General features: G+C 41.4%; 3 protein-coding genes and 1 non-coding gene across 14 annotated transcripts in view; 3 read left to right on the plus strand and 1 right to left on the minus strand.

Annotated features, from left to right (window-relative positions):
• Window positions 1–24,882: 24,882 nt before the first annotated feature.
• On the minus strand, window positions 24,883–51,271 carry PGAP4 (post-GPI attachment to proteins GalNAc transferase 4). Of its 9 annotated transcripts, XM_046686228.1 has the most exons (3): window positions 51,174–51,239; window positions 50,834–50,934; window positions 24,883–29,764 (listed from the first exon to the last, which is right to left on the minus strand). In XM_046686228.1, exon 3 carries the CDS (start codon window positions 29,685–29,687, stop codon window positions 28,476–28,478), a length of 1,212 nt encoding a protein of 403 aa, XP_046542184.1. In that variant the 5' UTR covers window positions 29,688–29,764; window positions 50,834–50,934; window positions 51,174–51,239; the 3' UTR covers window positions 24,883–28,475. The 9 variants fall into 9 exon arrangements, with proteins under 9 accessions (XP_046542184.1, XP_046542175.1, XP_046542193.1 ...); XM_046686219.1 differs by lacking the exon at window positions 50,834–50,934 and having other exon boundaries at window positions 51,174–51,271; XM_046686237.1 differs by lacking the exons at window positions 50,834–50,934; window positions 51,174–51,239 and adding an exon at window positions 46,257–46,324.
• On the plus strand, window positions 32,530–32,979 carry LOC124245622 (pancreatic progenitor cell differentiation and proliferation factor-like). Its single transcript, XM_046673167.1, has one exon. The coding sequence runs from the start codon at window positions 32,530–32,532 to the stop codon at window positions 32,977–32,979; it is 450 nt and encodes a 149-aa protein (XP_046529123.1).
• LOC124231603 (U6 spliceosomal RNA) lies at window positions 43,372–43,474 on the plus strand. The gene has a single exon (XR_006886613.1). It is a non-coding gene; the product is annotated as a U6 spliceosomal RNA (small nuclear RNA).
• Window positions 51,272–70,651: 19,380 nt separating the features above from the next.
• Window positions 70,652–72,089, plus strand: part of RNF20 (ring finger protein 20) — a 27,642-nt gene continuing 26,204 nt past the window's right edge. The window contains exons 1-2 of one of the 3 annotated variants that reach the window (XM_046674777.1): window positions 70,652–70,811; window positions 71,870–72,024. In XM_046674777.1, the coding sequence (XP_046530733.1) occupies window positions 71,896–72,024 (129 nt within the window). In that variant the 5' untranslated portion in view covers window positions 70,652–70,811; window positions 71,870–71,895. Of the gene's footprint in view, window positions 70,812–71,869; window positions 72,025–72,089 lie in introns of those variants that run through there. The other 2 variants (XM_046674786.1, XM_046674796.1) reach the window with 2 other exon arrangements.

A 72,089-nucleotide genomic window follows, 5' to 3' on the forward strand; every position in this document is an offset into this window, starting at 1 on the left:
ATTCACCAAGAACAAATAACTTTTACTTCATACTTAATGCAACTAATAACAGAACTGCAAACTACATTGAAATAAAACTATAAAGACAAACACATAAATCCAGGATCACGGGAGATCTTACTTATACCTTTCTCAGTAATTTTTTAAGGAGATAAAAGTTTGAATAGCATAATTAACAAGCTCGACCTAATGGAACACTGCATCCGATAACTACAGAATACCTATTATTTTTAAGGGTGCTTAGAATATTTACAAAAGTTGACCACATCCCAGGCCATGAAACATGACTCAGGAAATTCCAGAGGCTTGCTATATTATACAAACCTCAGTATGAGTAAATTAGAAATCAATAACAAAAATAACTGGAAAAACTCCATGTATTTGGAAACAAAGAAACATACTTCTGATTAATTCATAGGCCAAAGAGAAAATCACAATGGAAATTAGAAAATATTTTGAATTAAATAATGGACATAATTTGTCTTGAAGATTTGGGGATGCAGCACCTAAAGAATTTTTTTTTTTTTTGCCTTAAATCCCTATATTAGAAGAGCAGAAAGACCAAAAATTGAGCTAAGAATCCTACTTAAATTGAAAACAGAATAAATGTAAAGAAAACATATGAGTGGAAACAAAAGAGAGGTAAAAATTTACTCTTTGAAAAAAACGAATAAACTGACTAACCCTCTGCCAAGATTATTTTGACTTCTCTTTTCTTTATCAATATTAAGAATAAAAAAAAGGTATCAAAAGTTTGACAAGGATATCAAGAAACTAGTTGCCCACATATTTGAAAACCTAACTAAAATGGACAATTACTGAAATAATATAACTAAGAAAATTGACTCGAGAAGAAATAGAATAACAATTAAAGAAATACAAACTGAAGTTGATGTTTCCACAAGAGAATTCTAGGACCACACACTTTCATTGGTTTGTTTTAATCACCAAAAAAATGCTTCTGATTTACTCGGTATCATTCCAGAGAACAGAAAGAGGGGATGCTACCCAATGTATTTATGGGACTAACGTAAACCTGAAACCCAAACCTGACAAGATAGTATCATCAACTTGAAAAAGCAAATTTGCCTATCATATTATCTCAAAATGAGTTTATTCAGGAATAGCCACAGGAATTGCAATCTGCAGTGTGCATGCCACGGCAAATCACAGGCAAATCCAGAAGATAAAGGAGGGGAGCTGACTTTACAGAGGAAAAAGGGGAGTAGGGAGGGGCTGTTCTAAGTGGAAGTCCATTGGGGGAAAGTAACAGTTCAGGGCTGCCACAGCTTCTCATTGGCTGATCTGCTGCACTTCTCATTGGCTGGGCTGTTACCAGGCGGGGAGAGAGAGCCTCCTTCAGTAGTAATGTAGTTTTTCTTCCTGCAGAAGATCGAGCCTCCCTCTGTTAGTAATTGCTGTGATTGCTGTTGTGTGATAGGGCATGAGAGCTCCCTCTGCAGACCTTCCCAACTCCAATTTAGTTAAGGTTTCTTTTCTCAATTTCCACAGTATGAAAGAGGAAAATTACAACCCATCTCTTCAGCGAACACAGATGGAAAAATTCTAAACAAAGTCTTAGTTGAATACAATAACTTCTAAAAGTGACCATGGTATGGATTTATCTCAGAAGTGCAAACGTAGTTTATCAGGAGAAGATCAAATAACATGTGATTATATTATCAGATTAAAGAAGGAAAATAATCTTCTCTTAATGAAAAAGTGTTAGACAAAACTCGTGATTCAAGACTTCTTATCAACAAAAGTATCTATGAAAAACCTATATCAAGCATCATAGACAATAGTGAAATGTTGGCAGCATTTTGTTTAGGGTAAGGAATAAGACAAATACACCTGATATCACCACTTCTGTTCAACATTGTCCTAGACAGTGAATTAAGACAACAAAGAGAATAAAAAGTACAAAGTTTAGGGGCCTGCCCCGTGGCCGAGTGGTTAAGTTCACGCGCTCCGCTGCGGCTGCCTGGGGGTTCACTGGTTTGGATCCTGGGCGCGGACATGGCACCGCTTAGCAAGCCATGCTGTGGTAGGCATCCCACATATAAAGTAGAGGAAGATGGGCACAGATGTTAGCTCAGGGCCAGCCTTCCTCAGCAAAAAGAGGAGGATTGGCAGCAGTTAGCTCAGGGCTAATCTTCCTCAAAAAAACAAAAAAGAATTTTTCTTTAATTGATATATATGTTAAATCTTTTCATCTTTCAAAAATAGAATAGTAAATATGATCAAAATCTGGCCATTTTTAAAATGATTTTTTAAACAGTTGCTATAATGTAGATTAAAAAACCATTAATTTCTTTGGTTTTTATGTATCCATGGAATATTACTCCAGGGTTCCTTCAAGGTCACATGACCAAAAGCACTTACAAAATAATTCAGATTTATTCGTGTTTCTTTACAGAGGGATGTTTAGAGTCCTCTGAGAAATATAGTTGTTTTCTCACTCTGGCTGCTTGTCTCAAAAAATCATCATGGAGAATTCCCTAAGAATAAAACTTTCTACTTTGTTACTGCACTGAAACTGCCTTTGTAGGCTGTATTATCATCTAATATAATGCTATATTATATAATACATATGCAGTTCATGTCACTATTATACCTCATCGTAAATGAATAAAATTGCCTTCCTGGTGTATGTATTTATCTTATGATTCTGGTTAAAATATCTCATTCTAAGAGACAAATCTGTGCTGAGTCTATAAACAAAGTACAGTTTCTGATCCTGCAGGGCTGTGGTCCACACAACGTGAGAAATTTACTCTGTGAGGTCTATTGTCTTGTTCCCTTGATCCTTATGGTAAACCCGACAATACCCATGAAGCTGAAAACGGGCATTGGAATTGTATTGTATGTAGAGTTTTGCATTCTGCTTGTCTCATGTACCAGTACATCTTGAGCATTTTCCTATACCATTGAATATTCTTTGAGAACATAATTTTTAGTAGGTCTATAATTTTCCAGCGTATAATTAGGCCTTTATTTATTTAACTAATTTCTGTCTTGAAAACCAGGGTTGTTTCTAATTTCTTTGCTTTAACTATAAAAAATGATGCAGTGAATATCCTTATACTCAAAACTTTTTACACATTTCTGTTATTTCATTAAGATAAATTCTTAGGACTGGAAACATCAGGTCAAATTGAATGAATACTGTGGCTACATGCAAATTGTTCTCCAATATCCATTTTCCCCTTCTTCTAAAGTAGTAGGGTTTCAGCTGGGTGTACAGCTGCGTGGCTAAAGATATTTTAGCCACCAGCCTCCAGTTCGATGTGGCTGAGTGACTAAGCTCTGACAGATGGGATCTGAGTCTAGTGGCGCGGGCACATAAACGAATCGTGCTTCAATTCCCTGGTCTTTCTCCAGCTCTTCACTGGCTGGAAGATGACAAAAGCTGAAGCAGTCACATTGAACCCACAAGTGGAAACCACAGGTTGAAGATAGTAGGAGCGCCAGCTATAATTTGCGGGGCCCAGTGCAAAATGAAAATGTGGGGTTCCTTGTTCAAAAAGTAGCGGAGAACTGCTATCAAAGGCAATAAAATGTAAAGTTTTCTCTTTCTTCCATGGTTGATTTTGATTTCTCTCTCTCTCTTTTGATTTCTCATGGTATTTTTTGTTGCTATTTAATGTTGTTCTAAGTAAAAAATAACCAAGATTTAGATCGGTAATGTGAATTTTTACCATTTATCTTTGTATTGCACAATGCCAGTTTTAAATGCACGTACATATAAGAGCATTTAACTCGTGTGCAGAATCACCAAAATTACACAACTTGTGTTTTGGTCATATATACATATGTATTTTATTCTTTCTAGAAGAGTAGAAATTCTGCACAAAGCTAACTCAACTATTTTTGTTTCACTTCTCGATACACACATATCCTGTCAACATTCTCTGTCTTCATCTTGCTGATGAGTAAGGAAAGCCTAAAGGAAAAGGGACTAGTCGTTTCCCTGTCTTTCTGTGTCATCATTTTCAATGTAAGTGGCTGGTTAGTACAGGGAAGGAACACAAGTAAGAAAGGATGTGATGTTTCCTCGGTTGTACATGTTTCTTAGAAAGTTATCGTTTTCTTTCTGGATTAGAAACAATTTCTGGGTCAAATGAAAGGCTTGGCCTCCCAGGGCAGTCCATGCGCTCCCCCAGCCCCTTACTTAGTCACAGACATAACACACTTAACGTGTATTCACTGTGAGTCTCCCCGAACTCCCATGCATTGCAGGTCCACTGGAATTCTGTGCTCATAGAGCATTGCCAACACTATGTGCAAATGGAGCACAAGGAACGGCAGACACACTTCCGGCATATTTCTCGGCTTACGGGCATGTTCCATTGTTCCATTGGGCTTTACTTACAAAACACAAATTCAAAGATAAAATTATTAAGAATTTCTAGATGGCAACAGCAGCACATTAAACCAAGCTGTGGCCCCTTCTGAGAGTGGAGCTCTGTGTGACTGCACAGGTCCAACACCCATAAAGCCAGCTCTGGACTGTCTACCTGCCAGATATTAAGTGAGCTTGGAATACGTTACTACCTAGTTTAAGCTGTTGTATTTTGGGATGTCTTTTGTCACACTTTGTACACTGACTATTGCAAACACTTTTAGTCCTCGAAACATATTGCTAGTCAATTGATAATGTAATATGAAGACATTATTCTGTGTGAAGCACATTAGTCCTGTGCTAGCTTGAAGCGTTCATTAGTCACTGCTGAAGGTTAAATAAAATCATTGAGTAACTGCTAAAAAAAATCCCATATTGCCAGTTGCATCTGTTGCTCCAGCGTGGCCCATATGGTCAAAGTGTCCAGTAATCTAGAGCATTTTGATTAGAGAATTGTACGTATTGATTCCAAATCAATTATTTTTGGGAAAAAGTGCAATACGTGTAGGGAGGTGCTTCAAGTGTTTTCATTAGGAAGGAGAGTTAAAATATTTCATATTCCTCCACAGGCTCTTGGAGCTTAAGTACCAGACCTTTGTACTAGCTGAATGGAATACTGTAAAGGCAGCAGATGTGTGATGAAGATGAATAAGTAAATATGAAAGTCCTTTTAGAAATTTTGCATGATGCCAAGTTTTAGCCAGATAACCTACTAAATTTTTCATTTAAATATTTTGGCATCTCGTAGACACAACTTCATTTTACCCATGTACTTTTCTGTCATGTTTTTCTCCTTGATCCATATCTATAGTAGCATTTTCTGAAAGTTCTTATAAAAGTGCTTTTGTGAGGGTGGGCCCGGTGGTGTAGTGGTTAAGTTTGCATGCTCCGCTTTGGCGGCCCAGGGTTCACTGGTTCGGATACTGGGCATGGACCTACACACTGTTCATTAAACCATGCTGTGGCAGCATCCCACGTACAAAATAGAGAAAGATTGGCTTAGAGAAAGACTGGCACAGACATCAGCTCATGGACAATCTTCCTCAAACAAAAAGAGGAAGATTGGCAACAGATGTTAGCTCAAGGCCAATCTTCCTCACCAAAAACAAAAAAAGAAGCTCTTTTGTTTATAAAATAAAATCTATCTAAAAAAACCCCAAAACATACTGCCAGATTGCGTAGCCAAGAGTGTGTCTAGGAATCCCGCATAAGCTGTGTATGAGTGCAGATGCTTCACTCTGCTCTTGCTGTTCTCTCCTTTTTAACGTTCCACCACCTCTAACTTAAATTGCCCCAAACTGTACTCATCTCCCCTCCAGTATCAATGGTAGACACCAAAGCAACTAGCGTTTATTTAGCTTTAACATGAACCAAGCATTTTACATACTTCTTGCATCTGATAGGTAGTGTCATCATCATCACCATTTCCAGATGAAGAAATGGAGGCTTAGAGAGCTTGTGTAATTTGCTCCAGGTCACACTGAGCCGAGATATGATCCCAGTATATGTGATTCCGAAGCCTGTGTGCTTAACCACTTCTCTCTCCACAACCTTTCTGTGATGGCAAGATAATTCCTTAAACAGTGGCTGGTGGTGTGATTGGGAAAAAGAAATGTTTTCCTTTACATCTCGAAAATCAATGTCTACAGTAAGTCCGGAATCCTGGTATCCTATGAGTTCACTCTGTCCCTGTGATTCCTGCCGTCACCAACAAACACCCTGAAAACTGCTGTGCTCTGCTGGGAAGAGTTTGCTCAGAGAAGCAGCAGTCCTTTATCCCCTAGTGACCTCTTGTGGCTAATGGACTCCCTGCTGGGAAACCTGCCTCTGGAGAATCCCTGGCTTGTTGCCTCCTGAATGTTCATCCTCGCGCTACAGAAAATGGGCCATAGAGGAACCAGGAAACGGGACTTTGCCTTATCTTCCACACAATGACATGCTTGGAAGTCAACATTGAAAAGGGCCAATATGTGTCATCTCTAAAATTAGTCCAGGAAATATGTAAGAGAGCCAGGTCTTCTGTTTTTCGAACTTGCCTTTCATATCTTTTTTCTTTTCTTCTTTCTTTCTTTCCTCCCCCTGTTCCACCCTCCCTCCCTCCCTCCTTCCTTCCTTTTCTTCCTTCCTTCCTTCCTTAATTTAGGTGGGGAGAGAATATAATAATGAAACATAAATCAGACTGCAGAAATACATAGTAGTGATATAACAAACCTAGTGGTATAAAATTATGCACAAGGGCGTTTTTTGCTGATTTTAGCAGAAAAAATTTAAAAATATGTAAACATCCATCAGTAGGAGATTTTTAAAGTGATTGTATTACATTCATACAATGGAATACTAAAAATGCATTAAAATCTATGTATGTGCCATACACACAAGGTGCAGGGTTGGGAGTCGGGGGGATGTGGGTAAAGAAACCAAATTACCTAACAACTTGTATGATATCCTGGTTTTGTATAATTGAGTGTGTATTTCTATGAAAAAAGTCAGTCACCAAAATCTTAACAGTGGTGGTTATATCTGAGTGTAGTGTTAGGGTTTTTTTTTCATTTCTTTACATTCTCCTGTACTGCAGTGGTTCTCAACGTAGGTAGCACACTAAAAATCTGAACGCTCAGCCCCCTCTAGACCAATAAGGTCAGAATCATTGGGGTGAGGTCCAGGTGATTCCAACCTGCAATCAAGTTTGAGAACCAGTGTTATTTTGTTTGAATCTTTTAAAATCAGTGATCATATTTACAAAACAGGAATAAGGGGAGCCAGAGAAAGCGATCTTCATTTTGCCAATTTATGTGCAATGTGCATGTGTGTGTGTGCAAGCATGCTATTGCAGACAATTAAACTAAGACTAAAGCTTCCAAATAATCCAAAGAAAAACAGTGAAGTGACCTAAATTAGGTCATGGAGTCTAAAGTCAGAAAACCTAGCTTAGTTTCTTCATTCTACTCCTTCTGGCTATGTGACCTTGAACAACTCACTTCACCTGTTCAAAGGTCAGTTTTCTTATCTAGGAAATGTAGGCAGATATCTGCTCCCAACAGAACTGTGAGAATTAAATGCAATATTGCGTGTGCGAGGGCCATATAAATTGTTAATTATAATATGTGATGGAGGAAAAAAAAAACAGAAAAGAAAGCAGGAGAAATGATTGAACATTACAAGATAGAATCTGGTCATCCTGGGAATGTTAATATCTTTCGTTTCTCACAGATGGTTTCATTCCTCTGCCAAATACAGTTGCTGAGGGCCCACTGGGTCGCAGACATTGCTCCAAAGGATGGAAAAGACCAGCTCAGTCAATAGTCTTATCTTGAGGGGCTGTAGGGAAGACAAAACTTTACCTCTGCCCTCTTGGGGTCTCCAGCTGGGCCTGAGAGTTAAATCAACATAAAACATATTAACATATTAACAGCCTCATATTAACAGGAGACAAGTGTATAGATATTTTCATGTACGTGGGAGGCCCCACAGGAAAAAGACCCAAAGAAGCAGTTAGAACCCAACCCTTATAGACTAAGTTGGACAAAAGTAGTAAATTGTAAAAATGTGACAATTAAAAGGGACTGGGTTAGGGCAGTTAAAGGTGGAGAAGAGACTAGGATGATAAAGATTAGTTTAACAAGATTTGTTTGCACAGATTTCTCAGCCTCATCTTCTGTCTCTAGTGATTAAAATTTTTCTTTCCTCCCCATGTAGGGAGGACATCTTTCACATGGGAGTTTCATCTCAGTCTTTCAGGAATAAAAAGGAAGATCAGGGGACTGACTGGCCGGTGATGTAGTGGTTAAGCTGCACACAGCCTGAGGTTCACGGCTTGGATCCCGGGCACGGACCTACACACCACTCTTTAAGCCATGCTGTTGCAGTGTCCCATATACAAAGTAGAGGAATATGTTAGCTCAGCAACAATCTTCCTCAAGTAAAAAGAGGAAGATTGGCAACAGATGTTAACTCAGGGGCAATCTTCCTCACACACACACAAAAAAAAAACCCAGCATATGCTGGGTTTTGGGTGCCTTTAACTCAAAATAATCTTTACGCCAAAGTGGCACTTTTAGGGATGACATATTCTGGTTTCCTTCAGCTCACACAGGCAAGGGAAAGATGAGCTGTAGCAGATAATGCAATGCGCTAAGTGCTGTAAGAGAGGTGTTTACGCTCAAGGTGGTGAGGGGGTCTCCAGATCCCGGTGAAGCCTACAGGAGCACAGGACGGGGAAGTGCAGGCCACACGCTCCATCTTCTGAGGGGTGCTGAAGGCTTTCTCCTCTGAGGTCTGAAAAGAATTAGCACATCTAGTCTGAAGGATAAAGACAGCTTAAGTAGAACTGGGTTACGATAAATGCTCCCATGCCTCTTGGTTTGGGGGATCTCTCTTTTTAGATGTTTCTTGTTGAATTGCTTCTCTCTTGGCTCCCGTGCAGCCAGTACTGTAGGAGGACTCTGGGTCCTCCCCCATTTAAAAACTGCTTCCTCCAGTTAGACGACTAAGCAAGAACCAGAGTTGAAGTCCCCCAGGCAGGAGGATGCCACATCTAGGCACTAGTCACACGGTCTAACCCGACTCACACGGATGATGACAGCAGGGTTTGGGGATGATTTTGCCCTACTTTGTCGCTTGCGCACGTGCTTGAGGGAGTGGCCTATGCCAAGGGATTGAAAGGAGTTGGCAGGACAGGGTTCAGAACTTTGGGACCTAGACATACTTATCAAAATCACTACAACCAACAGATATATTTAGATCTTTTCATTTTATTCTTTTTACTAATTTTTTCATCATTGTTTCACAACTACATGATTTGCAGATTCAAGGTCCTCTTGAATCTTGCAAACACTTGATTTAGAAATTTTCTAAAATTTATTTGTGGCAGCAACTATATTTTATAGGAAGATATTTCTCTTGTTCCTAGATTGATTCCCTTCTTTTCATCATTTATTTTTATAGTGAATTAATGTTTCTATTTGCACACTCTTACATGAGGAGGCCTCAGATAGCCTCTGATCGTCTCACATGGAAAGCGAAGATGGACTCTCTCAAAATTTGTGAGACATCCAAATGAAGGGAAATATGGACAATTTTTTTCATTTAATTTAGCTTTTATTTGTTTATGTTTTGACATACAAAAGCTATACATATTTAATACATACCACTGGATGAGTTTAGAGATAAGTATATACCCATGAAACCATCACTATATAAGACAAAAACACAGCCATCACCTCCAAAAGTTTCCTCCCCAGCTCTTTCATTATTGTTACTTTTTGTGTGTGATAATAACGTTTAACAAAAGATCTTAGCAAAGATTTCACATAAGATCTTAGCAAATTTTAAATTATACAATATACTATTGTTAACTGTCAGCCCTATGCTGTACAATAGATCTCAAGGACTTATTAATCTTACATAACTGAAACTTCATCTCATTTGGCTAATACCTTTCAGTTTCCTGCTCCCCCCAGTCCCTGGAAACCACCATTCGATTCTCTCTGTTCCATGAGTTTGACTATTTTAGATTCCTCTTATAAGTGGTGTCATGTAGTATTTGTCTTTCTGTGTCTAGAGTATTTTACTTAGCATAATGTCCTCCAGGTTCATCCATGTTATCACAAATGACAAGATTTCCTTCTTTTTTAAGGCTGAATAATATTCAATTGTATGTATACCCCACATTTTCTTTATCCATTCATCTGTCGATGGACATTTAGATTACTTCCATGTCTTGGCTATTGTGAATAATTCTGCAATGAATATGAGAGTGGAAATATTTCTTTGAGATTCTGATTTCAATTCCTTTGGATGTATACCCAGAAGTGGGATTGCTGTGTAGGGGAGAAGGCATTTCCTCTACCTGCTCTGGGTCCTTCTGGCCAGAGAACGAATTAAATTCAAGTGAGACAGAATAACAGGAGAAAATTAAACAAAGCTTTATAACATGTATACATGGGAGATGCTCAGCCAAACTGAGCAACTCACCAAAATGGCTGAAGCCACCACCTTAAATATCATCTTTAGCTAAAGACAAAGGAGTATGTTGGGGGTGGGACATGGGACATCAATCATGGGACATTACCACACAAGCACAGTAAACAAGAGTCAGGTTATTATGCAGACTTCAGTCCTTGCCTTCCATGTTGATAAGAGTTTCTAGAGATAAGGTCATCCCTCCTTCTTCCTGGTACAGAGAGGAAGACACCTTTACAGACGGAGATTTCCTTTACAAATGTAAATGTCTCTTAACAAAGGATAAGTAAATTCTACTTTTCAGAGTTTCTTTCCTGTCTGCAGTTTTTAAAAGTAACCAGCCCAAAATAATCCTCATGCCAAAGAGACATATCTTGGGGTGGCCAATTCCAGTTCCCTAAAGCTGAATCATATGGCAGTTTTGTTTTAATTTTTAAAGGAACCTCCATACTGTTTTCCATAGTGGTTGTACCAGTTCACATTTCCACCAACAGTGAACAAGACTTCCCTTTTCTCCGCAATATCCCTAACACTTGCTATCTCTTGGTTTTTCGTTTTTTTGTTTTTTGAGGAAGATTAGCCCTAAGCCAACATCTGCTGCCAATCCTCCTCTTTTTGCTGAGGAAGACTGGCCCTGAGGTAACATCCATGCCCATCTTCCTCTGCTTTATATATGGGACACCTACCACAGCATGGCTTGCCAAGTGGTGCCATGTCCACACCCGGGATCTGAACCGGCAAACCCTGGGCCACCAAAGAGGAATGTGCGCACTTAACTGCTGGGCCACTGGGCTGGTCCCAATCTCTTGTTTTTTTAATGATAGCCATTCTAACAGGTGTGAGGTGATATCTCATTGTGGTTTTGATTTGCATTTCCCTGGTGATTAGTGATATTGAGCACCTTTTCATGTACCTGTTGGCCATTTGTATGTCTTCTTTGGAAAAAAGTTTATTCAGGTCTTCTGCTTATTTTTAAAATTGGATTATTTTGTTTTTGCTATTGAGTTGTATGCAATCCTTACATATTTTGTATCTTAACCTCTTAACAAGTATATGGCTTGCAAATATTTTCTTCCATTTCATAGGTTGCCTTTTCATTTTGTTGATTGTTTTCTTTGCTGTGTAGAAGCTTTTTAGTTTGATGTAATCCCTCTTGTTTATTTTTGCTTTTGTTTCCTGTGCTTTTGGTGTCATCCAAAAGACTCTCGATGAGACCAATGTCAAGGAGCTTTTTCTTTACATTTTCTTCTAGGAGTTTTAAGGTCTCAGATTTTACGTTTAAGTCTTTAAACCATTTGTAGTTAATTTTTGTTAGTGGTGTAAGATAGGGTGCCTCCAGCGCCAGGTAAACTGTCCTGGAGTGGTTGGTTGGGTCCAGATACACCCCCTGACCATCTCTTGCTACACCTTCATCTCCAGCCCTAAGCCCTGAGGATATGGATGGGTTCTGCCGGCATCCAGGTCACTTGGTTATTTGTTCCTTCTTAGGGATGAGTTGCAGTAGGTAGGATTGGCCATTTTTCAAACCAGTCCCTTCTGCACCGTATCTTGCAGAAATTCCCCTACGTCTGTTGTGTGTGACTGGCCCTTTTCCTTGAGTTCTAGCACAAATACAGTTTTCTCTGTACCTTTGTATTCTGTAGTTGTGACAGAGGGAATCTGGGAGTCTGCAAGAGATTAGTTAAGAATGCTGACGTCAACATTATACCCAGATGATTCAGTGGATGGTTCAGAAACTTCTTAAATTTCTGATAGCTTCCCATAACGCTAGGAATAAAATGCCAGCTCCTTACTGTGGCCTAAGAGAGCCTCCTTCTCTTACCTTATCTCTGACCACTCCCCCTCCATTGTATTTCAGCCACATTGACCTTCTTGTTGCTCTTTAAACAAGCTAAGCTTATGTCTACCTCAGGAGCTTGTGCAATGTGCTGTCCTTTGTGCCTGGCATCCTATACTCTAAATATTTACATAGCTTATTCATATCATTTTTGTCCCCACTTAAATGTTGGTTCTTCAGAGAAGCCTTCACTATACCTTATCAGAAATAGCCCACACAGCTTCTACACTCTTAAACAGCTTTGTTTCTTCTTATAGCACTTAGATCCTCTGAAACCATATTATTATTTTATTTGTATACTTTTAAAAAATCTGTTTCCCTTTCTAGAATATAAGCTCTATAAGGACAGGGACTCGCATCTGTCTTGTTTCTTGCTCTGTTCCCAGAGCCTAGAACAGTAAGTGGACAATAAATTTTTTTTGAATGAATGAGTGAATGAAAACCAATTTACATTTTTAAAAGGTGAGATGGATTCTGGATACAACCCTAGTATTGGGGCTTCTACAGATTCTGGGCAAAGAGAAAAACCTGTGCAAGGTGTGAAGTTTGGGGTTTTAGTGTATGGCTGCTTCTTTCAGGACACAGTGCCTGAGGCTAGCTGTGGTGCTGAGACCGCAATCTGGGCACCTCGAGTTTGCAGAGACAGGCCCTGCACATCCCTTGCTCCAACCCTGAGACCACGTGCTACAGTGACGATTCTAAATCATACTTTTTAATGTTTTTGAACCTGGAGTGAATCTTATAATGTATACTTTTAATATACTGCTACTGCTTTTGTTCCTCCTAAAAAGCGGTTAAAACCTAGAGATAATGGTGTGTCTTTTAATATGAGGTCATCTTCAATCAAAGAGACAGTATATTACCAAACTCATTTATAGAACTTTAGATTCATAAAATGTTATAGCTAGTAGGCATTAGAGATCAGATGATCTAGCAGATTTTAAAGACTTTTTCCATTTTTTTCTTTTTGTTCCCCCTTACACCTGGCCTTTTTTGAAATAAGTCTTTAGAGAGACTATAAACTAACAGATAAAATCGCAGTGGGGTGGTAGGTAACTCATGTTAAGTCTTTTTTAAATAACAACTTAATTAAGATATAATTGACATAATAAACTGCACATTTGTAAAGTACAACATTTGATGTTTTGACATTGTATACCTCCATGAAACCATCACTGCAATCAAGATATTGAACATATCCATCACTTCTAAATGTTTCTTTATGTATCTTTATAAACTCTTCTTCCCCACCTTACCCCACCCCACCTCCAAGCAACACTGATTGGCTTCCTGTCACCATAGGGATTAGTGTGAATTTTCTAGAGTTTTATTTAAATGGAATCATACAATACATACTCTTTTTTTGGTCTGGCTTCTTTCACTCAGTATAATTATTTTGAGATTCATCCTTTTCATTGCTGAGTAGTATTCCATTATATGGATATTCCTCAGTATGCTTATCCATTTGTTGCTGATGGACATTTGAGTGGTTTCCAGTTTTTAACTATTACAAAGAAAGCTCTATAAATATCCATGTACAAGTCTCCTTGTAGACATATGTTTTCATTTTTCTTGGGATAAATACCTAGAAGTGGAATGGCTGGATCTCATCAAACAATAGGTGTATTTTTAACTTTCCAAGAAGATGCCTACTTGTTTTTCAAAGTAGCTATACCATTTTACATTACCACCAGGAGTGCAAGAGAGTCTAGTTGTTCCACACTCTCACCAACACTTGATATGGTCAGTTAAAAAAGTTTAGCCGTTCTAGAGGGAGTGTGGTAGTATCTCATTATGGTTTCAATTTGCCTTTCCCTGATGACTGATAGTCTGGAGCATCTTTTTCTGTGCTTATTGGCCATCTTCTGTGGTGGAGTGTCTGTGGAACTACTTATAAGTCTTTTAACCACTTCAGTTTTTTTTCTTGTAAAGTTTCTGCAGTAACGAGAATGTTTTGAGGCATTTTGCACTCCATCTATTCTAAAATTTTGTTGACAGAACTATTCGATAAACAGCACTATGAGTGGGAAGCGAAGAAGATCTTTGTTAACTAACAAAGAACTATCCAAATAGGCTGATATTTATGGCATAAACGGTGACTATTCACACTTATTCAGGCCAGCAGAAGGGAAGGTGAATGGGGGAGATGATGGCATATAATTGGGAGACAGTGGGAGAGGTTGACAGAAAGAAGCTAGCAGGAGAATATTGATTTTGCCTCAACCAAAGTTTCTCTTCCCACACTGTCTATATTATGGGCAATACTTCATGGCCTTTTTTTTCACAAAATTTCTTTTCATTATTCTAGATGACTTTTTGTTATTTTATACCAAATATGTTAAGGAGAGGCGGATCCCAGCTCAGCTGCAGAATCTAGCTATAGGCCATTCCTTGTGGTCAGATTGCCAAGAATTGTCAATGATGGACCACTTGATCAGAAATCCATCTGTAGGCAAAAAAAAGTTTATCCATAAACCAGTGTTAACAGATAGGAAGTTTTGCATTTTTTAAAAAAAGAACTTTATACAAAAGTGCAGTAATAAGCCTAGAATTTGAACTTGCCTTTCTAGTAAGCAGGTGTAGTGGAGTGAGAAGACTGGCCTAGACTGGAGTTCTGGAGACAGTTTGTCATGGAGTGGAGTGGGTGTGACCCTGGGGAGAGGACTGAAGGGCAAGGGGGGAGTGAAGATGGCATTCAAGCTGAAGAGCGAAGAGCTAGTCATGTAAGAGGGAAGGAGATGGAGAACTCCCAGCCAGCTCTCCTCCCATTTCTGTCTTGGACTGTAGGGGAGGGAGCATTTCTGCTGCTCCCACACCCTCTACCCTTCTTGCTAGCTTCTTCCTGAGGGAGAAAGAATTAGTTACTCAAGTGCTCAAAGCACAGGGCAGTTACCAAGCACGTTTTACTAGAATATCAAGTCTCTAAGCTGATGTTCCCCCTTTTGCAATTACAGTCCCCTTAGTGCAGTATACTAGGTCAGAGCCAGGCAATTCTCTGTTCTACATTTGTGTATAAATTGCATCTGGTCTGTTCCAGATCCTTCCATCACTCCTGAGTGATGGAAGACTTCCTTAGGATTCCAGACCTAAACAGCATAATCTGATTTGACTGAACAAAGATCTCTGTACTGGGAGACAATTGGGTGCTTATTTATCAGTTAATAAAAAGGTATTTTATTTTCCATTTGGTTATTGTTCTCATGTGCACATTCGTCAATTAGAAATCCCTGAAAAAGTCTGAATGGTAGGATTTCACCCCTAAACTGAAATTCTGACATTCCCATAATTAATCTTAAACGAGGTCCAAATCCAAAGGGAGCCCAAAAAGAGACAACAATGGTATCCAAGACAGAAGGACTGCAGCTAGGATCAAGGTGACAGGAGAAGTTCAGAGGATAAACAGAAAGTGGAAACAGGCTCCCCTTGAGCTTCATCTGTGGATAGAGAGGAAACCGTCATTCACCCATCCACCCATTCATCCATCCATCTGTCCATCCATCCATCCAACCACTCATCCATCCACTCATCCATCCATCCACCCATCTATCCATTCCATCCATCCATCCATTTATCCACTCATCCGTTCATCTACTCATTAACACATTTCTGAGTTCCAGGTACTGGGCTGTAACTTTATGATACAGCAGTAAACAAGTCAGACAGTCTGAAGGAGGATTGGGAAAAAAGGGGTATATGTGAATTTGTCATGAAAAAGAAAAAAAATGAGTCAGAATGGGAGAGATGGCACAGCATTCCCTCCTCACCTCCATTCTTGGAGGATGTTGAAGCTCCTTTAGAAAGAGAAAGTAGGACTAGCGCTTACTCATGAGAAAGTTTTAGGGACTCTGGGCATAGGCAGTACTGATTCCAAGATCAGGTGACAAAACAGAGCACAGAGCTGGAGAGAGGGCCCTTGTTTCCAGTTTTTCATAGAACCCAGGACTGACCTGTAAACCTGTAAACCTGTGATCTGTAACGTAGATATTACTAGTGTTCAGCAAAATCTCTTCTTCTCCCCTTTCACACACATGAAAGAGCTCTCTGCACCTTTGGGCCCTCTTCCAGTTGAGTGGAGCCATGGCTCTGACCACCTGCACTTGGAAGCAGAGAAGAGCTAGCAAGTAACCATTAAGTCCTCTATCTGGTGAGTGTCTCTTTAAGCCTCCTGCATTAATCAGGGAGGTTTCCTGCTCCTGATGGGACAGCTACAGGACTATGAAAGCTTCCTCAGCCTAAATCGCTCAGTTACTACATGGAAAATAGTTGCCCTAAAGGGTTGCCCAGCTCTTTATTAGATTCTGTGTCAGTGAGAAATAAACCTTTGTCATGGTAAGGCATTTGTTCTCACTGAGCCAAAGTCTAGCCTCGCCTGGAGACCTGATAGTTTGGTATGCATTAAAAAATAGTCTCCTTGGCACAGGCACTGCTGATCCCAAAATGGCTACAATAAGCAGAGGCAAGAGAGAGGCCCTTTAGGGTTATTTTGCAGGCAGCGTGGAGTGAGAACAGGAGAAGAAAGACAAGATAGACGCTGTGTGATGAGCATGGCTAGCAAAGAGCTGTGTGAGCACGTACATGTAACGTACCTTTTTGGAAATTCCCAGAACGATTTGAGTGAAACTTTTAGGGTATAAAGAAGAGTATGACAACAAAGGGAACAAAGCATTATTTAACATTCGCATGACTTCATTTGTATCCACAGGCTAGTGAGACCTGGTGTCTCTAGGTATTAATTAACTGAGTTTGGGATATCATTTTTGGGGAGAGTTCACGGTTCCAATTCTAGTTGGTAGAACTGACTGTAGTTCTTGTCTTCATCCTTATTCCTTTCTTGAAGAATAAACTGTCAAATATTGCTCACCTTGCTAGAAATTTCGGGATCTCCCTAGGATTCGGGTCAGACTCACCTCTAAACTTCCAGGAATACTGAGTTTTCTTGGTGAACGTAATTTGATTTCAGCTTCATAATTTTCTCTTGAAATTGAATACAGACATATTAAGGTTTGCATGCCAAGAGAGACTCAGAAGTTTACAGCACGGTTCATTCCGTACATCAAAATTCATGTGACCACTTTCCGAAATCGTGAATTTGGAAAAAAGTTAAGAGCTTTTCATGTGCCCCAAATCAATAATTCAGGAACGTTCAATAATAAGTTGAAAGCATAACTTTCAGTTGCCAACTGGTCAATCCCCAAGTCCAATTTGAGTCTGAGTATCTGTACTTCCTTGAAACTAACAACAATGATTTTATTGTTCCCATAATGTCTCATGTTCAGTTGCTCAGATGTCCTATCATATCAGAAAGAAAACGCAATCTCATGGGCCTCTGGGAAACTGACAAGCTAAGCCTCTCAAAATCCCTTTGAAGTGATTCAAAACAATTAATCTGGTAGCACTATGTTTTCAAAAGGCTCCTATGACCTAACCAGGTGACTACATGGTTAAATAAATCTAATCTAAATAAAATAAATCTCCATGTTGCTTCTATTTCTCAGTACCATATAAAGTGGCAAGACCAGGGAGAATATTAAAAATCTTGATCACTTCCCCAGCAACAGGGCAGTCACTGCTCACATTTTGCCCACGAGCTACTCACATACCTCTTCTTCCTGGCTAAAAAAAGCCCCTTTTTGTTTGGGGGCTGGGTAGAGAGCCCTTGAAGTCAAGAAAGACAGGCCCCACGCGTCCACAAGGGAATGGATTGTGACTGTGTTTATCTCATTTCCCTTTGCCCGTGAATGTTCTAAGAGCAGGCCTGTGGCCCATATCTCACCCATGAGACAAAGGAGAGGTCTTCTAGGACACTTCCTGAAATTGTTCTTCCTGGAAAAAAAAACACAGAACTTCACAAGGAGAAAGCTTTTCACTCCAGCCGCTACCTTCCTGCTTTGAATGCAGCCCTGCGAGGACATGTACTTGAAGTGTAGTAGTCATGAGGTGGTAAAAGATGGCAGAACATAAGGATAGAGAAGAGACTGGGTCCTTCATGACATCATCGTGCTGCTGGGACTGCCTACTCCAGACTTCTTGTTAGGTGAGAACCTTGAACATTATTGTTGCTTAAGGCCCTGTGAGACTTGATTCTGTTATTTGCAGCTAAATGTATCTTAATGCTACAACCATCTCAGGCACTGAAACTAACCTGCGAAATTTACGTTATTTCCCCAACACGTGAGGAGAATGTAAAAAAGCACTCCAAACACCTCTTTTAGAGAAATAGACTGAAAACATCATTTTTTCTTTTCATTTGAGCTATCCCATTTTGGCAAGTGAAATCAGAATTTTCATATATAAACTCACCTTATGATTTCCTTATTGGCTAGCGGTTAGAAACTATTAGCTCATGAATGCTTTCTCATGAATGTTAAGAGTTACATTTGCTAACGTAGTTCATTCATATGGGGGAATCCTTGAAGGTAAGGATCAGAGTGGACAAAGAGTTTTGAACAATGGTTGTGAATTTTGAATATCCCACTGTTTGTGGAGCAGCAGTTTGGCCAGCTATCCTCAGAGCAAGACTGAGGACTTTGCCAACACTGTTTCAATGTGGATTAGTAAAAAGAAAAAAATAATAATTTTAGAAAGTAAGGGATGAGTGTCTTCTGGCTTGGGGATCCAAATGGAAACATTGATGAGAATAGGTAGATGAAATAACGTGGCCCTCAGTTAAAAATTCTTCAGAGTTCAAAGAAGAGTGCTTCTCACAGGCAAGACAGTCATCCTGTGAGAAGGACAGAAAGCTCCAGGAGACTGGATCTGACTTACAGTCAGCCATGGAGAAGATGAGTCATGGAAAGAACATACTTTACATAAGAAACCCAAAGGCCACAAGACTGGGAGATGGAAATGAACTGGCAGGAGAGATTGGGGAATGAGACTCACTTTGAGGGAGTGAGGACCAGTGTGACCCTCACAATCCTCTCTCCGTTTGAGGATCAGTAAGCTCTTGTCAGCAAGATGGGATGGACAGTGAAACAGATTGGGTGTGGCTTTTCTTTTTTTTTAATTGATGTCATAATAGTTCATAACATTGTGAAGTTTCAGGTGTACATTATTATTTGTCAGTCACCATATATATGTGCCCCTTTTCCCCTTATGCCTTTCCTATCTGGTAACTACTAATCTATTCTCTTTGTCCATATATTTGTTTATCTCCCACATATGAGTGAAATCCTACAGTGTTTGTCTTACTCCATCTGGCTTATTTCGCTTAATATAATACCCTCAAGTTCCATCCGTGTTATTCCAAGTGGGACGATTTTGTCTTTTTTTATGGCTGAGTAGTATTCCATTGTATATGTATACCACATCTTTATCCATTCATCAGTCATTAGGCACTTGGGTTGCTTCCATGTCTTGGCTATTGTGAATAATGCTGCAATGAACATAGGGGTGCATAAGTCTCTTTGAATTGTTGATTTCAAGTTCTTTGGATAAAGACACGGTAGTGGGATAGATGGAACATATGGTATTTCTATTTTTAATTTTTTGAGAAATCTCCATACTGTTTTCCAGTGACTGCACTAGTTTGCATTCCCACCAGCAGCGTATGAGGGTTCCCTTTTCTCCACACCCTCTCCAATATTTGCTGTTTTTTGTCTTGGTAATTATAGCTATTCTAACGGGTGTAAGGTGATATCTCATTGTAGTCTTGATTTGCATTTCCCTGATGATTAGTGATGTTGAACATCTTTTCACATGCCTGTTGGCCATACATCTATCTTCTTTGGAAAAATGTCTGTTCATATCTTCTGCCCACTTTTTGATCAGGTTGTTTTTTTTGTTTTTGAGTTGTATGAGTTCTTTATTTATTTTGGAGATTAACCCCTTTTTGGATATCTGATTTGAAAATATTTTCTCCCAGTTGGTGAGTTGTCATTTTGTTCATGGTTTCCTTTGCCTTGCAGAAGCTCTTTAGTCAGATGAGGTCTCATTTGTTTATTTTTTGTTTCCTTTGCCCAAGTAGATATGGTATTTGGAAAGGTCCTTCTAAGACCACTGTCAAAGAGTGTACTACTGCTGCCAAGACCAGCTAGGCAGCCAGCTGAAGGGGCGGATGGAATTAATAGACAGAATACAATCTATATAATAGACACAATCTATATTATTCAATGGGACAGGGGACCATCAGGCTCAAGGACTGAGGTGAGGTCCCTCTGATCGCCACGTATTTATTTATAGGCAAGGAAATAGAAGCATAGGAAGAACTCATGCCAGCAGGGATATGCAAGTCAAAGCTCAGCAGTTCTAGTCTTCCTCCCTCCATGACGTACCCCAGCCCTATCCAAGGCCATTCCCTTAGGGAGTATCCTAGGAAAAATCAGCAAGTTATGCAGACGGCGTTCCGTTCCTGCAAGGGTCCGGCATTCCTAAGCCCCTTGCCTTCATGCTCAATAAAATACTCCCCTCCAGCCCTTGATTCCAAAGCACAAACAATCTGGTATTGTAATTCATGAGAATCAGCAGATTACATAATTCTCAGCCACCCATTTGTAACTTATTTTTCCTAAGCTTAAAGCCTAGCAAGAATGTTGCTATGATCTCCTGCAACATTCTACCTATATTTTCTTCTAGGAGTTTTGTGGTTTCACATCTTACCTTCAAGACTTTGATCGATTTTGAGTTAATTTTTGTGTATGGCACAAGATAATGGTCTATGTTCATTCTTTTGCATGTGGCTGTCCAGTTTTCCCAACACCACCAATTGAGGAGACTTTTCCTGTCTCCATTGTATATTCTTAGCTTTGTCAAAGATTAGCTTTCTGTAGATGGGTGGTTTTATTTCTGGGCTTTCAATTCCATTGATCTGTGTGTCTTTTGGTACCAGTACTATGATGTTTTGATTACTTTAGCTTTTTAGTGTGTTTCAAAGTCAGGGATTGTGATGCCTCTAGCTTTCTTCTTTTTTCTCAGGATTGCTTTAACTATTACGGGTCTTTTGTTGCCCCATATGAATTTTAAGATTCTTTGCTCTATTTCTGTGAAGAACATCATTGGGATTGCACTGAATCTGCACATTGCTTTAGGTAGTATGGGCAGTTTAATTACGTTTATTCTTCCAATCCATGTTCATGGTATATCTTTCCATTTCTTTACGTCATCATTGATTTCTTTCAATAATGTCTTATAGTTTTCATTGTATAGGTCTTTCACCTCCTTCGTTAAATTTATTCCTAGATATTTTATTCTTTTTGTTGCAATTGTAAATGGGATTGTATTCTTGAGTTCTCTTTCTGTTAGTTCATTATTACAGTAGAAAACGCAACTTATTTTTGTAAGTTGATTTTGTTTTGGGTGCAGCTTTTCAGGATTTTTTTGAGGAAACTATGGCAAATTGCTGCCAAGAAGGTGTCTCATCCTTGGGCAAGCAAAGTTCTTTAGGAGTCATTTTCTTTTTTTCCAAAATGAGTGTTTTTAATTCAGTTTCAGAAAAAGATGTCAAATGAATTCGGATTATAAAACATGACATTAAGCTTGTTTTTCTGGAAATGCAAGGAAAAATAAAAACCCTTGATAGATTCAACAAAAATTTTCTGGATCTTCTCCCCAAAGCACCTGCTCCAAGAGCCAACTCACCCTCTTTATCTCCCTCTAGCAGTGACAGGCTAATTCCCCTCTATCTGGACCCCTCACTTACTTCTGTAAATAAATGCTTGTGTCAACCATTTTGTTTTGTTAGAGACTTCTATGGTGGACCATGCTGTCCTCGGCAAGAGGCTACAGAGGAGTTGAAAAGTTGGGGTAACTTAAGAGTCCTAGTACTTGGGGGCAATTTATAGATGGCACCCTGTGACCCTGCCATCCCAGGACTTACCTCACTGTACTAATGTCCCCTTGTAAGGAGGAAAGCACATCTTACTCACTCACCTTTGTGTCTCCATCTCTCGGCACAGTACACCCACCCAGTAGGCACTCCATAAATGTAAATTGATATGTGAGACATGGCACCTGGTGCCTTTTATAGAACAAAAGTGACTTGTCTTAACGGACTCCTGAGATGCAATCCTGAATTTTCATGTGTGTCTGCCTTAGTGTGAGGATTAATGCATAACAATAGTTTAAGTGCAACAATAAGGGGTTAATTTGGCTGAAACAGTTCTTTTCTTCATTTGGCATTAACTGGTAAAATGAAAGATAATGTGACTCTAATCTCTTCAAAGCCTTTTCTTTTTCAAATATGGGAGTATGTTTCTGCGGATCGGATTGGGGCATTTCAGCTAATAGTTTAGCTAGATCAATAAAGACAAAATCTTGAGTCATCTGAATGAATATTGCTAATATGATTCAGGTGTTTATGCAGATGGGGATAAATTGCTAAGTTTAGATTTATGTATGATTAATTTGTTTGATGTAGTTCCTTGCAGAATAACACACGAACCATGATTTTGAATGTGACAGACACACACCGTTGTTTTTTTATAACTTGAAAAATATAGATACTCTTTCCTTTACTTGTTCACAGGAGGGAGACTACTCCATGCGTACATTCCAGGAAGAAGATAGAATCCTGCCTCTTTTATCACAAACTTCATTGGATAGGGAGCTGGATGGAAGCCAAGCTTCCTTTGTTGAACCCCCACTGGCTATGGATTCTGGAAGTATTGGGGCTGGAAAGGGTTATGGTTGAGAAGGACAAGGGGAATTGCCCAAACATATAGCTAGAAAGAAATCTACACAGACTGGTTGAGTTGTGTTTCAAAAGTATGTGCTGCTGATTGTACAAGTAACCCTGGTCTCAGGTCTCCAGGTTGCAGCAATGCCAGGGCTTCCATCTTTTTCTGGATAAAAACAAACTGGGGTGGAGTACATTCTTTGTCTAACATGTTGTCACCGCATGAGTGTTGTGGAGGACTCAACTTGTTCATGTTTAAACAAAGCTACACTAACAAAAGACACTAAAAGTCATGTACCAGAAAAATGATCCTTAAAGAGTTTCCTGTTCCTCCCATCCAGACTCTGGGAATGTTCACCTCTCTATTCTTGGTTTCTGTTGAATCATATAATATTTGCCAAAGGCCATCCCAACTACCCAGAGCTACACGGTCAGGCTTAAACCCTCTCACTACTCACCGGGATAACTTCAGAAGAGTTCATTGCTACAGTGTGGTGATCATTCCTTCACTCTCTTTCTGGCCTCTTGGCCTAAAGTCCTAGAACAGGCTGTGGAGCCTCCATGCATGGTGCTCATGTCTAGATGATTCCCACTGGCAACACTAGGACAATGCAGTAGTTGCAGCCAGGAGGAGAAAACCCAGCCTTCCTCCTAGAGTAACAGGCAGGGACCACCCCCCGCCCCCAACACACACTGAAAATAAAACCACAAATTGAGCCAGCCCTGATGGGCTAGTGGTTAAAATTTGGTGTGCTCACCACTTTGGCAGCCCAGGTTCGGTTCCTGCACACAGAACCACACCGCTCGTTTGTCAGTAGCCAGGCAGCTCACATCAAAGAACTAGAACAACTTACAACTAGAATATACAACTACGTGTTGGGGCTTTGGGGAGGAAAAAAAAAAGAGGAAGATTGACAATACATGTTAGCTCAGGGTGAATCTTTCCCTGCAAAGCAAAACAAAAACCTCTATAACAACAAAGAAAACAGTAGCTGTGTGGTGGTGCAAAAGGTTCTCTTTGCACTTACCATTCTCTCTGCCTGCAATGCATGTAAGAAAGTTTTTTTACAGGAGTCAAAATCGTACAGCATAACCAACCCTTACTACCTAGATCTCTTTCTTTGTTCCTCTCCTGTGAATTTTCTCCCCTAGTCCCATTTTACTTCTCCCAGTATTCCTTTTTCGTTTGGTGAGGAAGATTGTCCCTGAGCTAACATCTGTGCCAATCTCCCTCTACTTTATATGTGGGAAGCCACCACAGCGTGGATTAATGAGGGGTGTGTATGTCCACGCCAGGGATCTGAACTCATGAACCCCAGGCCGCTGAAGCAGAGCACGTGACCTTGACCACAACGCCACTGGGCTGGCCTCCCAGTATTCCTCTTTTTTGTAGGCAGTTCCACTGTGGATTCCTTTACTCTTCCTTTCCTTCCCTTCCCTTCTGTCTTTCTTTCTGTGTTTCTGTCTGTCTGTCTTCTTTCCTTTCTGTTTCTCTCTCTATCATTCATTTCCTATTACATGTCAGGTACTGTTCCAGGTTCTGGGGACACAGCAATGAATGAAACAGTAGACTCCTGACATTGTGGAGCTTATATTCTGTGGGGGGAGGTAACGTAGGGGTGTGAATTTTATTCTAAATGCAATAGGAAGCCAGGTCCTGGCAAAGTAATGAATTATTTATCCAGAACACTGACTATCTCTTGTTTAGTTCCTTTGCATTCTTCACAGTCCTATAAAGATTTCATGACAGTGGGGCACACATAAAAGATTTATCACGTCAGGGAGTTTGGGACACACAAGAACAGGTGGCAAATGTGAGACCCTCTGCTTCACTGTACATCTTTGTCCTCTTCCCCCATCTCTCTGACATCTTAAAGCTACCCCATTCCTACATAGTTATGTCATCTGTTCCTTGTTTCTTTAATAAAGTTATCATTTGCCTTTGGATTTTCATCTATCTTTACCCCCAAATTGTTAACATAGATGCTTTTTTGGGAAGCAGTTCATTCTTCCATAGTTCTGTGCAGGTCGTTGAAAAAGATCAAGAAAACTTGTTAAATTCTAAACCAAACATTCCCCTTTATTGCAGAGTGATGATTCACAACAATGCTGCACTCCAGGACCTGCGGTGGCTGCAAGCCACGGCAGACCTCCTCAGCAATTCTACAGATTCAGCACTTTTTTTGCCATTTGGACTATTAAATTTCCAGCCATCTTTGACACAAAGGGGTTCCAAATAAAATCCAACCTTAAGAAAAACACTGCCAGTTAATGAGCATTTCTCAGCAAATTCATTGCAGTGAGGATAAAAATATCCAAATGGTTCATGTGACTTAAAATTACCCAATTTTATATCATATGTTCTGTAACTCACAATGCATCGTAGTATATATAAAATGCCGCAGTAATCAACTCCAATAGAATGCCTTGCCACCCAAACTGAGTTACCAATTAAATAAATTCTCCCAAATGAGGAGTGTATCCAAGGTACATTAGATTAATTCTACCATTATATTAATCCCATTGGTGTTCTCCAGTTGCACTGTAATATTCTCACCATTTTTCCTTTAAATAACCATAAAAAAGAATGCATAATTTAAATATTTCCCTTTAAAAAACACAACAAAATCAGTTATGAATTTAAGCAAACGGCCCATACTTTTGAATGGTGACCTTGGGACTCCACAATGGGATATCTGTGTGTGTGTGTGTGTGTGTGTGTGTCACTATTTGCCACATCCACAAAATCCATCCACAGAAACAAGAGAGAATGACAAAAGTCTTCCCAGGACGTCTCACTGGAATGGGTGCTTTTATTTTAACTGATATGTTTATACAAAAACACTCTGTCACAAATGGGAGCTTCTTAGGCCTGACTATAATTTAAACTCTGAAAGGTGAGCAGGACTGTTAGAAACCTTCACCCTGTTGGTAACCTATGTCCCTTGATATAGTAATGGGACTTTAGTTCTCCTCCAGCCCCCTTGCTTAGGATTAAACGAGAGACTTAAGTTTTGGGATAAAGCTGCCAGCTGTCCTAATCAAGGACAACATACAAAAATTAGACTCTAGGAGTGAAGGACAAAGGAGAGGAAGATCCAGAGGTAGGCAAGGAGAAAAGGGCAAAAGTGAGCCTGCATTTGCAGAAAATGCAAATATCCAAGGACAGCAGGCTAGTTAAGATCAATGGGGTAAGATGCCTTAGAGTGTAGGTAGAGAAATCAGATAAGGCCAGGACGGCCTTAGCCATCCAGAACGAAGGAGCCAGAGGAGGGGATGTCTGCACGCAGGAGACAACTGAATTAGAAAGAGCAGAAATAGAAACCAGCAATGATTCCCTATCTTGGGCCTGGCTAGCTTAGATGTGGCTCTCCTGTCATTGGGCAAAAAATTTTCATGTGGAGACCCAATCAAACTCGAATGACTTCTAGGCTGGTTTAGCTCTGTTCTCAAACATGGGCACAGACTAGTTACTGCGAGAGGAGGAACGAAGGAGTTGAATCTGAACATCTTAATCAGTCATCTAGCAGCTCTGATCACTTTGGACATTCCTAGAGGATACATAACAGCTCACTGGAACGACACAACACACACTGATATCTGCTTGTTCCTCACGACCAACATGACAACGAGTTCCACCCTTTTAGCTTACAGAGACATTATTTAATCTGGGTGACAATCAGATTTTACAAAAGGAAATAGGACTACATAGATATCTATAAAATTAACATGGTCAAGAAAAAAAATGCAAGGGCTGGAAGTCAGAAGAGCTATGTTCCAGTCTTGGCTCTCCCCCTGAACCAGAATAAGTCATTTAACATCTCTGGATCTCAGTTTGTTCATCTATAAAACGTGGGGATGAACCCCTGCATCCTCCCTTGGTATTATTTTTTTTTTATTGAGGAAGATTAGCCCTGAACTAACATCCACTGCCAATCCTCCTCTTTTTGCTAAGATTGGCCCTGAGCCAACATCTGTGCCCATCTTCCTCCGTTTTATATGTGGGACGGCTGCCACAGCATGGCTTGATGAGCAGTGTGCAGGTCCATGCCTGGACCCGAACTGGAGTGTGCAAACTCAACCGCTGTGCCGCCAGGCCAGCCCCCTTCCTCGGTATTCTTGAGCAGATCCCAAAACAGAAGCTCACCGTGGAAATTTAAAAGCCAACCAAAGATGTGGTGTGGGAACAGACTGGACAACTGCTTGAACTCTAAAGTCATCATGCATCCTCATCAAGGGACTTATTGGCCCTGGTTTGTTAAGTATCAGCAAAGGACATTTATTTGCAACTTTTGAGAAAAGTTAGTTTTCAGATGCTAGTCTTAGAATAAGCTCAAGAGGAGCCTCAGATCATTTCCAGTTTGAATGAACAATCTCTATTTTTGGCTTGGATGAAAGCGGAGCTGCATATCCTTCAGAGGTCAAAATGAAGAGTCAGCCTTTATTCCAGCAGCATGTGGTCTGGAATGGCTACTTCAGAGGTGTCAGCCCTATGCCCCATCTCATGCCTCAAACAATATCACTAATGTCTTTATCCAAAATACACTCGAGTTTTACATACTTACTACAGGAGAGAAAAGATCAAATATTTGCCGAGTGTCCTCTATGGGTGAGGCACTTGCTAGGCGTTCTATGTACATTCTGTCATTTAACCCCCAAGCCAACGTTAAAAGGTAGGTATCACCATCCCCACTTTACAGTGAAGAAACTGAGACTCAGAGTGATTATGACTTGCCCAAGTTCACACCACTAGGACATGGCAGAGATCTGAAATAAAAATTCAGGTCTTCCGACTTCACAGTCCATGTTTTTTCTCCTATGACGTCATGCTATCTAGAAGAAAAAGAAATGAGGGTAAACGGTTAGCCAGCAAAGTTAGGGACAAGGATCTGCTAGTAAAGAGCTCACCCATTCTATATCATTCTACAATGTCCAATTTTCAAAGAATCAACGTGATACAAATCTTCAATATTAAATCATTACAAAACATACGCAATCTGACTTTGATGATCCAGAAGGTGCTTCCAGATCTTGCTTAAAGGTCTCACTAACAATACTGATTATCAGTGCACCACAGATGAGTGGAAAAGAAAACGCCAGGTACCAGCAGCCAGATCACCTGCCTCAAAGATGCTGGGCACTTCACGGCTTTTATTACACCAGGAAACAAACGGAGTCTATCCATATGGTCCTGCCTCTTTGAACATATATTCTAAACATACATCCATTCTCATGCCCAATGAGGAAGCAATCAATTCAAAAGGATCTCACCTTTCACCAAATTCTACCCTTAAAATCCTAAAAGTCATACCACTGTGCACAATATTTTTGGCAGCCACAAACTCTACCACAAAGCAGAGCTGAAAACAACTGGAGAATATAACTGGTATTTAAACGCCCCCTCATTGGGCGAGTCAGACTGCATGAGGCAGCGTGGCTGTGTGGAGGGAGAGAGGTCCGCACCCCTGGTGAACTGCTGCTCCTGCCAGAGTATTACCAAGGCCAGTGTTCTCGACTGGTACGTTCCTTAGCTGTCCCAGCGTCTATATCCCTAGTGACATTAAACAATGAAATATCTGCAAGCAACCATGTGCAAATAAAGAGCTCAATATTTGAATCTCCAAGAAGTGGCCAATTTCAGAAAGGCATTTCTTGGCATGCTAGAGCAGACTGGGATGAAAGTTGTACCGCAGGCTGGAGAAGAGCCCGATGTGTTTCACGAGGTTGGGCTCCACCACGTAGGCCCGCTCCCCCTTGGCCCTCAACAGTGAGTAAAGGGCCATGTCCTTGCCAAAGCCCTTATGGCAGTACACCTGGGACAGGTAGGTGAGGGTCCGGCGGGCTGCAGGGGCAGGGAAGAGCATGGCCGGGGTGCAACACTGGGAAGCAGGGACCACGTTGTATAGGGAAGGACTCAGTCGCCGCAGTTCCAGGAAATAGTGCCGGCCCACCAGTTCCACCAGACCCATGCTATACAAGGAGAAGAAGAGCATGACGGGCCAGCTAAACCCTGGACGGCTGGCAAACCGCATGTATATCCAGGTTAGTAAGGGGCCCAGCAACATGCCCACGCCGACCCACTCCAAGATCCGCATGGGCTCTGGGTTGATGTAGTGCTGGAGCCTCTCAGGATGATAGAGCTTTAGATAAAGGGCATCTCTGAGATGCGGCTCAGAGAAGCGAGCCCGCAGAAGGTGCTCTAAGACTGGGAAGATCTGCTCTTCCGGGACGGCGTCGTCTTCTACCATCAGAACGTAGTCTGGGTTGTAGGTCTGCAGGGAGGACTCAAGGCAATAGACATAGTCCTGTTTCTCTTTCTCAAATGAGTTGGTCGAAGGGTCGTCGCCGTAATCATCCTCAGTGCCCTCATATCGGTTGGCCACGGGGACATACTTGGACAGCAGCTTAGCATCAAAATGGCTCACACTGCGCTCCACGTTGCACAGGAAGAGTTGGTGCCCCTCGCACTGGGGGCCACACTGTTGAAGAAGCCGGTGGAACTGGGATACCACCTGCAAGACATAGTGGAAGCCAGGTTGCCTGTCCACAGTGATGATAGTGATGACCAGCCAGGGGCGGGGGGTGGCCTGCCAGACGATGGGCACTGAGCCATTGGCAGAGGGCAGCTCCTCAAAGTAGTGGAGAGCAGCTTCACCTTCTTTCAAGCTTTGTTGCAGGAACTCTTGGCTCATTTGGTTCAGATGCCAATGACGCAGATAGAAGTAAGAGTGCAGAAGCCGGTGACACGCCAAGGGGGCCAGCAGGCCAAACGTCACCACTGTTAAGATGAAGAGTTGCACAGCAGTACTGCCCCAGGAGAGTCGCCTCAGCCTCCGCAGGAGCATGGCAGCTGGAGAGGTTGATGTGCTCATGAGGTCAACTTCTGGTCAGGTCTGGTCCCAAGAACAAACCATCCTGGAACGCAGGCCAAAATCAGCACAAGTCAAACCTAAAGAGAGAGGAAGTAGCGAATGGTAAACGAGAGTGTAAAAAATTCAGGGACAGAATTTAGCACGGATCAAACCAGAAATTCTAATCCTAGAAATTCTAATCTAATCCTAGCTAGTAGAGACTCAGAAGTATGTTCTCCAGTAAACTGATCTTTGTTGTCTGTTAATGATCTCTGGGATTCTTTTATTTCTATGAGTAATGAAACTTTGGTACATTCAACCAAGTCTCCATGCCTACAGATGTTTAGTTAGGTTTACAAAGGAAATCACCAGGTAGGCTAATAAAATCATTATTTCAATTCAGCAGCAACACAGACACGGGTTCTTAAAGTAGATGCAAAAAAGCAACTCTTGATGTGAAGGAAATACACATTTAAAGTAAGTTTCACTAAAAGTGCATAGTAAGAACTTGTTGACTGTGCATAGTACTTTTTGAAAACTGTCTTTTCTGCACATCTCAAACAAGAAAAGGACTATTTAGGATTTCCAGAAATGTCTTTGTCAAGATCTTCCATTCTTATTTCTCTAATCTCATGCAACTATACATAAAAATTGCATATTAATTTAATCCTGATTGTTCTCCCTTTTTATTTTTCACAGAACTGCCATGGGAACCAGTGAGAGAAAGGATCTCCCAATGCCAGTAAAGTCTGGAGCCCCAGGCTTTGGGAGGGAGGAACTCTCTGAAGGAAGATCCACGAGCAGTTTTCAGTGAGAGAGGGAAAGGTTGGCAGAGATGAAGATGGAGAAGATAGTTGCTCCCAGCCTGGTCCAGAAAGGAATGTTCATGACACGATGACTTACAGTGCAGGCCTGAGGTCAGGCATAGAGTAAAAATGCCATTAAAATAAATCCACATGTATAAACTCAAGTAACATCTTAGGAGTTAAGCAGGCCTAACGACCTGAGGCAAAACAGACTCACACCAAAAAACAGAGTTGAAAGGACAAAGCCAGTATAACACCAGTAACGTCAATGCAAAATGAAGTGGTGTCTACGGAATTGAAGGTAAACCTCTTACCTCAGAAGCTGGTAAAGTCTGCACACATTGCACACATTTAGGAAAAAACTGCCTAGCATGTGAGTTATCTTGAAAGAAGGGCTGCCCAGGTACCATAAAGGTTATTGGGGTCCTGTCTCCAGTGCCCTCATATCCGTGTTCTCCCCTTCTTGGGCATACAGAAAGACCACAGCTCCTAGCTCGTCTTCTTCCAGGTGAGGTCATGTAACCGGGGCTTGTCAGTAACATGTGAGCAAAGCGACAGGTGTGACTTCTGGTCCAAGGTGGTAGAGAGTAGATGTGCCTTCTCAACTTTTTCTCCATCTACCAGCTGAATGGACAGCCTTGGATCTAGAGGAGAGTAGAGCCACCAGAAGGGAGGAGCCTGGGTCTTTGAATGACTGCATGGAACAGAGGTCACTCCCACTGCTCATCTCTCAGCACCCTCCCAACCTAGGTTGGGCTGTGTTGTAAGTAATACATAAACCGCTGTGTCCAGTCACTAATGATATTTGGATTTGCCTATTACAGCAGTCAACCAACCCTGCCCACTAGAGTCGTGTAGAATACCAAACCTCTCTCTACTGTATGACGGCATAGTAATTCAAGGAAGTAGAGAGACATGTCCCACTTCAGCAACAGAAGGAGATTATACTGTGGGATCCCAGAGGTGAGACAGACTTTTCCAGTACTAGTAAGAGATCTGGAAGGTACCTACAGAGAGAAAAAGCAGGGAAAGCTTTGACTAGTAGTGCAACCCCAGGCTTGCTGGTTTGTGAACTTCCAGGGTACCACAGACTGCCTGTTGTTCCACGTGATCTGCTCAGGTCAACAGAGTTAATTAATCATCAGACTGCACATCCACGTGGCCTAGCCAGTTCCACGTCACTACTAGCGGAAGCCGAGGACCCACTCGTGGAAAGTTGGCCTTGGGAATGGAGTCACTCAGGGGGCTTTCTGCTCACGGTTCCCCCTGCCTTTGCTATCACCCAAAAGAGCTGTATCCACGTAGCAGACAGAGCAAAATACAGTCAACAAGATAAGGCCTGCAGCTTGGAAAATGCCAGGCACATATCAAGTGCTAAGATGACAATGTGATTATGATGACAATGCAGAGTTCTGTAGGTGGTATAAAACTGCTAACCACTCTCCCTCAACACCCTGTTCCAGTGACAGCTTTTGATAAGGCAAGAATGTGACACTCTTTAGTCCAGATAAGTCCCGGGGTGGGATGTTTAAGGAGTATATATATATATATGGGTGTGTGTGTGTGTGTAGCTGCATGTGTGTGCACACAGACAATTATTTAAAAATATAAATCTGATCATGTCATTCTCCTGCTTAAAACTCTTCTCTAGCTTCCCACTGCTCTTATAATAAAATCCAAATTTTTTACCACGGCCCACAGGCCCCTTACGATCCTGACCCCACCTTCCTCTGTCATCTTGTTCTACTGCCCTGCTTTCTCAAGTTGCTCTAGCCTAGAGGTTAACAATATTTTTCTGTAAAGGGCTGGACAGTAAATATTTTAGACTCTTTGGGCCACATACTATCTCTGTTGCATATTCTCCTTAGACTTTTAAAAAACTCTCTGAGACCCCACAGGGGTGTCGGCTGTGGAGTGGCCAACCGCAGACTCTGCAAATACTTCTGAGGCCTAGTGCACCATTCCCCCCACCAGGGATCCGTGCCACCCACGATCGTGCGCCGAGGCCCATGAGGAGTCACTGCTGATGTTTCCCCCAGGCCACAAGCAACAGCAAGATGTCTATCCCCTTGGGCGCCTCGCTCCTGGCCACCCACAACTACTACCACCCACGCCTACTGCTGTGCCTCCTGGGTTCCACTTCCAGTGACAGCTGCTGTGGAAGTACAGAGTACCCCGGACAAGCCATCTCCCCCAGCCCGGTCTCCCCAAAGCCGACCCGGGGCACTGGTGGGCGAGCTGCTTTTTCGGGAATTCCATGCTCCTGTTTAGGGCCACGGAGTTGGAGGCCCCAGAGCACTAGGATCTCCCCAGGCCTCCAGCACATGATCACGGTGACCCGGCCTGTGAAGCCAAGAGGAAGCAGCCTGGAGGCCAGCCTGGCAAAACCAACGCCAGGCCGCGTCCCGCGTGGCCACGGCCAGCCTCGAGCTTCCGGAGGTGCTGGGCTGGTCAGAGCCCTTCACTCCCTCCGGCCCCACCGGAGACTGGGCGGGCTGCAGCAATGAGACGCAGCTGGGCAAAACGCTGAAAGGGAAATTGAGAGAACCAGGCCCTTCACTATCCAAGCCCCATGGGAGCCTTCCCGACATCCCATAACTGTGTGCTTTCTGCACAAGTGGAAAATAAACTCCAAGAGGCTAGCAAAAAACAAAACAAAAAACTCTAAAAATGTAAAAACTATTTTCAGTGCTTCAGCCACATAAAAACAGAGTGTAGGCCAAATTTGGCCTGCGTGGCTGGCAGTTTACCAACCCACGCTCTAGCTCTGTCCAATAGAGATATAATGCAAGCTACGGATGTAATTTAAATGTTTCTAGCAGCCACAATAAAAAAGAAACAGATGAAATTAATTTTAATAATATTTTTTAATACAATACATCAACACGAAACAATATAGAAAATTATTACTGAGGTATTCTATGCTCTTTTTTGTATACTAAGTCTTTGAAATCCACAGTGTATTGTACACTTCCAGCATATCTCAATTCAGACCAGCCACATTTCAAGTGCTCAACAGCCACATGTGGCCAGTGAGCAGGGCAGCTCTAGACACACTGATCTTCCTTCAGAACACCGACTATGCTAAGCTCTTGCCCATCTGCTGGCCTTTGCTCACACAACTCCCTCACTCTGAAACATTCTTATTCTCCCACCTTCCCTGCCTCTTCACATAGATTTTTCTCATTGTTTAGACAATCTCCTAGATGGGAAATTAGCTGAGTGACTCCTATATATCAGGGAAATGAGAAAATACCCACATCAACAAATAGGAAAGGCTGAGACACATTCTCACCCTAAAACCCACCCCTGGTATAGTGCCATACAATTGGAAGAGAACTCACAACTCCCAGTTTCTCCCTAAGGAGTGAAGGGTTTGGATCACTATCTAGCACTTCAACTTTTAAGACTCCCATCTGAGGGATGAGCCCCTAAAACACTTAGCGCTGAAAGCCGATGGGACTTATATCAACAAGACCAACAAGACCATAGCAAAGAAAGCAGCAGTTCTTAACGGGTAGTGGGCACTCACCACTGGCATCCCCCCAGGGCTCAGTGCTGAAGGAGCCAGCAAAAAACACCCATTTCCCAGTTTCTCCCTGGAAGAGGTTGGACTGGGTACTTTACAAGCTGCTGCCTGAGGGTCCAGTTTCTAACTGAGGACTCATCTAGGAGCTGGTTGCGATCCTCCTGGAGCCCAGGGAAGCCTGTAGGCACTTCCCCCACGGGCTTCCTCCAATGACAATAACTGTCCCAGCTTTTGCGGCAGCTGCTTGAGAGGATAAGCCCTTGGATCACCTGGCTCTGATAGCCTATGGTACATGACTCAACTGTTAGAACCAATAAGTGAATTCAGTAAAGTTGTAGGATATAAGATCAATATACAATAATCAGTTGCACATCTATACACTAACACGGAACTATCAGAAAGAGAAATTAAGAAAAAAATTGCTTTTACAATGCATTAAAAAAAAATAAAATACTTAGGAATAAATTTAACCGAGGTGAAAGATCTGTACACTAAGAATTTTAAGACAACGATGAAAGAAATTAAAGGCAGAAATAAATAGAAAGATAGTCCATGTTCATGGATGGGAAGAATTAATATTGTTAAAATGTCCATAGTACCCAGAGTGATCTACAAATTCAGTGCAATCTCTATTAAAATTCCAATGGCATTTTCCACAGAAATAGATTCTAAAATCTTTATAGACCCACAAAAGACCCTGAATAGCTAAAGCAATTCTGAGCAAGAAGAACAAAGCTGGAGTCATCACACTTCCTGATTTCAAACTATCTTACAAAGCTACGGTAATCAAAACAATATGGTACTGGCACAAAAACAGACATACAGACCAATGGAACAGAACAGACACCCCAGCAACAAATCCTTGCATACACAGTCAATTAATTTACAACAAAGGAAACAAGAATATACAACAGGGAAAGGATAGTCTCTTCAACAAATGGTATTGGGGAAACTGGATAGCCATATGTGAAAGAATGAAACTGGACCCCAGTCTTATGCCACTCACAAGAATCAACTCAAAATGGATTAAAGACTTGAATTTAAGAACTGAAATCATAAAACTCCTAGAAGGAAATACAGGAGGTAAGCTCTTTGACACTGGTCTCGGCAATGATTTTTTGGGTTTGACAACAAAGGCAGAGGCAAAAAAAGCAAAAATAACAAGTGGGACTACATCAAGCTAAAAAGCTTCTGCACAGCAAAGGAAACTATCAACAAAATGAACAGGCAACCTATAGAATGGAAGAAAATATTTTTAATCCACATATTATACAAGGGGTTAATATCCAAAATATACAAGGAAGTTATACAACTCAATAGCAAAACAAAGAAACAAACAAACAAACAAATAACCCAATTATTTAAAAATGAGCAAAGGACCTGAATAGACATTTTTCCAAAGGCATACAAATGGCCAATACATACATGAAAAGGTGCTCAACAACACTGGTCATCAGGAAAACTCAAATCAAAACCACAATGAAATATCACCTCACACCTGTTAAGATGTTTAGTATCAAAAAGACAAGAGATAACAAGTGCTAGCAAGGATGTGGAGAAAGGGAACTCTTGTACACTGTCGGTTGGAACATAATCTGGTACAGTCACTATATGGAAAACAGTATGGAGGTTGCTCAAGAAATTAAAAATAGGGGCCAGCCCTGTGGCCTAGTGGTTAAGTTAGGTGCACTCTGTTTCGGCAAACGGGGTTCAGTTCCGGGGTGCAGACCTACACCACTCTTCAGTGGCCATGCTGTGGCGGCGACCCACATACAAAATAGGGGAAGATAGCCACAGATGTTAACTCAGGGAGGATCTTCCTCAAGCAAAAGAGGATTGGCTACAGATGTCAGCTCAGGCCAAATCTTCCTCAGAAAGAAAGAAAAAAAAAAGAAAGAAAGAAAAAATAGAACATGTGATCCAGCAATCCCACTTCTGGGTATATATCTAAAGGAAACAAAGTCACTATTTTGAAGAGGTATCTGTACCCCATGTCCATTGCAGCATTATTCACAACAACCAAGGTACAGAAACAATTTGTGTCCATTGACAGATGAATGGATAAAAAATATGTGTTATACATATGCAATGGAATATTATTCAGCCTTAAAAAAAAAAGAAGAAGGAAATCCTACCATTTGTGACAATATGGATGAACCTAGAGGGCATTACGCTAAGTGAAATCAGACAAATAAAGACAAATACTGCATCATACCACTTATATGTGGACACTAAAAAAAAAGTCAAACTCATAGAAACAGCGAGCAGAATGGCGGTTGCCAGGGGCTGGGGGGTGGTGGGACAGGCAGAAGTTGGTCAAAGGGTACAGACTTTCAGTTATCGGATGAATAAAGTCTGAGGATCTAATGTATAACATGGTGACTATAGTTGATAACAGTGTATCGTATAACTGAAATTTGCTAAAAACGTAGAACTTGTGTTCTCACCAAAAGACAAAAAAAAGATTTAAAAAAAAGTAACCAAAGTCTTTATATACAGAAATTGTAAATTTTTAAGATATTTTCAGTTAAAGAAGACATAGAAAAGTATGTATGTACATCATGCTACCATTTCTGAAAAAAAGGGGGAAAATATACACAAACGTACTTGCCTATATATGCATATACATAGGCTATGTCTGGAAGAATATACTAGAGACTGGCAACTTTGCCTCCAAAGAGGAGAACTGGGTGGCTTAGGGGCTGGGGCGGGATGGAAACATTGTACTAAATACAGTAGTCGTCCTCCCTTATCTGCAGTTTTGAGTTCCGCGGTTTCAGCTACGTGCAGTCAATCGTGGTCCAAAAACATTAATGGAAAATTCCAGAAATAAAGAATTCATAAGTTTTAACTGTGCACCATTCTGAGTAGTGTGATGAAATCTCGAGCTGTCCTGCTCTGTCCTGCCCAAGATGTGAATCATCCCTTTGTCCAGCGAATCCCGCCCGTTAGTCACTTAGGAGCCATCTCCGTTATCAGATCGACTATCTGGATATCGCAGTGCTTGTGTTCTAGTAACCCTTATTTTTCTTAATTTTGGACTCAAAGTGCAAGAACAGTGATGATGGCAGTTCAGATACACTAAAGAGAAGCCGGAAAGTGCTTCCTTTAAGTGAAAAGGTGAAAGTTCTCGACTAATAAGGAAAGAAAAAAAATTGTATGCTGAGGTTACTAAGATTTATGGTAAGAACGAAACTTCTATCCATGACATTGTGAAGAAGGAAAAAGAAATTCGTGCTAGTTTTGCTGTCGCACCTCAAGTACATATGTATAGGAAAGACCATGGTATATATGGGTCTGGTACTATCTAGTTTCAGGCAGCCACTGGGGGGCTTGGAGCGTATCCTCTGAAGATAAGGGGCCCTATTGTACCTGTCTGCACCTTTTGAATTAAAGGTACTGACTTATAGGAAATAAATCTTAAATTTTAATATATTTCACGTAAATATCATCACCCTCCCACCCATTTCACCTGTAACAGTAGCTTGTTAGATTCCTTCCTGACCCTTGGTTTGGTTGGCCTCCTCCGTCAGAACACACCCTCACGAAGGAAAGGAGTATTTGTTTTGATTTTGATTATTATGGATACCCTGTACCTAGCTCCTTGTCACATGAAAGGCAAGTCCACAGATATTTAGTGACTAGGCAAACTGACAGGGCACATCCTTAAACCCAGAGAAGACTGGAGAGGCCCTGAAGGCACCAAGTCCTCCCAAGCCGGTGGCTTTTTGCTTTATTTTCCAGGATCTTGCTCAGGAGCCTGGTGTGCTTGCTGGCCTGGCTCCAGAATTTCTGTCCAAAGAGGCTTGTATGTTCCAGGAAGATAAAGGAGGAGAGGACTTTCTTGAAGCCATGTCCATGAAGCAAGCATGATGATTCTCCTCAGATTTCAGGATTCATATGGGGCAGTAGAAGTTAAGGAGATGAACTTCTACTGTCCAAGCCACCCTGGGCTGCTGCTCTCAGGCCCGGCCCTTCCCCCTGACAGCCCAGGCTCCTGACTCTCTCTCCCCTCTGGCAGGTGACAGAAACTGAAGCGCCTAGTGCTGATGTAAAGACGTTTAATCCCAGGCAACTCCCCAGTGGGGGCAATAAAATCATTAACACATCAGAAAGCCCCAGCTTTAAAAACATGGTGAGACTGCCATTTTACTAACGATCAGGGAAGAACAGGGATGCAGCTCAGGGCACACAGTCCCTGCCTCCACAGATCAGCTCTTGCTGGGGTCGTAAACAGCCTTAGATCTCCATAGCTTACAGTAACAACGTGCATTTCTTGCTCACCAGTACGTGGATAGCTGTGGCTCGGCGGGCGTCAGCTCCAGGCTGCAGGTCAGAACCAGATTGTTGACATACCTCTGATTCCAGGTCGAGTTGCAGAAGAACCAGCCAGCTGGGGCATGCTCTTTTGGTGCACGGCAGCTGCATATGAGTCAAAATACACAGCTACATTTACAGCCTCACTTAAGCATGCCATAGATCAAGGCCACTCACCATCCACTGGCGAAAACAATGGGGCAGGGAAATTTACTCCTCCCACAGAGCAGAGGAAGGGGAAAGCCAAGATTCAACAGAAAAGAAAAGCAGCAGGCCATTTTTCTAACCCCTCAGGAAAAGAGAAAGGATCTAGCATTTTGCTCAGAGTCTGGGAAATTTCTAGAATACTCACAAGGCATCCAGCCCCACCACATCATTAATACACTGTATGAGTTAGGACAGGCCACAATAATGACCCCCAAACCTCAGGGGTTTATAAGAACTGAGATTTTATTCTTGCTCATGTTACTTGTCCATTAGGGGTCAACTGTGACCCTGCTCCATGTCATTTGCCCTCCAGGACCCAGGTAGATGGAACTGCCTCTTCCCTGAACATTGCTGATTTTGTGGCAGAGGGAAAGCAGACAGAGGGTGAACCACAAACTGGCTCTCAAAGCCACAGCTCAAAAATGACACATATGTTCACCTGTATTTCACTGACCAGAGCAAGTCACATCATAACTCAAGTTCAACAGAGCAGAGATATGTAATTTTCCAGCAAGAAGGGGGTACTAAAAGACATATGGCCAAGCCTGAAGTCAATAATTAGGGAAATACACAACTCTCCAGGGAGGAGCAGAAAATACCTTGAACAATAATCCAATCTAGGATACCAACCGTGGGCCATGGGAGCTGGAATCAGACCCTTCATTCAATGATTAGATGACAGATTTGCCTAAAATCCCGTCACACAGTTATGTAGGCATTCAAGACTATGTTCTAGTTTGCTTTTTAAAACATTTTCTTTCCTGTTCTTTTTTTTTTTTTTTGAGGAAGATTAGCCCTGAGCTAACTGCTGCCAATCCTCCTCTTTTCGCTGAGGAAGCCTGGCTCTGAGCTAACATCCATGCCCATCTTCCTCTACTTTATAGGTGGGATGACCACCACAGCATGACGTGCCAAGCGGTGCCATGTCCGCACCCGGGATCCGAACTGGCGAAACCCGGGCCACCAAAGTGGAATGTGCACACTTAACCGCTGTGCCACCGGGCCAGCTCCTAAAACATTTTCTGAAAGGATTTAATGAATTGCTGCGCAGTGGAGTGTGGTGTCCAAGGCCACATGTAATTTATTTCACTTTACTGATCTGGTTTTAAGATAACTGGCATTGGGGCAAGAGACATGAAAACACAGGATTTTCCATTGGTAGTTTGGGGGAAGGAGTTCTCTACTCCCAGCCCAATCATGTGGGTGGTACAGTAGGTGGGCTATGTCTATATTATCACTCTGATAGCCTTTTCCAGAATCTCACAGTCACCCATGATGTCACCGGCTCAGGCCCACACTTCAGCAATGCTGTGGAGTGACTGGCATCTGTAAGTTGGCCTGGAAACAACTTCACCCCTACAGCCCCAATTCTATGGAACAATGATTAACGAATTCTTCTTATCTATGTCTTGCAAGTGCACTTTGAAACAAAACCATTTCCTAAACTAGATTATGCCTGTTACCATGTGTAGGCTGGAGGGCACAGGGAAGACAGTAAAGGACAAAGACGCCAAGAAATGAACATGAAATATGGCTAGGATGAATAAATGGATCAACAATGACAGTTTCATTTTAGTGCAGCTTCTAAAAATGAAACTGAAGGGGCCCTAAGCATACAGGAGGCAGAACACCAGGCTGAGTGAGTGTCAGGAGAGAAGCACTGAGAATGGTCCATGTTTCTCACGTCTGCCCTCCTACTTGAATGACACCACTACTCTCTCAGGCACCTGGGTCCAAAAGACTGGTAAGTTCTGACTTCTCACCCCTATCCAGTCACTTCCCAAGTCGTTGCTATTCTACCTCCATGGTCCCCCCCATGTCTCTTTCCTCTCCTCCCCTCCCCTCGCCATGCCCTTCTTCACTGCCGAGTCCTAGCCCTAGTTACGTCTATCAACTCCAGGCCAGCTGACCACAACAGGCTCCTAACTAGGCTTCTGACTTCCAGAATGAGCAACAGATTTGAAGCCAAAAGCTCTTGGTCCAGTTCTGGTCCCAGCACCCACTAAGCAGGTCCATTAGATCTCTCTGAGACTATTTTGCCTCTCTGCAAAACAGGAAAATAAAAAATATCTCATTTATGGAGGCATTGTGAAGATGAAATGAGACAATGGCTCTGAAAGCTTTGTCAGACACAAGACTGTACGAATGATGGTAATGTTTTACATTATCAGCATCCATCAGATACTCTGAAGCACAGGTCTGAACATGGCACTCCTTTCCGTAGAACTGTTCAATGATTGCTCAATCAGTGTAGAATAAAGCCCAAGTGCTTTGCCAAGATTTTTCACAATCCAGTTCCAGCTGTTTTTCCAGACCCACTTCTTCTCCTCACACAGGCTAAATCGACTATCAAGAATCAGCTAAAAAGGGACCTCTTCCAAAAGCCAACCCTGATCTCCCCCAACCAGAAATAATCATTTTTTTCCTCAAGTGCTGGGATCCTTTATATGAACTTTCCCCCCAGGATATTCATTTGTCACTTTCTACTTTAGACTCTATCTATTTCTAGCTACCACTTATTAAAAGCTCTTACTACATATCCACGGTCTGCATTAGACTCTTACATCTATTTCTTCTTACCAAAATAGCGACTCTCAAATAGCAAGGGAACTAATCCCGTTTAGATCAAAAAAATAGATGCTACCAAGTTGAAAGCAAGAAATTCAAACACAGGACAAACTTCAAAGCCCATGTTTTTCCTCCAATGCCTGCTGCCTTCCATGGCTTTATTCATGGCCCTTGATTTATGCCCAAATTGGACTTACAAATCCCTTGTTAGTAGATTCAGTCTGATTTATCTTTGGTTCCCCTCTCAGACCCAGCTCAGTACTCCATGCAGAGAAGACGCTCAGCGTTTGTGGAACAAAGAAATTACCGCACTCAAGTCATTTGACCTCTCTGGGCCTCAATTCCTCAGCTATAAAATTGGGAGTATCACAGAGCCTCGTCACACAATGTGCAGAGGTCAACTTATTGGAAAATGCTGGCTGAGCACTAATTATGTGCTAGGCAGTGTTCTAAGCATCTCATTGATCCCCTTAAAAAGCCTAAGAGAAGTACTATCATTGAGCCCATTTTACACCTGAAAAAACTAAGGCATAATTAACTTGTTCTCAAGGTTAACAAACCTTTTAAGTGGATGGCAAAACTTGAACCTAGGCAGTCTGGTTCCAGACCCCATGTTCTCAAACAATATGCAACATCGTCTCTGCACAGATTGGGAACCCAAGAAAATCAGCTGGAAAACCATTAGAAATGGTAACAGACTTGCAGAATGTGGTTGGTAACAGAATTAATATGCAAAAACAATATGTAATATTATATATACACACTATATATATAAAATGCTTTCAGTTAATTGGACAATCACTAAATTAATTACTGGGATAAAAGATCCTAGTCAAAATGTAAAAAAAAAAAAAAAAAAACCCTAAAATACCTAGGAATAAATTTAAGAAATATGCAGAATATACACACATACTATAAAATTCTACTGAAGGACACTAAAAAAGTCTTTAATAAACGGAGAAAAATAACATTTTCCCAATTGGCGAGCCGCACTAATGAAAGAGGAGATAAAGGTCTCTTTCTCCAAAATTAATCTCTATATTTAACATAATGACAATTCGATTTACCTCAATAAGGAGCGGCCCAGTTCGGCAAATGGGCACTTTCATATAAATTGGTGCAATCTTTGAAGGGTAAGTCCAGATGGTATGCATAAAAATTTTGTATGTGCATCTCTTTTGATGCAGAAATTCCACTTCTAGAAATCCACCCTGCAGAAATGGTAACCCCTGCTACCAAAGATGGACAAGGAATGTTCATGGCCGTTTGGTTTGTGACAGTAAGAAAGAGAGAGAGACAAAGAGGGGGAGGAAAGGAGAGGAAGAAGGAAGGATGAACTACAGGGAAAGGAAATGCCCAGCAACAGGGAACAGATTTTTAGGTAATTATACAAGGGGATGATATGGAGACATCAAAAAGAGAAAGGTTTAAATATACTGATATTTTAAAAGTCTTAGCTAGATCTCTTATGGACCGAATGTTTGTGTTCCCCTCAAGTTCATACATTAACACCCTAATCCCCAATGTGACGGCATCTGGAGATGGTGTCTTTGGGAGGTAATTAGGTCATGCCCATGGAATTCTCCTGGTGGGATTAGTGCCCTCATAAGAATCGATAGGGGAGAGCTTGCTTCCTCTCTCTGCTCTCTGCCAGTGAGCACACAGTGCGGGAAGATGACCGTCTGTGAACCGGGAAGATGGCCTCACCAGAACCCAACTATGTGGGCACCCTGATGTGACTCTCAGTCTCCAGAACTGAGAGAGATCAATGTTTCTGCTGTTTAAGCCACTCAGTCTATGGTATTTTGTTATAGCAAATCAAGTAGATTAGAAAAGTCCCTAAGGGAAAAATGCCAACTATGTCAATGCGAATTGGTGAAAAATGTACACAGTATGATCATTTCACTTTTAATGTGGAGTATAATTTAGTGAAGGAGAGATAAAGGTATGAGGGATGAAGGTATGAGGGATGGAGGTTTCCTGTTTTGTTTTCCAGCTTCTGCAAAGAGCATGTATTACTTTTATGATCCTTAGTAAACATTCAATTCAGCAAATACCGCATCTTGTGCCAGGCACCGGGGTGGTGAACATGACAGTCTCTACTCTCAGTCTCTCCTCTAAGGTCCCTACTCCCAGGACCTTTGTTATCAAAACTCCAGTACAAGTCTAAACATGATTTTGTTCGTTTCTCTTGGTGGAATGGAGAGAGGTTGGTTAACTTGACTAAAGTATTCTAAAGATCATCTAGAGCTAATACCAATAAAAACTGCTAGGAAATGCTCGCTTTGCTGGCACACAGACTAAATTGGAAGGATATATCAAAGATTAGCATGGCCCCTGTGCAATGATGACATCAAGTTTACGCAGTGCTCCATAATTTTTTATTGTGATGGCGGTTACATTTGACAAAATTCATCAAAATATACATTTAAATGGTGCATTTTATTGTATGTAAACTATACCTCAATAAAATTGATTTTTTTAAAAAGCCAGGAAAATGATGATACTGTGTAACGAGAGAATCTGCCTAACTAGATACTAAACCTATTATAAAACGTAAGTAATTATAATAACATGGCAATGGCACCAAAATATACTGATAAGTAGACGTGCAAAAATTCACAAACGGATACAAATATGTAAGAAATCAATCTATCATAGTTGTAGCAATTTAAATCAGGGGTAAAAAAATGATCTTAATAGTTTTGCAGCAACTGGCTAGCCACTCAGGAAAAGTAAACTAGTTCTCCACTTTACAACTAAAGCTAGAATAAAATCCCACATTAACATTTATGAACAAAAGCTTAAAAGTACCTCAAGAAAATACAGGAGAATATTTATATAAACTTGGGTGAAGAAAGGCCTTTCTCAGCAAGATCCTCAAGCAGAAACCAAAAAGAAAATGAATAATAGACTTGACTAAATTAAAAAGTTAAACTTGTATATGATCAAAGATGAAAACATGACAAAAACATTAAGCAAACTGGGAAAGACCATGCAACATATAGGACTGAATTACTACTTTAATGTACAATATATAAAGAGTGCTTGAAAATGAGGAACAAAAAGACACTCCAACTGAAAAAGGGGCAAAAGAATTAACAGTCAATTCACTCACACAGATGCAAAAGGCCAATACACAGAGAAAAAGGGTTGATTCCCCCTGGGTAATCAGACATGCAAATTAAAGCAAGATCCTATTTTTGTCCATGTTATTGGTTTAAATGTGTATATGCAGGGAAAATTTTAAGAAGATATCCAGAAACTCTCAACAATCTAGACGATGTTTTAAGTTATCTTTATTTTCTCCTTTACATTTTTCTGTTTCCTAAATGTTTTGTAATAAGCTTACCCTTTAAAAAATTATAATAATTTTAATAATGGTAGGTGTTAGACATAGTTTTCTCTTCTTACCTTCTAAAGTACCGGGTGCAATACACTCTAGAAATGCTCTCCTAAAACAAGCTATTCCCCCTTACAGGGTCTAGTTCTCTTGGGGAAATACGCGCGCACATGCACACGCACACACGCCTGCAGGTTTTGCTAATGGTCTGCATAGTGAGAGCATCATTGGAGTCGCCCTGCGGTCTCCGGTCTCCGGGGGAGAGCACCAGACTAGCAGGGGATCCCTGGGTCACACCCACCCTGCAGGAGTTCTCGCCTGGGAACATCGCGGGTGGAGCGCAGTGCGGCACCGGCAACGCCTGCGCCGAGAGGCCAGGAAAAGGGCGAGACCAGCGTAGGTGGCTCTAACTATCCCTTGTGGAAAGAGAATGAATGGGAGCGGAAGAGCAGAGTCCCGGATCCAGCGTCTGCCGCTGACCTTGGGCAGTCCCCGCCGTGCTTGGGCCTCAGTTTCCCCACCCATAGGCCTAAGCTAAGGGTCTCGATCGCTGCGCTGGCTGCCTTCAGCTGGTCTTTCCCGGAGCTGGGAGGGATGCCTTTCTCTGCCGGGTCGTCCTTCCCCCGCCCCAGGGCTGCGAGGTCGCCGGCAGAAACGCCTCTCAGCTACAGCAGCGCGTTATCGGCGCGCCGCGAGCGGCCATTAGGCGGTCGGCCCCGAGGCTGTTCGGCCCCGCCAGGCTGGGCAGAAGCCGGGCTCTTACCTGGGCTCGCACGCGCCCGGCTCGCGCCTTCCTGTCGGCCTCGCTGCGCAGCCGACCCAGGCGACACTCTTTCATCCCTGCGCTGCCGGCCCCGGCCGCGCGGGAAACGCCCTGCTGGGGTCCCCGCAGTCCTCCGGATGGACGCGGCCGGCGCCCGGGCGGGGCTGCAGCGAAGCCCGCCTGCCCAGAGCGCACAGCCGGGGGCGCAGGCCCTCCCGGGCCGTGCCAGCCCCGCAGCTACTCTCCCCGTGCCAGCCGTGACCACCCCTAATCTTCATCCCCTCCTCTCATTCTCTCCGGGGTGGGCGCTCGGGTCACGATGCCTAAGGGGCTGGGCAGATAGTGCGCAGCAGAAACCTACCCGATGGGGGCGGTCAGCTCCGTCCCCTGCGCACGCAGACGGCCGCCTCTGGTGTCGCTCCGGCTGGCTGCCTCATCCCCACGGAGGAACCACAGGGCCGGACCCTGAGTTGCAGGAACGCCGGCGCAGCGCGGTTTGGGTGCGCGCCGAAGCATCACCTCCAGCGGCGCAGCTCCAGCGCGGGGTCCCCGCGCTCATGCAGGCCATGTGACCTGATTGCTGCGGAGCAACCGCAGCCCCCAAAGCCAGCTTGGGGGAAAAAGGGACCGGCAAAAGGCGCCAACTGATGGGCAGAGAGGGAAAAGCAGGCTCAGAGGAAGTTGAAACGCTGGAAGGATTAGGTCCCTGTGCTGTTACAATCCCAGCTGGCCGTCAAGGGTGTTCTCTGCTGGAGGGATTTGTTTTTGCCGATAATAAGAATAATAGTGGACACCACTTGCACCCGCAAAACCACCGTACCCAGCGTTATACCAGGCGCCTTATGAACATCCCTATAGCTTTCACTTCACTCCTGTGCTTAGAGACTATCGTCCTTAGTTTGCAAATGAGGAAGAAAAGTTGAGAGGATAATTTGCCAAGTGCAACCCTTATTCCAAAAGCCAGAAATGTAAACATTTATTAAAAAGCAGAACGGTTTGGTCTAACCAAATCACCTAGCCAGGCAGGGGATTTAGGTCTGTGACTCTTTCCACTTACCTGTCAGTCTCTCCCAGGAGCGGCTTTGGTGGTTCGTTTGAGTCTTGTCAAAATTAACTATAGTGGAGCCATTTTAAAATGGGATGGGAGCTGCCTTTCCAGAGAAACTGCCTTGCTGTCTTGAACCTGGGATTGGGCCAAACCTTGGGACTGAGCCAAAAAGGCAATTGTTTTATAAGCAATTGTTTGAGAAGTCAGCAGGAGACTGGCCATCCTGGCCCCGAACACTGAGGATTGTGGACTTTCTGAAGATAGAATCAATAGTGAATGGATGTTTAGCCAAGACTAGCTCTCTGCCTCCAGTTGCAATTAAAATTCTTTGTAATACAACCTCTCTTCTTTGCCTTTTAAAGCCCCTTTTACTCCCTAGCGGGACACTATTCAGTTCGCCACCCAAATCCGTGTACCCCAAATTGCAATTCTGTAATCACCAAATAAACACCTCTCTGCCTCTCATTTTGGCTCTTTATTTTTAGATTAACAGTCTGAAGCAGTATCCACCCCTAACCCTTAATTTTGGCGGATAGATAGTATCATACCCATCTTACAGATGGAACAATTGAGGTTTGGTCAAAGGAATGATCTTACCCAAGTGATAGAGAGTGTCAGTCTAGTCTACTAGTTAATAACGGAGTGGTGAAGGGCTGGCCTGGTGGTGCAGTGGTTGAGTGTGCGTGCTCTGCTTTGGCGGCCTGGGGTTTTCCAGTTCAGATCCCAGGTGCAGACTTATGCACCGCTTATCCAGCCATGCTGTGGCAGGCCTCCCACATGTAAAGCAGAGGAAGATGGGCATGGATGTTAGCTCAGGGCCAGTCTTCCTCAGCAAAAAGAGGAGAATTGGCAGCAGATATTAGCTCAAGGCTAATCTTCCTCAAAAAAAAAAAATAATGGAATGTTTGTTTGCTAGGGAGGTTCTGTGCAAAACACATAATTCACATTATTTTAGTACTCAATATTCAGTACAACTCTAAATTTAGTACAACAATCTTAGAAGGAAGCTACTATTACTATTCCAAGTTAAGAAAACTGAGGCTCAAAAAGGTTATGAATTTGCATAAAGTTATACAGCTAGTAAGTGGCAGAGTTCAGATTCAAATTTAGGTCTTTTTTCTGCAGAGGCTTTGCCTGTCTCCAAAGCTGTGGTTTTTTCCCCACGCTATGTGGCTTCTTACTCCTTCCTATTGCTTCTAGATTTTGCCAGAGATAAATGGAGTGTTTAACCTGTATCCGGAGGCTCAGGGCATTGTAACAGCATTGAGCTCATTCGCTGTGACATCTTCTGGATGACGTAAATGGCACCTAATAAATTGAAGTCGTTATCAGCCAGTGGCTGGTGTTCTGTGTATAGAGTCAAGGCTGGACCATTCGTGGATTTCGATGTTCTCTCGAAGAGCACCAGACATACTTTCTAAGGGCAGATCAGAGCTAGGTATATTTCACTCACAGCAAAGCCGAAGTTCTTATAATCACCAGAAAGCTCCTACAGTATGTGGCTGCTGGCTCCTGCTCTGGCTTCCCATCCAACCACCTTCTTCCTTTGCCTCTACCCTAGCCACACTGGCCCCTGCTGTTCCTCAAATACACCAAACCTACTCCCACCTTAGGGCCTCACACCTGCTGTTCTCTCTGCTTGCAACACTCTTCCTCTAGATTTTTATGTGGCTTGCTCCCTTGCTGTCCCTGATCATTTCCCATAGTCTCTACTCCCATCCCAGCACTCCCCTCCCATGAGCTCCTCCCTTTATTCTTCTCCTCAGTGAATGGCAAATGAATATGAACTCCTGGTTCTACCTGGTAATTCTGACACTTCTTACAGAACATCTAGAAGAGAGAGCCAGGCAAAGGGAGAAGAGAATCTTGAAGGAGAAATCTGAAAAGTGGCTGTAATTAGTAATGAAGGGCTTTCATACATTGAGAGATCATTTCTGGGCTTCATCTGTTAGAAACGATTCAGTTAATAGACCACAGAGGTTTAATAAAAGATCCTATTTGTAATTAGGTGATACTGAACAAGATAACTTAGTGTTTATTGTGAAAGTGCTAAGTATTCACTAAGTATATAATAAGTGCTAATTTAAATGGTATTTGAAGATGTGACCAGTCGTGAATTATAATTTTTATTTCATTCACATATTATGAGCGAAACTACCTAAAGTCTAGGCACTTCTTAAAAGAGGAGTGAGGTCTCAAGCCAACTCAGTGTCCAAATGAGAACTACAGAATGCGTTTCACCCCTCAGATAGGTCTTTACTGCTCATTCAAGCATCTGTGTATAAATCTGTTCCTGCCTTCAGGGTCACCCCCAGGTCGTGCAAACAGGAAGCATGTTTCTTTAGAGAGGGAAATAGAAGCCAGCATTATATTTCATCAGGTAGTACAGAGAGATTATTTGCATTCATGAAATGATATATCTCAATGCACGACAGCCCTTCATTGGAAAGCTGTGACTTTGGGCCTCGAATGTTTTTCCGTCTTCCGGAAACCTACTTAAACACAAATGGTCCTGAGAGAGAGAGCACTGGAGGTATAAGAAACTTGCACATTGGTTGAAAACAATGAGGAAGGGGACGTAAGAAAGAGATGTGGAATGACCCTGGGGAGGAAAAAGATGGGCTCGAAAGAGAAGACATAGACAGCCGTGTTCCCTGGTCTCTCCCTTCTTTGAAGGGTTCCCACTGGAGTTTCACTGCCTTGCTCCAGGCTTCTGATTCTAGGTCAGCTTGCCTTTCTAGACCAGACGTTAGCAAACTGCAATTCACTGCCTGTTTTTGTGCAGCCCACAAGGTCAGAATGGTTTTTTACAATATTAAATGGTTAAAAACTAAAAAGAAGAATATTTTGAGACGTGACAATTATGTAAAATTCAAATTTCAGTCTTATTGAGACATGGTCATTCATTTACATATTGTCTATGGCTGCAATCAGGCAACAGCAGAAGAGTTGAACAGTTGTGACAGAGACCTCATGACCCACAAAGTCGAAAATATTTACTGTCTGGTTTGCAGACACCCGCTCTAAAAGGTCTATTCAGTGGTCACAAGGTATAGCAGTAAAGCCAATGAATGTTCACACGATTTCATCTCATGTGTGTCAGCATAGCTGACAGTAGATACGAAGTTCCCTTAGAATGTTACATCCATCCCCCTGGGCATCCATCCATCCTCTAGTCTTACAACCAATATTTATTGAAGAATTGTTCTGACATAGTGCCAACAGTACACATGGATGAGCATGAGATAAGAATGAGATGTGTGTCCTGCTCTCAAGGAGTTGGTCATTAGGAATGTTGGAAGTCTATATAAGACTGCTGAGAGCTGGATCTGGCGCAGGAAAGGAGCTTGAGAAGGTGCTCTCATGCCCTAGACCAGTCCCAGACCTCCTACTTCCAGACTTCTTTTACATGAGAAGGTTAAAAAATTTTTTTCAAGTTATTGTTATTTTGGCATTTTTTATTATGTGTTATTAAACTTAATCCAATATAAGTTATGAGGAGAAATACACAATTATTTGAAGTTGTTTCATACTCAATTTGTTAGAATCATGTGGTAAGGTTCAAATTTCCATGTTGGGTAGTAGTTTCAAGGGTGTTTATTATTATTTTACATGATTATGTTACACATAGATAATGAAAATAACTACCTTCTCTACCACAGGAGTAACAGGGAGCCAAGTTTTCATATTAAAACCCAAAGTGGAACAGCCAACAAAGTCTTTTATGAAAGAAAATAAATAGAGGGGTTCTAGGGGGAGGTAAGAGGGGTGGTGATGTAGGAACACCTGGGAAAATTCCTGGAAAGATAAGTTTCCAGGATTCTGGTTCTCATCTAGTAAGCCCCCTTGTTTGCTCCACCCTAGCTACCTACCCTCCCTTGTGTTAGGGAGGGTTTTTTCTTTTTTTTCTCTTTGCTTTTTTCTTTTCTTCTTTTTTAAAAAATTAGACTTTAGGGGCTCAGAAAGAGATTAATCACAATTCTTGGTTCATGATATGCTCTCATCAGGTGTCTATGTAAGGACTTCTATCAACTAATAATAATAACAATAATAATATAATAAACACCCTTAAAATCACCACCGGGCACGGAAAACTAGAACCCTGACAACAGCTTCTATCTGGCTGTATGGTCCTTACTCATCCCATCTCCTTGGATATGTTAAAGAAAAAATTACTTGATAACACTTGTTGAAGACAATGAGGCAGACCTTATTCAAGGGGGACCATGATGACGGGGGTGGGGTATAAGGACCACTGCAATGGGGTCTTGCCAAAGGGGATTGGACTCAACTCCAAACATAGCACACCCCATTGGAAGTTTCCAGCCGGGGGTCAGGATGGAGGTTGTGGATGGCAAATTACTAAGAGGAAACCTCTGGTGTAAAGGGGTAAGGTTCTTGCTAAACAGACTTAGCAGGTTCTTGCTAAAACTAGATTTCACAAGAAAGTGCACAGATGGGGCTAGGAGAAGATTCAGGAGCCTGACTAAAGTTTAGTGAAGAAAAGAACCTGTGTTAGTCACGAGGGGAAATGTTTGTATTCCATTCTTTTATGGAGCAAAAGAAAGAAAGTAAACACAGCTCACTGGATTTCCATGTTCACAGAGATGGAGTGTTTTCCAGTGGCTCTCTATGGTCTCACAAGCTGAGTTACCTCTTCCAGAAGCTGACTCTGACAATGTGGGAACTGAAAAGAATTTGCAGAAGCGTTAACCACAAAAAATTTCCTGCAAACTTCAATCTCATTGCATAAATGATTCTTGTTGCTGCATTTGTCACTAGTCATAAACAGAAACATTCTCTTTTCATAAGCATAGGACATTTTTAACCCTTACTTTATTAAAATTATTACTTTCCCAAAACGCCACAAATAATTTCATCAAAGACACACTACAGATCGTGTCCTGAGAAGTGCCAACAACTTACCTGAACATACTTGGTTTCCTTCTTCGTCTGCAGTGAGAAGTCTCTCCCATTGCTCATCCCCCTCAGCGTTGGAAATGGTCTTATGCCAACCTCTATCCATCACCTAATCATGTGACTCTTCCCCACTTCACAAAAGAGAACCAAAAGCAGACACCATCCTGGGTAAGTCCAAAAGTAAACATTCTAATCTGTTTTTATTACAGTAAATCTTTGATTAGCCAGAACTAACCTTCTAAATCTATGACTAGTCAGGCCTGTCGGTCCTCTCACCTGGCTTTTTGACAGCAGAACTTAGATAAAGACATCATCTCTCACCTGGTAATAGTCTCCTATTGAATCTCAGGCTCTTTTGTCTTTGGCCTCTAAGCAAACCTCCAAAGGCCTACCCCGGTGAGTTTTCTAAAAATATAAACCAGATCAGGTTTCTTTCCAGCTTAAAACATTCCGCCTGGCCCAAGCTTCCAGCTCATTTGCATGACATTTAAGGCCATTTGTAACATGGCCTCTGCCTATAGCCTCAGCAGGGTTACCTCTCTGGAAAAGGACGCATCTTGTGTTCATGGAGTTGTCTTGTCCTTCACCAGTTACTTATAAGGGATGTTTTTGAAATGAGTGAGTGAATAAGCAAATGAAAGAACCCTTTATAAGGAGGTCTGGATAGTAACTGTGTGTATTACCCTTGATCGCGGGGTGGGGGGACTGAAATTGATCTTTGATATCTGTAGGCAATAGTTGCTTAAGGAAATACAATATGGTATTTTTGCTGCAAGTCTTATTTTAAATTGCACTTAGTTTTACTGCCTGATGTTCTTGTAGGTCATATTTAATTTATTTTAGACCCTGAGTTCATGAGTTATAATTTATTCAAATTTCTAGAGGGTTGTCAAACTAAGCTTTTATTTGATTGGCACACATTTTTGAAAACTTCCTATTTAAATATAATATACATATCACTGCAGTTTTTAAACCTGAGATTTTGTTTTCTTTTATTGTTGTTATAAGAATTTAGTTATGATAATGAGAATTGTTTTTTTTAATTTTTGGGGGGGTAACTTTTCTGCTTTGAATGGATTACCTACAGTTACATGGATTGAAAATTAATAGTCAATATATTAATGTTGAAAATTTTAAAACTTACATTTTTTAAACCTGAAGTTTAATTTATAAATCTTTTTCTATTTGTAAATATAATAGTTTTATATGAAAATAAGCAGTTTTACTTTTTTAATGAATTGATTATAAAGTGCATTTGTACATTTAAATAAATTTGACTTTCTCACATGTTTTAAATACCTGACAGTAAACTCAACACTTGCATAAGCAAAATCTTACTAAGCATTTAAGCATCTTTTGAACATGTAATACATTTCTGTATAGAATGCCTCTCAAAATCTTGTAACATGCAATGCAGTTTCCACATTTCGTCAAATTCTACTACATATGTCAACTTAAAAGTATAAGATTGCCAGATTCTCTTAAATGTTGTCAACATACACAAATTTTCCTGAATTAAAGGAAGGCATTAATACTATGTGCTTAATTCAATTCCTTTTCCCTATGCTCAATTAGAAATCTTCCCAGGGTTGAAAAGTCCCTTCTATAACTAAGGAGAGTTGTTTCACCCTCTCAGGGAGGCTGAAGATACTGGGTCAAAAATCCAGGAAAAGGAATCAGATGCATATCAGAGATTGAGGACTGGGGCATGCTTCCAGGAGTCTCCCTCCCAAGCCACTGACATACATGCTAAGCGCCCTTTTATAGTCATAATACCATTCTGTTTACTGGAGACCCCCAGTCCATGCCTCTCAGCCACAATTCTGGTTACCTAATTTGCGTTGGCAGTTGACTTCCACCACCCTGATTGCCTTAAGCCTCTTCGCTTAACATTTTTGTCTAGCTCTTGGTGACAACTCCACAGTCACTCTAAAAATAGGTTATACCTGAGTGACATATTTTCTGTTTTACAGTTTAATTACTTATTTTGCAAATAGTTTATGCTCATTGTGAAAAAATTACAAATATAGTCAAATAAAAAGAAAATCAAAATTTCCTAAAAGTAAAAGTCTAAGTCAAATTAAACAATTGTTAATCTTTTATGTGCTTCCTTCTGTCTCTCTCATTCTGTGTGTGTGTGTGTATGTGTCTGTGTGTGTAACAGTACCCTTTTGGCTATTTGAGGCTGGCAATGACCTCACCCCAATTTCCCAGGTGTTTGCGTCCATTGAAATGCTGAGGCCTTTATTCTTTAACTAGAGGAGAATAGAGGAGTTTGGGTTAGGGAGGGGGTGAAAAAAGAAAAAAGAAGTAACTGAAGGGAATAGGATGGTGTTTGTCTCACCTACCCACTGAGCTGGGTTTAAGAGACTCTGATTAGAGTCAGAAATGGAACAAACGGTTTATAGTTAGGTCAGATCTGTACTATTTCCCTCTTCACTAACATGAGGATAAATAACATCTCCTGTTGGGAACTCACTCCCAAAAATACCTAGGGGACACTTCATTTGGGACTAACTTTCTGCTTTGGGGAGGGGTGGGTAACTCAGAGGTATGATATTTGGGCCTACACACAAATGTGATGCTATTTTAAAATCGTTCCATTTTCCAACCGATTCTTCGAGTGTTGTATTAGTTTCTTATTGCTATTTTCACAAATTACCACAAACTTAAAACACCACAAATTTATTCTTACACTTCTGAAGCTCAGAGGTCTGAAATGAGTCTATGGACTAAAACCAAGGCATCAGTAGAGTTGGTTCCTTCTAAGAAGCTTTTGGGGAGAATCTCTTCCCTTATCTTTCCCAGATTCTAGAGGCTGCTCATGTTCCTTGGCTTATGGCCCTACATCACATCACCTTTTCTTCCCCTTCTTCTACCACATTCTTCCTCCTTTAATCTTTCTGCCTCCCTCTTGTTAAGGACCCTTGTGATTAAATTTAGGACTCACCTGGATAATCCAGGATGATCACCCCATCTTAGTCCTTCCAGGCTGCTATAGCAAATGCCATTGACTAGGTGGCTTATAAACAACAAAATCTGCAAGGTCTATTTTGCCATATAAGGTGTCGATGAAAATAATCCATGACCAATCTATAAATGAAAATTTGGGTGAGTTTATTCTGAGCTAAAATATGAGGACCATGGCCCAGGACATTTCTTCCTGAAGGGAGAAAGGGAACCAAAGAAGGGGGGTGTACAGAGTGGTTATATACCCCCAAAGAGGATGTTTCACATATGATTGAAATGTCCCTTTTACAATAGTTGTGAGACTGCTCTGTCAGCACGGTGATTGATGGACCCAGCAGGTAGGTCTGCTGTCTTGGTGAACACAGCAGGGTGGCAGGTCTGTTGTCTTCAGCTGGGTGGTCACAGATGAGCTGGGTGGTCAAAGGTGAGTGCAGCAATCAGTTCCTAGCCTAAGGAAAGATGCCTATCCTTAAGGAAATGCCAATATGGGGGGACGTTGCACCTTTATCTTAAGGGCATTTGTTCTTGCCATAGTAAATGTTTAAAGCGGATGTACAATGCATGCTCAATGGCCACGTCAGGCCCTTTTGGAAAAAACAAAGTCAAGCCAAATTAGGTTTACACCAAATGGCTTCCTCATATACTCCAATATATCCTATTGCTTGCCATCTCTATTTGTCAAAGGTAACATATTCACAGGTTCCAGGGATTAAGACATAGACTTCTTTGGGGGCCGTTATAAAGCCTACCACAAGTGCCTACTTGTGCACTTCCAAGTGCAAGTACCACTTGCAAGGTGCTGCTGTAAATTCTGGAGATAGAGCAGTGAATAGAATAGAAAGTTCTGAGGCTAGAAAGACTTGGAGCTTAATGAACAGGTGAAGAGAGTGATCAGATCATGCAAGATCTCATAAGTGTGGACAGATTTTTGGGACCACACTCCCTAGTCTAACAGGCAAATCTAGCAAGCAGCTGCATAGGCTTTGTCAGTACAATAAAATCCATGCTGTCCTGTGAAGCAGCCATGCCCGCCACCTTCAGCCTCTGTCAGAATGACTTTGCAACCCCTTGTCTCAAGACTGAAGATGCCAACTGGAGAAATCAGCAACAGGAAAAAAATAAAGGCACCCAGCTCCTACACCCACAGCTGTATTTCTTGAAGATTAAGGGACTAAATAACGACCCAGTGGAAACTGCATTGAATGTTACAAGATTTTGAGAGGTATTCTATACAGAAATGTCTTAGATGTTCAAAAGTTGTTTAAATGCTTAGTAAGATTTTGCTTATGCAAGTGTTGAGTTTACTGTCAGGTGTTTAAAACATGTCAGAAAATCAAATTTATTTAAACTCTCTTTCTGTGAATTGTCTTCCTCCCCTTTGAAGTCCCAGGCCCTACCTGCTTCTTGTTAGCTCAGGATGACATGTAAGCTTCAACTGCCTGACTGTCTGAAAGCCTCATATCTTCAGGGTTCCTGTACACACAAAATTGTCTATTTCTTTCTCTTATTAATCTGTTTATGTCACTTTAATTATTAGACCAGCCAAAGAACCTAGAGGGGGAAAAGGGAAAAGTTTTCCTCCCCTTCTGGTGGAAGAACATGGAAGGGATGTCACCTGAACTCCCTCCCACCTGCTCCAACAAGATCACTGCTCCTGCTTCATAAATTTCTTCAATAGGAACTAACACCATCGTCCTGCAGTAAAGATCAAGCTAGCTTCAAATGCGAATGAACTACTTGTGAGAGTAACTTGAATTCACAATAGTCGGTATGTGTATGCGTAAGGTCAGAGTATTTCCTGAGGTTCTGAGAGGGAGAAGAGAGAGAAGAGCTGGCTGAGTGCCAGAAGTGTCCCTGATGATGGGGGTGGGGGCCCAGCTGGGAGGACTTTACAAGAGCTAGGATGCTGGAGGTGGTCTCTGCTGACTTCACAACTCCATGGGCAATTGTATCTGTATTAGTCATGGGTGTAGTTAGCCTTATTCTTCCTCTCAGGTGGGGAGGAGGTGCTGATAAGGCAAGACTCTAAAGATTCGTGGATTCCCAACCGTATACTACTGCCACAGACCTTTTATCTGTGTTTGACCACATGCTTCATGCACCAGAAATTTATATCTGAATGTATTGGAATGAATGTCAGTTACATCTTAATACATGCAGTTTGTTAGAGTCAATAAATGTTTAAGTTGATACACTATGTCAGTTGTATTGACATCAATTCTCCTTTGTTGATCTCCGAATAATTTAAAAGCTAGGGAATGAAAAAGACTAGACATAAGTGATAGTCATGAACCACACACGACAGCAGATATGCAATTAAGTGATAAACAGTATTTTTCAGATTAAGTACAATACAGACTTCTCTCTAAAGGAAAACAAATTTCTCATGGACCACCTCGAGCTTACTTAAGTTATTTTTATTATAATGTTAGTTAAAAAACGTATAAACATAATCTTGGTATAAAGGCCTTATGCTTATACAGCTGAACAAACCAAAGCATATTTACAAATTAGCTGTAAATAAAGCCAAATAAGCTTCATATGAACAATATTGGATGTGACACCTGATGTTTCGCTGTGTGGATACGGTGTGCTGTACATTCTCTGGCGTTCAGTGGTCCATCTCATCACTCTTGACTGCCCACTGGGGAAGATGTCTGATCTCTAGCCACATGGATTCTCTCGGGACTCCTATAAATTCCAAAGGTGAGAGAGGGTGTGCCTGGAAACCTAATTGCCCCAAATTTTCGTGCAGAGGGATTGAACTGAACAAGCACAATTACCCTGAGCTGAGATAATGATTATTGCATTAAAAAAAATATTTTTGGGGGGAGGAGAACATTTAAGTTTTACTCTCTTAGCAAATTTCAATTACATAATACAGTTTGATTTTTTAAAATTAAAATATCATACTATTCCTACTGTCATGGTGTTTCATATTAGTACTATAAATTTAGATACATTTTCCATTTTGAAGCTGTACCATTATTTAGGCAGCCCTTCTTGATAGATACCATTAGTATTAAAATAATACATGTAATCCTGCTTGTTTTGATTCCAGGTTCAACAAATAGCCTTCTGATTATGTATAAATGTGGCTTCATGCACAGACCCGCTAGGAGGAGAAAAAATTAATGACCAGAGGATGCAAATGTCTGGTCTTGTTGAAACAATTAACAAACGGGCATTTTGGTTAGAACGTTGCATCTAAGTTTGGATAATGAGTATTTTCTTTAGTCCCTGATCACCTGTGGGATCCTAACACTACAATCAGTTTTATGTTTTTGCCCCAGAGTAGGAAATAAGGTGACTTTACCTACATAATACAACCTCGGGAGGTATCTTTATACTAACCAGCCAGGCTTCCCCAGGGGATGCCTCCTTCCTGCATTGCATTTCAAGTTTTAACACTACCTTCACTGTCAGAGTTGATGGGTTTGAGCAACAAGAGCTGGGACATCATCTGGAAAGTATTAATCAGAGGAGTGGAGATTGAATTGGACCTTAAAAGTCAGATATGATTTAGATGGGTGACCCAGATGGGGCATGGTGATTAACAAATGAGGGTCATATCATACAAGCAAATTCAACTTTTAACTTCTGAAAGACAACATGTAAGGTGGTTGGCATGGACTGAAAATGTACATGGGAAAATAGATGTGGTGGGAAAAAAATACACGAGGTAGGGAGTCTTCAGTGTCATTCTCTTCAAGACATAATGAGAAAAAAAAGTGAAAAGGGGTATAAAGAAAGGAAGCAAGAAAACTATCATTCACAGATGACATGATTGTTCTCAACCCCAAAGAAGAATCCGAGAGAATCAACAAGAAAGTTTTGTAAGATAATAAGTCAAATGCAGAAAAATATATAGCTGTCCTATATATCACGTACAACCAGTTGAAAAATATAACCTAAGAAGTCTTATTCTCACAGCAACAAAATCTATTGACTATCTAGATATAAACTTGGTAAGTATCATGAAAGACTTCCAAGAAGGAAACCCTGAGACTCTACTGAAACATAAAGGAGGGCTGGAGAAAATGGAGAGATATGATGTGTTCCTGGTTGGGAAGACTATTTAAATATTAGAAAATTTTCATTTCTCCCTAAATTGTTCTATAAATGTAGTGCACTGTATCAAAATCTCAATGGAATTTTGTTTGTAGTTTCCAGATCATTTTAATTCCCTGCTCCTGCCATAGGCCCCATCCCCAAATACCACCACTTTGGGGGTCACAATGTGAGTTTTGAGGGGAACACGATTCCATCCATAGCACCAGGTTATTGAAACTTTTGGGAAATGGGCTCTTCCAGTCTCCTCTTTGCAGGAGTTAAACAGAGCCCATAACCTTGGAGTAAAATACAATAATCCCTTCACAAACTGCCATTTGAAGGGATCAAGGAAGTGCGTGGGTACTGGAAGTGGGACCAGCTTTCAGCAAGACTCCATACCTTCATTTGCAGGAGTCAAGTGGGAGCCCCTGACCTCTGTGTCTCTTAGCAAGACTCCAAAGTGAGATTCTTTCAACTCTCATAGCTTTAGGACCTACCACACTGGTTATCCAAATCCTTTGGTCACCCAGTGGATGCTATGCTGTGCTGTCAACATCTTCCTCTACCCCCTCTTAAAAAGAACTGAGAAACTCTTTTTCCCCAGCTACTGGGAATGTTGGATGTTGACAGCACTCAGCTGAGTTCCTCTCCAGAGTTTGCCCTTGGCTGAAGAAAGCCACCTCACTCAAGGTCCTGCCCCCTTTCCCAGGTCATCTGGTATCTGAATCCAATGACTGATTGATGCAGGGGTATAAAAGCCTAGCCTCCATGGCTCAATTTGGGGCAACTCTGAAAGGCTTCACCAGTCCAAGAGCTACCTAAGACCTCAGTGGAGGTCGTTACTGTGACAGTAACATAGTCCAACTTCTCCTTCTGCTTAACCCTGCTTCATTCCCTCCCCTATAGCTATTAAAGCTCTTTCGTGCAAATCTCCATCTCAGAGTCTATTTCCTGAAGACTCCAAACAAAAATGTCTTATTCCTATTTCCCCTGCCTGTGGCCTTTGTGGTCCCTTCCTCTAACTCTCCGCATTCTTTAAGACTCTTTCTAAGTGACTTCCTGAACTCCAGATCAGTCAGCAAAAATCTTTATATGAAGCTTTGAGACACATAATTTTCTTTCAGTCTCCTGGATATTAGAATAGTTATTTCTAATTTACTTTTATGGGGAGAGGTCTCTAATAGGGTCGACTGAGGAAAAATGACTATAATTTAAACAGAAGATATTTATTTGGGCAATTAGAATTGCAATTTGGAGACACAGATTTAGGCAGAAACCCAAAATGTGCTCCAGAGAAGACAAAGCACAGGTTTATGAAGAGAAAAAGAGATAAATCATACAGGTTGTTTTGCAAGATGCGTGATTGGTGCTAGGCACAACAGTTCTTCTTTGGCTGTGTGTGATTGGTCGCTAAGGCATCTCTAAGGCAAAAATTTCTAATCCATGGAGGAAGCATTTCTCTATAGGAATAAGCATTTTTTGTTTACTTAACAGAAGGTCAAGATAACAGTGATGCACAGTTCAAAATGTCACATTCTGTCTGGGCAGAGACATGGTGTACTCACATAAGCCTCACGTCCTCAGTGGTCTCCCAGCTCTATTTTATTTTTTACTTTTTATTTTTGTATTTTTTTTTCTTGAGGAAGATTAGCCCTGAGCTAACATCTGCTGCCAATCCTCCTCTTTTTGCTGAGGAAGACAGCCTCTGAACTAACATCCGTGCCCATCTTCCTCCACTTTATACGTGGGATGCCTGCCACAGCATGGCTTGCCAAGCGGTGCCATGTCCGCACCTGGGATCCGAACCAGCAAACCCCGGGCCAGTGAAGCTGAACGTGCACACTTAACTGCTACACCACTGGGCCGGCCCCTTCCAGCTCCATTGTAGAAGCCCTGGCATATGTGACTCCACTTTGTTATCACTGTCCACAACAGGCATCCAAACTTGACAGTCCCTGGGCTTTGTCTCCTGTCCCTCATGCCCTTCAAGGCCATGAAAACCTAAGTTGACATTTACCCAGTTTGACAAATGCCTGTAAGCTGAAATCTAGTGTTAGTCCTCAGCTTGTTTTCTGAAGGATGGTCATGCTATGCTGCTGCTGAAAAAGAAAGTTCCAAATCTCACCTTCCTAACTATGATCCGTAGCCCACCCCAATGCCTGATGCAAGCACTTCAGTAATGTTTTCCTCCAAGGCCAGTTACCCACTAATAGCAATATGAAATAGTGGACCTACCCAGTGAGAAGTCACAAATACAATATGGCTTCTGTCTTCCAAATTCTCTTCCTCTACTGAGGGAGTCATAGCCAGCACAAATGCTTAATGAAAATCAAAATTATAAAAATATTGGTACCCTAAACATAAAATATCACATGGCCTAAAAACATCAAAGACCAATTCCCTGACTATAACATACTCATGAGGCACCTTGTTAGGAGAGTGTTAAATGAAGTGGCGTTTCTCTGACAATTTGTGACAATATATCAGTTCTCATCCTTCCACAGACCCTGCTGGGAGTCCGTCTCCTTACTCTTTGAGGAGGAGAAGCCTGGCCTGGTTCCTTGGACTAAGCCATGACCACGGTCTCCAGAAATCACAAAGTAAGAGGACCGGGCATGGCATAGCATAGTGGACTGGGTGATCTGGGGAGAAGGAGGCAGGGGGTGGAGAAGAAGAGAAAGACGTGGCAAAGGTGAATGGCTGTAAGGTAGGAGAGGCTGAGGACAAGTGGAGGGGGCTGGTTTCCGCAGAACACCCTCAAGCAGAGCTGGATATCATCACTTGGAGCAGTGTTCCTCAAACACGCCCAGATAGTGGGCATAATCACAAAGGTAAGAACGTGCATTTCCAGAGAGCTTTCCCCTGGAGATTCTGATTCACTAAGTCTAGAGGAGGAGCCATGGAATCTGTATGTTTCTGTTTAACAAGTGATGTCATGCTAGATAAATACAACTTGACTAAAAATAAGGATAAATAAGAGATTTCTAGTATTGTTACTGGCTACAAACATAGGTTCCTTACCTGTCACACAAGTGGGGCCAAAGAAAAACTGGAATGCCAGGCTTATGGCAAGGAAAGCAATAAGAGAGACTAATCACTCTCCTCTCCTAGTTGATGCCGCCTGAAATAAAAACACTTTCCTGGCCATAAGCCTGGCGTTCCAGTTTTTCCAGTTTTTCTTTGGCCCCTCTTGTGTGGTGGGTAAAGAATCTACGTTTGTATCTGGTGTCAATTTGGTGCGCTAGTCAGGGGCCTCTTGCCCTTGGCTCCGTGGCCCCAGGACAGCTGGGATTTCCCGGGGAAGCAGTCCAGCAGCTGCCTAGGTGATTTGCCCTAGGGACTGCCCCCATTACTTTCTCTTTGACCTGGCACCACTCACCCTAGGCTCATTTTCTTACGACAAGGAAACAGGCTCTAGGTTTGTTTGTTTGTTTTTGCTTCTTGTGAGTCAATGGACTCAATCTGCTATAGGGTAAGTCACCTCGGGGATGCCTGTGAACTTCCTTCCCCTCCATCTGGGGTCCCTTCCATTCATGGAGGGTTCATCTGAGGTCCTTTCCATTCATGGCGGGGCCCTCTTGGGTCCCTTCCACTCGTGGAGGGCCCATCTGGGCGCATGTTCAGAGTGAGAACAGTTTTAGGACTTTCTACCCTAAATCTAGGAACGAGTTCACTGGTGTCTGGTTCTGTGTCTGGCTCTATGTGTCTGTCCATCTCTGTGTATTGGAATGGGGAACATGCTGTCTGTTCCCAAGTGGAGCCCACTGGGGCTGATTCTGAGTAGATGGTCTAATTACAGTCATAAGCCAGTGTCTAAAAAGGGATGATTTTCTTTTGTAACACTGCATGGCCACAATATTCTTTAGACTCCAGAGAGAAAATGGTCAAACAATGGATCCTTAATTTGGAAATATTTGAGAGAGCTCTCATCATAAACAGCTGTTTTATTGGTACCTATGAAAGACCAAATTAAAAGAAAATATTGTGTCTAGTCTTAAGAATGTAATCAAACTTGGGGTCTCAGCTTCTTCTCATGGTCTTACAGATGCTAATGAAAACATTAAGTTAAAAGAATAAAAGGCAGCTAAGGAAAAATAAAGGGACTCTTCAACAAGGTGACAATTTTTAAAAGAGTTTTAAAAAATAATAATAACAAGAAGAATGTAAATAAGACAGTGGATTAAATAAGACAAATATTAAAGGAAAAAAAAAACTCAAAGAGAAATCCAAAAGTGAGAAGTCACAGGATTCATCCAAACAGGATGAAAATCTTTAACTAGTTATTAAAAGGAAAATGGGATGAATAGAATAGATATGAATAAAGTCAAAACAAAGGTTTTAATCAAACACTGCCTAAGGTAGGATGGGCTAAAGGGATCCCCTATGGGCCCCCCAACATTAAAGGACCCCAGAAAGGCCTGTTCTATTCACCCCAGTTTAAAAAAAATTTAAAAGCCAGAAGGCAGAAATCACAGTGAGAAACCTGACCAGCAATTGTTTGGGGCAATGCTTAGGCTGCTCTCGTTGATAAGACTATAAAGGTTAAAGCATTTAAACTAATATTATATGAAGAGGTTATGTCAACTTTGCCTGGATTGTTTTTTGAAAATAGATGTTATGTCTGGCTGAGAATGATTCCCCTACACAGTACTGTAATACCAAAACTTGCTAATGGAATTCTAATATAAGTTATAATTAGAGGTATAAGAGCTGATAAAATTAAGATAAAGTTTTGTAAAAATTAGTATTAAATGGGCCTTTTGTAAAATGATGACATCGTTTTTGCCTGAGTGCATTATAAATTCTGTCATGGGGATAAACATTATGTCTCACTGGGGAAAATTTCCCCTGCCTGATATGGTAAAAAAAATATAAATACCCTTCAGGCAATTTTAATTAAATGTGCTAAAGGAGATCTCACTTTAAAATGGCCAAAACAGGGCAATTTCAGTTTACCCAAACTGGTGTATTTACATATGCAATTGGAAAAACCAGCTATAAAGTTAAACAACCAACAGGAAGCCTATTTTACTATTTTGAGGCTTCTAAATGAAATCACAAACACTTTACTGCCTCTTTAAAAGTAAGCAATTAAATAGTTAAACATGCCAGCAGCTGAAGCCAAATCTGCTGGGCCTCTCTCCTCTCTTGCTGAGCGTCCCCACTTCAATTCCCATGAAATTCCTGATCTAAAATGAAGCAAGTGAAAATAAGTAAATTTTTGAGACAATTTGGAATTATAATGGCCATTCTGGGGAACCTCTGTTTCAGATGAGTCCACCTTAAAGGTCACCCTTAAAAGAGAGGATTCAAACTTCTCATAATGGAATGCAGCCTTTGATTAATATGCAGAAACTTCTAAAAGACAAAGTTATTTAACAAGGTCCAAAATGATCTTTGGTAAATAAAAGCATAAGTTTGCTAGTCTGATTTAAAATAGGCGTGTCGTAAAGTTATTAGCATTGGCTATGATGCAGACATGTTATCTCTGTTACAAGACTTGTCAGCAAAAGTAATAACTTAGAATAATAGCTGATTTTGTTTGCTGTCTCATGAGGTTTTTGTAGACAATCTAAATATAATTGTTGAGGACAGATAAGCTAAATAGATGTAAAAAAAGGATAAAAGTTTCTGGAGAAACTTTTAAACAATAATTATGTGTTATGGTGTATGTACTTAAAACAAATTAAGATGATGGCTAAGTGCTTTAATGTCACACAAAATTTTTGTGAGTAATCTAAACATAATTGCTAGAAACAAATAATTTAGATAAAAAGTGGTAAGAGTTTTTGGGTACAACAATTGTGTTTTATGGTATATATGCTTGAAAAACAGCTTCCAAAATCTTTTTGGTAACTTAAAACTTTAGAGTTTTACTAAATTAAATAAATGATAAAGTTTATTGAGTATCTAGGTCATTTTCAAAACAAGATAAAATGTTAAAAATTGACTACTAAGCATAGATTTGTCTGCCTTTGGTTTCTTATCTCAAGGAAACTAAAAGATACTTAAGTTTATTGATAAACATATTTTGTACATGCTGAGAAATCTATGAGAAAACATATTTCTAGAAGTCTATATACAAGGAAAATAAAATGTATGCTTTCAGTAAAGAAGGTATAAAAAATAGAGATATTTTTGTTTGTTTTGTTAAAAAAAAAGATAAATTTATCCTAAAGTGCTAGGAAAATTTGACATGGGACAAATTCTAAATGTAAAAGTAAGTGACAGAAGATTTATGGAAGTAAAACCCTGAGGAGTTTTGTACATGGTCAAGCTGGCTAAAATTAAAGTAAACTGATACAAAATTAAATTTTGGTCTTCTCTCTCTTAAAAGATAGTTTTCTTGAACTTTTTGTCTGCTCTTGATAAAAAGATTATAAAAGGTTTTTTTTTTTTTTGGCTGTTTTAACTCTGCCTTTGTTCCTGTTGTTACTTTGATTGGGTGGAGAACTAAACAGTCTTTCATAGGCACCTATGATATTATATCTGTAAATGTTATTGATATAAATGTTTTAAAAATTATACAACATTCCTAAAAGTCTGATCTGTTCTGATTATCAGGCCATAATTCTGGTTATTATTTCAAAGTTTTGTATGTCACAGAAATAGCCAAGTTTCTTTGTCAATTTCCATTTTTAAGTCTTTTGTTATTTACAGTTTTTTATTCTGATGCTTTTGTAAATATGTTTCATCTTCAGAAAGATTCATGGAAAGGACTCTGGCACTTGCTCTAGAATACAGGTTTCTGATAAACTTTCAGATTATAAAACTGAACTGGGTAAAAAATTACAGAACTCTAACAGAGAAACTGATGGCCTCATAAAACTGCTAACAGAAGATCAAGATCAAGAATTAATTATATGAGACAATAAATTGATGAGGATGTTTATAATTTTTATGACTTTTTGATTAAGATATTGCTGATTTCTTAATGTTTTGTTTTTTCAGATTTCAGAAAACCTTTTTCTCTTTTCTTTTAAGGAACTATGACTTACAGCAAATTGTAAGCAAAATTGAAACACTTATCTTTTTCTCCCTATCTTATCCCTCCAAAACATGAAAACTCCTGATGGGTAATTATTCTTATTTTTATGGCTATATAGTTATTTGCATAAGCTCAATAAGAATCTGTTCTTCTTATAGCAGGACACAATTAGAAACACTGGTTATATTACCAAAGCTTTGACCAGAATGTCACATTTCAGAGAAACACACAACTCAGCTATGACAAGACAGCTTTTCAGGAAAAAGCTTGACTTTCTGGAATAAAGCCGTGTGGAAATATTGGCCTGGTACTTTGTTTACAGGGATTCCAGCAATCTTACCAAGTAAGTAGGGAAGGTCACTTATCTGGCAGGTGCCTGGAGCCTTGAAATATTTTGGAGGACCTCAGAAGAGAGGAATTCACCCAAATCTATAGGTATTACAGGCAGAGTCTGATGACAAGTTCTTGGTCTGGTTTTCCTGGCCTCAAGAGAGCTTTAAAGTTCAATCTGAGATTCCTTGTAAAAAATTCTGACAAAGAATATTTAAAAGAGATCAATTCCTATTCTTGCTGTACTTATGTAAATAACTGGGCCAAGTTTATTGAAACAAAACATTTGTAAACCAATGGGTCTTAATTTGGCTATTTTTGATAAGAACAGCATGATTTTAGAGAGAAAAATTATGTTTAAATAAAAACTATGTACACATTCATTGATATTAGGTTCTAGTTCTGATAATTGTCTTTGAGGTTTTTGTTTTATACCTGTTAACTAGACTGGATCCTGAATTCTTCTAGCCTCCTGAAATATCTAGCTACACATCTCCAAACTACTGTTTTCCATTTTTCCCCATCATTTTCATTTGGAATCATTGAAAGCTGAACCTGCCCTTTTTCCTGAAGCCCTGAAAACTGAAGGTAAACATCTTGATATAAACTTAAGAAAGATTCATAGCTGCTGCTATGTAAGCCACTCAGACAGATACCTGAGTGCCTGATGATACCATCAGAGACATTTCAAATGGCAGAGGATGCTTTCACCCTGGCTTCTAGAAATCTTCTTAATTGGCTGTCTCCTGGGCTCAAGAACTGGTTTATAATTTGCTCCAACCATCAAATTTTTTTTCTCTTTGTTTCTCTAGAAATACTTCTTATTAAATATCTGGTTACTTTTTACACAATATAGGCCTAACTTTGAGAGCCCATCTACATCACTGCCTTATTAAAAGACTGGTTCAATGAGATAGAACAACCTACGCCCATTAGCAGCAGGTATTTCCAGAGGTACCAGGTCCAAACTGATTTTCAGGACTGTTTCTTGGATTCCCCAAGGGAAAAAGTCTATTTTTCAGGGACTGTTAAAATTTGCATTGTCTGTACTTCTTATCTTTCTGGTCAGATACTTCATGTACCTTTAGATGTTGTTCCACACTATTAAACAAGGTACAAATGTTCTAATAATACAAAATATTGATTTGAAGTTGGGAACAAAAAAAAATTACAAATGAGTGCTAAACAGTTTCATTCCTCTAACCCAGATATAGCCCCAATTCAGCAGCAACTAGCTAGATCAGTCATCACCCCAAATTCCTAAAGATTGAGGAATTAACATAAAATAGGGGGGAATTGATGCCAGCCCTGATATCAGTTCCCCTTCACTAAATCCAGCATATATGGGGTTAAAACCAAGAGTACTCATCTCCTTCCCCTTCTTCTCTAAGTTGCAGTCATATGTAAATATCAGTTTTTCAAACCTTTGTATACCTGAACTTCACAAGGCAGATGGAAGTTACAAATTATTAGAGTCCAGGTGGCCTCATACTCACATTTTGGCTATTTAGGTCTCCTTTAAAGTTTTGTTACAGGGAAACTGATATCCAGAGAATATCAAGAAGCTGAAGTTTCCCAGAACCAAACTCCTCAGCTTCCTGGCACCAAAATCCACAATCCACCACAGAGGCAGACAACTAAGGACATCCATCTGCAGATATCCTTATCTCATTGTTCTCCTTCCTGCAAGTAGCCTCACAAGGCCAAATGCAGGCTGGTGGGAAGACACCAACCAACAAGCCCACAGGCTCTCCCCATCCCTACAAGCAGCCGTATTCCTTGCAACCTGTAAAACCCCTGGCTTCCCATCTTTCAGGGAGACAAAATGAATTTGAGGGCTCACCCTTGTCTCCCTGCTGATGTCACCCAAAATAAAGACCCTTTCCTTGTCAGAAGCCTGGTGTTACAGTTTTTATTTGGCCCCTCTCGTGTGGCAGGTAAAGAACCTACGTTTGTAGCCTGTATCAGTATTATGTTTAGCACACAAATAACCCAACCCAGAGTTCATGAAATATTGGAATGCATGGAGATACAACAACAGTCTTACAACAGAACATTTGCAGGGAGCATAGACAAAACAGTAAACAAAAATCCAAAATATCTTATTTTTGTCTTTTATGAGAGCACTAAAAGTCCATCCTAAGTAGTTGTCCAGGCTTTTAATAGTTAAGTGGAAGACTGGACGGAAGACTAAGTGCAGTACTCTGCAACTAGAACTTCCTAAGAGGACCTGGGATGAAAGTCTGTCTCCCGCTGCCACCTTCTGACAGAATTGTGTAATTAAAGAAGATGGGCTGCAAGCCAGAAGAGTTGGGTCCTTTGACAAATATTCATTAAATAACGTGGAAAAATCACTTGAAATCTTTCTAAGTGTGTTTCCCCCTCTAAAAAAATGACTATTACTATATTAGTTAAATTATAATGTTGATGAGACAAGCAATGAGAACTTTCAAAGACGTACTTTTCAAAGACAAGTATTACTTTAGTATAGCAACTGCTGCTCTGCCATTTCTGAGTGAGGGCCAAACTTACTTTTTTAGGCTATTCTTTTTTATCTTTATTAAGATGGTGAACAGGTGGTGGCTGGTCAGAAATGGGGCATACAGTTAGTGAGAGAGGTCTCTGCCATCCTCCCCTTCATCTATTCCAGTTTTCTAATTCTCTGGGGTGAGACTACCTCTTTGGATCAGGACAGGCTATTGGGAAGGTATCAAATGGCTGACTGGTGCTTCTGGAAAAGATACATCCAGTAGCTGGAGAATGTGGTTATCTACATGGTGAGAATGGGAAGGTTCTATAAAGATCTGTTCTCACTATCTTCTCTAGCATTCTGAAGTGTGGGTTGAAGTTATGGGGGTCCTAACTGAATTGATCTGGCTCTATTTTCCTGAGATTCTCTTAGTTCTGCCCACCTCTTTGTTGGCTTCATTATCAAGCTGGGTAGCAAGAAGGCTCCAACAGATTTGGATAAGTAAACTGCTTCAGCCCTAGTATTCGAAGCAATTCACCCCGATTTAACTGTCCTCTGTTAAAACCAGGGCTTTGGCTTGGGGAATGGGACTTACTATTTATATTAAATAGGCAATCCCTGGAGATGGAAGTGAAGTCAGCTTCCCCCAAGACATATGGAATGAAGGAGGCTAAATGGATACATGAATGAAATCTTGGTTGTGTTCTGTTAGGAAGGTGAGAGGGAGAATGGATGCTGGGTAGGCAACCAACAACGTTCACTTACTAGCAGCCACTGATTTGTCACAATATGACACACAGGTGATGATACGCAAGTGAAACTCAACTGGTGTCAGGGAATTGATAATGAATAGTGGGAATTATAGCAAACAGGAATAAAAGAGGAAGCACTACTCAGTTCTAGGCAATGTGGCCATGCGAATATAAGCCCAGTGTTGCTAGATCTTCTACATTTTCAAGAGAAGTTGATAATTTGGATTTTTATGTAAAATATCTTATTTTAAATGTTGGCAACTAAGTCAGTTTTTGTTTTTAGTCACAAAGGGCAGCCGATAGTATCCAAAATAAAGCAAGCATATCTGTTGGCCAAATACAGCCTGTGAACCTCTAGCTTACAAACTTTGGACTAGAAGAACCATTGCTTGCCATTCAGTAGCTCTGTGGATGCAAGCCTTTCCAAGAGTCGAGCAGCCAAAGGAGGGAGAGCAGAGAATGAGTGTCATTTGTTATACAATGCTTTTCAGCAGGTAAGTCCCCAAACATGGTTCTCAGGCTTCTGCCTTGCCTAAAAACATGTGAGGTGCTGGCCCGGTGGTGCACACGTTCCACTTTGGCGGCCTGGGGTTTGCTGGTTTGGATCCCTGGTGCAGATATGGCGCTGCTTGGTGGGCCATGCTATGGCAGGCGTCCCACATACAAAGGTGGAGGAAGATGGGCACGGATATTTGCTCTGGCTGGTCTTCCTCAGCGAAGGGAGGAAGATTGGCAGTGGATGTTCACTCAGGGCTAATCTTCCTCAAAAAAAAAAAATTAATAAAATTAAATTAAATTAAAAAAGAAAAAAATGTTAAGTCCATTTGGAGCCAGTTACTTCTTTCCAGGTTAGGCACAGTGTTCTAGCACTGGGAACTGTGAACACTTGTTTTCCGTTGTTTACCTTGTTACTTCATCCACAGATAAGAGCCAGGAACCAAAGTCTTCACATTACCAGAAATCCAGTGTAGATTAGATTTCATCTTTTTTCCAAAGATGCCTAAATTCCATGGGTTCTTTCTTTTAAGACATAACAATCATTCTTCATTCCCTGGGCCCCTATCTGACATCATTAGATAGTTTTTCATAGTTCTGCGAGGCATACAGATTTTATGGATAAATTAGATTGATTACCTTACTATCATTAAAACATAGACATTTGGCTTAATTGAACAGGAAATAGCAGTTTGTTACTGACTAAAATCAATGCTTAATTAGCTTAAAATAGACTACTGTTGAAATCAGAAAGTAGTGATTTGTATTTCTTATCTTTTCCTTGGTCAACTTCTTGTTTCAAAGAAGCTGGAAAGCGGTATTGTCCATCTTGTTTGCACACTAGAATCTCAGGGGTGGGGCAGGGTTGGGGAAATGCATTAAATAAAGTGTCCATGTCCAGGCCCTAAGTCTGGAGAGACCAAAACCCCCCAAGTGTTTCTAACGTGTAGAGAGGGCTGTACCTACTTCCCTGTAGGAAAAGTTTACAAGCCCTGAAACCCATCTAATCTCTTGGCTTTTCTCCACAACACTTCACTTCAGCACCCAGGGACTCCGAGTAACGTTTTCCAGAGGTACTCAAGCTGGCGCTTTCCTGCCCGGAGATTGACGGGACCATCAGCCAATCGGCAGCCTGAACGAGTCTCGGGAGAATTAATAACAGCCAGCAGAACAAGGCAATTTAGCTCAGGAGAAAAACCAGGTGGGAGGAGTAAAAGGCCAACAAGCCGAAAAAGGCAGGTGCTTTGCGGGCCGGGTTGCACCTCAAGGTCTCAGCCGACCCCCACCTGCAAGCGTTGCTAGAGAGACGGCGCTTACTTCCGGGCGCTCGGCGCCCTCGCCGCACGTCACTTCCGCCCGGCTGGGTTCCTTAGTGCGCCGGGTTGTGTTGAAGCGACTTCCTCCTTTTTTTCCCTTTTTTCCGTCCCTGGCCCCGCCTCCCGGAAGTTGGATGGGTCTTTGCCTGCGGGTCAGGGGTGAGAGGTAGGAGGGCTGCGCGGACGTTGGTGAATAACTGCCCCGAGTTCCGTTCCCTGGCGGCGCGAGTTCGAAGAATCCAGGTTAGATCTCGGCCGAGGGCGCGACGGGTAAGTGCAGGCCCTCGGGAAGCTCTGCCCTCTCCAGCTCGCGGGCCTCCCTCTCCCGGGCCTGCAAGTTTCCGCGCCGGAGGCTGGGGTCCTTGGCCCCTAGCGAGTCCGACTGAGGCCCTTGTCCTGCTCCTCTGTCTCCGGTCTCCGCGGGGGAATCCGCCTCAGGCTGCTGCCGCCGATACTCCTCTCCTGGAGCTTGAATTGGAAGCAGAGTAGTGTGTAGGCTCGTTGATGGCAGGGCTGCTTCCTAAAGTAGCAAAGTGCCTTAGCGTTCTCTCCGCTTCCTTTGAGCTCCGAAACCCTGGGAGGCAGGTAGGGCAGACACAATATTTGTTCACTTCCATTGTACGTACCAGGAAATTGCAGCTCTTGGCGAACTCACTGTTTCAAGGCAACTCAGCTCCCTAAGAGGTAGAACTGGGGTTCGCGCCCAAGTCTTTCCTAGCCTTGCACAAAATCATGGGGAGAGTGTTTGGAAATAGGGAAGAAACTGCAAATATGAAAAGGAGAGCTAGCATCTCTGAGTGGATACTTCATGTCAGGCATCGTGCTAAGTTCTGTCTATACTTATTCACTGCTTATAAGGGGTATAGGAAGCATATACTGTTGTTATTCCAGGCTTCAAAACTTGAGGCTCAGAGATGATAAATGACTTGTCTAATATTAATGATTTGGTAGACATCTCCCAGATCTCTTTCAGCTCTGTGATTCTCCCAACACTGCAGAATTAACTTTCGTCCCGATCAACCTGTACTTTTCAGATCTTGGCATTTCAGGATGTCAGATCTCTGAAATTTTTCTTGCTCTCTTCATCCTTTGCCCATTGTCTTATTTCTTATCAGTATTCTATTTAGAAATTTTTAGTCATGTGAATTCATCCCTGACTCTTGCTCCACAATTTACTTTTCTCTTTCCAAGCGTTGTATGGTGTGGAATTAATGGATCCAGGTTTAAGGGTCAGCTGGAAAAATTGCTATTTTTTACATCATAAGTGGTCTCTATTGTTGTTCTCCTTGCATATCTTACCTCAGTTTCTGCTCTTTTTTTCCCTCTAGGAAAACAGCTATCATCTTGTTCCAAGATGTCAGGAATTGGAAATAAAAGATCAGCCGGAGAGCCTGGCACATCTGTGCCTCCTGAGAAGAAGACAGCTGTTGAAGATTCGGGGACCACGGTGGAAACAATTAAGCTCGGGGGCGTCTCTTCAACGGTATGTGGAAGCAATGCTGTGAGAGTGTGCTTTTCTTCTGTTCGTTGCAACCTCACAGGAAGAGT

This window comes from Equus quagga, chromosome 1 (genome assembly GCF_021613505.1).
Source record: "Equus quagga isolate Etosha38 chromosome 1, UCLA_HA_Equagga_1.0, whole genome shotgun sequence".
In the NCBI taxonomy this organism is placed as follows: domain Eukaryota; kingdom Metazoa; phylum Chordata; class Mammalia; order Perissodactyla; family Equidae; genus Equus; species Equus quagga.

What these genes read in the sequence shown, in the direction of transcription:
- LOC124245622 (XM_046673167.1), top strand. Translation starts at nt 32,530, where the DNA reads ATGTCTATCCCCTTGGGCGCCTCGCTCCTGGCCACCCACAACTACTAC.
- PGAP4 (XM_046686219.1), bottom strand. Translation starts at nt 29,687, where the DNA reads ATGAGCACATCAACCTCTCCAGCTGCCATGCTCCTGCGGAGGCTGAGG.